We start from the raw sequence: 69485 nt of genomic DNA on the forward strand, positions 1-69485 counted from the left end.
AAGAAAAGAGAAAACACAGGCTTGTATCACCATAGTGGAGACACACTTTACTGCAAATAAGCCTCAGCATTCCATAGTTCTAACAATAGGAGATAGATCCCTGGGGTTAGAAAGTTGCCTCAGCAGTTAAGAGTACTGACTCTGCTCTTCCAGAGGATCCAGGTTCAATTCCTAGCACCCACGTGACAGTTCACAACTGTCTGTGATTCCTGTTCTAGGGAATCTCACACCATCACACAGATATACATGCAGGCAAAACATCAATGCACATAAAATAAAACTAAATAAAAATTCTTAGAAAACAGATTCCTAAGCTGGGGATGTAGTTCAGTTGGTACAGTGATTGCCTGACATGCATGAAGCCCTTGGTTCTATTCCCAGCATCAAGTAAACCAGTAGTTATTGTCCGTATTGCAGAACTTGGGAGGTAGAGGCAGGAAGATCAGTGATTCAAGGTCATCCCCCACTCTATGTAGAGTTTGAGATCAGTTTGTGTTACCTAGGGCCCTGTCTCAAATAAATAAATAAAATTATTTCTGAGTCCCAGTCTAGAGTATTTATGAAAACACTTTGGGTCAGGGACTTAGGGTGTATTTAAACCAATCCTGTCAGGTTTCTTCTCTTGATATGGGAGCTTGCTATGTGGTCCTGACTGACCTTAGACTTTCAGTCCTTTCGTCTCTGTTTAGCCAGTAGTAAGAGTACAGGTGTGTGTGTGTGTGTGTGTGTGTGTGTGTGTGTGTGTAACTGTATTCCAAGTGTATATAGGTATCTTTAGAGGTCAGAGCAGGGTGCATGATCTCCTGGAGCTGAAGTTATAATAGGCAGCTGCAAGCTGACTGACTGGATGCCGGAACTGAGCTCAGAGCTTCTGAAGTAACAGGAATCACTTTTAATCACTGAGTCACGACCCCAGCGGGTAATTTTCAGAGAATAAAGACTGGTAGGTCACTGTCTTAATGGAACAGCGGAGTTTTAATCCATGAAGTGACATATTTCTGGGTAAGGGGTAGAGATTCTGCAAACCCTAAAACCTCACTATCATTTGAAGAGGGAAATAGGGAACTCACATGGAAGACTTACATCTGAACCCTGTCAGTTAGCTTGAGCCAGTCAAACTCAGGTGCTAACAATTACAACGTATAGATGTGAAAATACTTTTACAGATGTGTGTGTGGTGTGGTGTGCATGTGTGTGCATGTTTATATAGGTGTAGATGCACATATAGGGACCCCCTCCCATTGACATCATGAGTCTTCCTCAACTGCTTTTTTAAAAAAAAATTTATTATATATATTTATATATATTATATATTATAAATATATATTAAATATATTTTTATTATATATATAAGTACACTGTAGCTGTCTTCAGACACACCAGAAGAAGGCATCAGCTCTCATTACAGATGGTTGTGAGCCACCATGTGATTGCTGGGATTTGAACTCAGGACCTCTGGAAGAGCAGTCAGTGCTCCTAACCACTGAGCCATCTCTCCAGCCCCTCAATTGTTTTTTACCTTGTTCATCGAGGCAGGGGTCCTCATTTGAACCCAGAGCTTTTTGATAAGGCTGGTCTGGCTAGCCGATTTTAACTTCACTTGTTTTCCTGAGACACAACCTCACTCTTAGCCCAGGGTAGCCTGAACCCAGTATGTAGCCCAGGCTGGCTTCCGAGTGATGTCAGTGCTTCCATCTCCGTCCCCCAAGTGCTTTGATTACAGGCAGGAACCACGACACCTGGCTGTAAAGGTTTTTAAAACTGTAAAGTTCTGTATGATGGTGGCTCACATCACCTACAGATGCAAATCCTTATCTCTGTGTGTCTATGTTCACAAGGTGCAGCATATGCATGCCTGCACACTGGTGTGTTTGTGAAGGCCGAAGGCTGACTTCACATGTCTTCCACACTTACCCTGCCACCTTATCTTTTTTTCCTACAGGAGCTCTAATTGAACCTGAAGGTTCACATAGGAATTTTGGGCAGTGGGGATGGCTCACTAGAGCCAGTTTTAATATAAAAACCCTGCTGTGACTGCTGTGCCTGCAATACCAGTGCTGGGAGACGGGAAAGGCCAGAGACAGAAGAATCACTTGGCCATGAGCCTAGGTCCCAGGTTCAATGATAGAGGCTGCCTCAAGGGAATATGGAGAATGACAAAGACGCCCAATATTCTCCTCTGCATATGTGTGCATGTGCATATGTCATACACAACACATATCCCCCCACACACATATTGAAAGGTTTTTATTTAAAAGACAACAGTGATTCTAGAAGAGAATGTATGCTGCATAGTTTTATACCAACTTGACACAAGCTAACGTCATCTAAGAGGAGGGAGCCTCAACTGAGAAAATACCCCCATAAGATCTGGCTATAATCAAACCTGTAGAGCGTTTTATGGGTGTGAGCAAGCCATGGGGAGCAAGGCAGTAAGCAGTGTGTCCTCCATGGCCTCTGTATCAGCTCCCCGCCTCCAGGTTCCTGTCCTGGCTTCCTTCAATGATGGACTGCAATGTGGAAGTGTAAGCCAAATAAACCCTTTCTTCCCCAACTTGCTTTGGTCATGGTGTTTCATCACAGCAATAGTAACCCTAAGACAGCAGTGGCTCTCTAAGAGGCAAGCAGAATTAGAATTTCTAGTGTAAGAGAAGAGGAAGGGGGGATTTAAAAACAGTATTTGTGTGCAGTGGGATGTATGGAGGTCAGAGCACATCTTTCAGGAGTCAGTTCTCGCCTTCTACAACGTGGGACCCAGGGACTGAACTCAATCCACCACCTGTCTTGGTAGCGAGTACCTTTACTCACTGAGACATCTTGCTTGCTCCGAGCAGTCCAGTTTTTAAACCAGAAGACTCGGGCTGTATTCTAGGACTCTTACTGAATCATCATATGATCCTGGTCAAATTTCTACCTTTTCTCATGAGTCTTTTTTTTTTTTAAAGGATTTATTTATTTATTTACTTATTTATTATGTAGTGTTCTACCTGTTCGCCAGAATGTGCTTGCTGGGAATTGAACTCAGGACCCCTGGAAGAGCAGTCAGTGCTCTTAACCATTGAGCCATCTCTCCAGCCTCAAATTTCTACCTTTTAAAGAACATTCATCTATTTATTTGTGTGCTTGTGTGGAGGTCAGGGCACAGCTCTTCAAGGACAGCACTGTCCTCTCCTTCCACGTGGCATGTGGGTGCCAGGGTTTGAAGTCAGGTGGTCAGGCTTTACTTACTTTCTAATCTGAAAAAACTCACTGTTGTTTTTTTTGCTGACTTTAACCTATACAAACATTTTTTTGCAGCCACTCATCATATTCCCAATTCTGGGAGATGGAAAAACTGAGTTTTTATGCAAGAAGACACACAGAGCTATGTCCCTTCAGCTACTTCAGCTACGTAGTTCACAGAAGATAAATAACTCAAGATAAGCTCAGCAGCTCCATTAAAACGATCTGAGCCGGAAAATTGCACTTGACTTTCTTTTTTAAGCATCATTAACCTGTCAGAAAGGAGCGGAAGTAGGTGTAATGTGGGAGAATGTTGTTTCAAAGAGCTGATAAGATGTGACCAATGCTATTTCCACCCATTTCCGGATAGGAAAAAAAAAATCCATTTTTATCGCAGGAAAGAAAATCCTAAATGGCCCAGTGGTTAACAAAAACTTGAGAGGATTGACCTGGTGAGAACCTGACCAGAGGCTATCTGTGATGTGCCAAGTAGGACAGAAGTCATGATAGGCCTCTGCGTCTCCATTACTCTCTCTTCAGACCCCAAGTTCTGCTCTCATAGTTACTCAACCATAACCCCAGAGCAAGGGCCTGTTTCAATCTGTGCATGTCAGGTCACAAAGTGTACATGTGTAAATGGAGCATGCACCTTTGTTAAACAGCTAACTAGTTCCTGAAGAAGGATGCTTACAGTTTCCAACACTGAGGTTATTTCAAGCAGGATACCCATTGGCATTTTATGTGTATGAATATTTTGCCTGTATGTGCACTCTGTGAGTGCAGTGCCCATAGAAGGCAGATGAATGCTCTGTAACTGGAGTTAGGGACAGCTGTGAATCACATGGGTGCTGGGAACCAAAATAGGTTCCGGAACGATACTGAAGAAAAGAAAGTGCTCATAACTGCTGAGCTATCTCATCAGTGATCATTCAGTCCCTTTCATTTTTTTTTTTTTTTTTTGGTTCTTTTTTTCAGAGCTGGGGACCGAACCCAGGGCCTTGTGCTTCCTAGGCAAGCGCTCTACCACTGAGCCAAATCCCCAACCCCAGTCCCTTTCATTTTTATGACAGGGTTGCCTCACTGTAGCTCTGGCTGTCCTGGAACTCACTGTGTAGACCAGATCGGACTAGAACTCACAGAGATCACAAGGCCCCTGGTGCTGGGGTTAAAGGCATTCCCCATCACATCAGTTATCCCCAGGTTGAGCACCATTTACAAGGTGTTGCATCTATAGCTCTATGAGATGTAACCAACGAAGAACTTTGTATGAAGTCAGTGTCTCAGACCAGGCTTCTTGGGTGCTGATCCCAATAGTCCAGGCCTTCTGACAGAGCAATTTTAGAGGACAAATTGAAATGTCCGAATTTGCTTTGCCATATGAGGAAACTTTCCCCGGCCTGATGCCAGACACACATAACCCTTGTTCACATTGATGAGACAATTTAACCTGGGTGGTGTGTTTTGTATTTTCTAGGGCAAAGTCTACACTATGCTAATTGGGCAACCACTGGGAATCCCTTCCTGGACACTAAAATTAACTGTTAGAAAAAAGTTTATAAAATTTGTCTCCTAATCTTCTCCTTCACCAAATCTAGCCCTAGCTGGAATGGAACTTGGGGTTTTCTGTCTTGGCCTACAAGTGCTGGGCTACAAGTGTGTATCACAGGAGCTTTTCGTTTGTTTCCAGATAGGGTGTCACTGTGTAGCTGTGGCTGATTGAAACTCACTGAGTAGACCAGGCTGGCCTCAAACTCACAGAGATCCACCTGCCTCTGCCTCCTGAGTGCTAGGACTACAGGTGTGCACCACCATAGCCAATGTTTTTTTTTTTTTTTTATTTACTTTGCATTAGTTTAAATCCAGGAAGGTGGGGTTGGGGATTTAGCTCAGTGGTAGAGCGCTTGCCTAGGAAGGCGCAAGGCCCTGGGTTCGGGTCCCCAGCTCCAAAAAAAAAAGAACCAAAAAAAAAAAAAAAAAAATCCAGGAAGGTACAGCACCATGTGGAGTCTGTGTCCAATGGTCTTTTCAGGAAGTTTGCTTTGGAATTTGGCAGGAACCATATCACTGTTTCCATGGGCCGGATTTACTTTTCCCCAGATCATTCTGGTTTTGTTTGGTTTGCCTCCAGGAGTCACTGTATTGTTTTTTGCTTTGTACATATAAACACATCTCTTGCCTAAGTAGAACTCAGTTTCATTTTGAGCATAAACGCCTTCAATTTTAAGAGCCATATGTTCTCTTTGGTTCTGGAGCCCTTGCTTGTAGCCAGCAAAAATGGCCTTGCACCACAGCCTTCCAGACATACTTGCCTTTTTAAAAAAGAAGTCCTGTTCCAAGCAGGCCCCAGAAACCTGCCCCCAAAGTTCAGCAGCAAGAAACTCGGTTTGTGTTTTTGAGAATCAGTCTTACGTAGTCCGGGCTGACCTTGAACTCCTGATCCTCCTGTTTCCACCCAAGTACTGAGATTATAGGTGTGGGCTATCCTGTCCATTCTGGTTCTTGGCCTTAAACATGATTATTTTATTTTTAATTATGTGTACGTGGCTATGTGCATGGGAGTGCAGGTGCTTTTGGAAGGCGGAGGCATGGAATCATCGGGAGCTAGAGTTATAGGTCATTGAAAACTGCTTGACATGGATGCTGGGAACCAAACTGAAGTCCTGCAGAGCCATCTCTGTTCTTAATGTTCCATCATCTCTGTTCCATCATGTTCTTAATTTTTTAATTGCTACATTTATTATGTGTGTGGGGGAGGGTATGAGAGACATACTGTGGAAATCAGAGGCGAGCTTGTGAGAGCTGGTTCTTTCCACCATGTGGATCTTGGGTATCAAACTCAGATCATAAAGCTTGGTAGCAAATGTGATTACCCACCGAGCCATCTTAAAAGTCTGTGGTTCTTGTTTTTTAAGATATTAAGTAAAAAAAAAAAAAAAAAACTACAACCTTCTAATGAGAATGAAGTTTGACATATCGGTTTTGAAAGTTTTCAGAGATTTATTGGGATGTTCTTGTTTTGTACCCTAGTCCTGGCTACTTTGAGCAAATAAAAGGGCTTTTGTAGTTGTTTTCCCTATCAGAAAAATTTAGCAGAAAAGCTTCTGCTGAACATTAGAGATCTTTTTCTATTCATTACTTAAAACGTCGTGTGTGTAGATGTCCATGTGGGTGCACACATGTGTGCAGGTATGTGTGTGTATGTGCATCTGAAGGCCAGGGGATAGCTTCCGGCATTGTTCATTAGGAGCACCCACCCTGTCTCCCAAGGCCTGGAGCTTGTGAGTTGGTGAGGCAGAGAATGCTGGCTTCTAATCGAATGCTACCACACCCAGCTGCTTTATTGGCTTGTTTCAGTGGATTCTGAGGCTTGAACTGAAGTCCTCTTGCTTGTGTAGCATGATGGCTAATGTTAATTATCACCTTGACAGAATCTACAAATGCCGGGAGATGGCCCATGAAAGCAAAAATTTAACAGTACCAACAAATCTCTACCCACACCAGGAGACCAGGTGAATCCTGGTTTGTTTTAAAGACGTAAGTGGTTCTTCCAGTGAGCCCTTCCTTTTCAGGAAGTTAATACCCGTGTACTAAAGAGCCATGATTCATGAATATCTCACTGGGTTCATGAAAATATAATATGGTAGAAATGTTGACAATTCAGGACCTGCTAGCACAAGTGGGTAAAGAAAATTTTGTAATATAAATTACTGACTTGCTTTTTCTGGACTCAACTCAGTCCTTAATGTGGGCTCAATCTTTGCTGTTGTCTGGGTCGCTGGTTCAGCAGAAGCCTGGAGAATAATTTTTTAGTAATTACGATGATGATGAGTAGTGGTCAATACTTTTATATCAAAAGGAGGAGAGATGGCTGTTCTTCCAGAGGAGATGGGCTCTTTCCCAGTACCCACAGACAGGGTGGCTCACAACTACTGGAACTCCAGTTCCAAAGGATTTGACAGTACCTTCTGGCCTCTTTGGACACTATATGCACATGCTGCACAGACACACATGCAGGCAAAACACCCATATACATGACTTTTTTCTTTCTTTCTTTCTTTTTTATTTTGTTTTTCTTTGAGACAGGATTTCTCTGTGTAGCCTTGGCTGTCCTGAAACTCGCTCTGTAGACCACGCTAGGCTTGAACACAGAGAGATCCGCCCGCACCTTTAATCCCAAGCAATTAAAGGCATACCACCACCACCTGGCTTTGCTGTTTGTCTTTTTAAAAAATATTTTTTAGAACAGGAGAGATGACTCAGCATTTAAGAGCATGTGGCTCTTGCAGAGATCCCAGGTTCCCATCACCCACATGGTGGCTCACAACCATGCATAATCCCAGGTCCAGGGGATCTAACAGGCACACATGGGACACACACACACACACACACACACTCATGCAGGCAAAATATTCATACACACGAAGCAAAGATTTTTTAAAAAAAAATGTGTGTGAGGAGAGTGTGTATCCTCTCCCCCTTCTCCCCCTGTCCCTCAAAGGCCAGAAGGAGGAAGGCATCAGATCCTTCTGGATCTGAGGTTACAGGTAGTATGACCTGACCTTGGGTCCTCCACAAGATAAGTGTTCTTAACCACTGAGCCATCTCTTCAGCCCCCGGAGCATGTTTTTTGGTGCTCACTAACCATCGACACACCCTAACAATCTACATGATCTAGACCTCAGTCTAGATCAGCCTGCCTGTGCTTCCAGAGTGCTGGTATAAAAGGGCCCACCACCTCTGCTCAGGCTTGATTGTTTGCTGGTTTGTTTCGGTTTTGAGACAGTTTCTCTTTGTAGCCCTGACTGTCCTGGGACTCTGCTGATCAAGCTGACCTCGAACTTGTCAAATATGCCCAAATCTGCCTCCTCAGTGCTGGGATTAGAGACGTGTAGTACCTCATGGGATCAATGTTGCTGAAAGGAGACGTTTGTTCTAGAGTCATGTATTCCAAACACTGTTTTAAAGCAGAAAGACTATTTCCAAATAAAATCCTGATAAATAAAACAGATAAAAACGTAACTGTTGGGCTTAAGGTGGTGGGTGGGAGAAGGCAGAGAAAGTCCACTTGGTTCCCTCACAGTAACCATGGAGGGGGAACTTCTGAGAGAGTCTAAGAAGACAGTTTGAAAGCAACGTACTGACAGAAGGTCAGTCTCTCTTCACAACTGTATTCGTGGATGCAGCTGAGGAAGGAGTGGGTCTTAGTGAGGAAAGTCAGGAATTCTCTTCTCTCTGCAAATACCGTGAGGTGTTCCCAGGAGTCAGCTCCCAGGAAAGAATGCTGTAGTATGAACTACCTGGAATTCCCACCTGTGAGCTAGACCTGGGAAGCTGGAAATCACTTTTCTGGCTGGAGACTGAGGCTGGTTGATATAAGTGACCTGGTGTTGATCCTGGCTTGATTCTCTTTCCTCACAGTTTCTATCTAAAGGTTCCAGCAGGAGGTGGTGCAACTCTGTAATCTCAATCATCTAGAGGTGAAAACATAAATATCAGATGTTTAAAGCCATTTTCAGCTACATGGCAAGTTCTGGGCTACCTGGCAATTTGACATTTAGAGTTGATGAGATTCCTACACCAAACAAACAAACAAAATAATTACTCTGGCATAAACCCCAAATAAAACCCATACGGTGGCAGAGGCAGAACTCTTAAATTCAAGGTTAGCCTAGTCTACAGAGAAGTTCCAGGACAGTCAAGGTTATACAGAGAAACCCTGTCTCAGAAAAACAAAACAAACAAAACAAAAAAACCCACACAGGCAGCCAGCAACAACTGAAAACTTTATCATCGCGAAGCTTGAAAGAGTAAGGAAAAGCTATTTAACAAGCTTTATTTAACTTGTTGCTGGGAGTGGGAATGGGATTAGGTGACCATTTTCATGCTGCAAGTGAAACGAAACAGAGAACATAAAGGAAACCAGGATGTAGAGTCCATAAAGGAAGGAACTTGCTGGAGTGCAAGCGCCTGGTGGTTACTGTCTGTTCATATTATGTGGAATTATGGCCTTTACCACTGAACTACTTTCTCAGTCTTCGGATCACTTAAAAAAGATCCTCACCTGTTTCGCTTTTATATCCCCTGCTCCTAAGAAGCTTAGGGACAACTCCTGACACGACACGTGTCTCTTTCGGGCTAAAACTTTTTAGCATCAGAATAAAGGCACTTCCTGAGAAATTGAGCGACCGCAAAACTTTGGGTTCGCTGCTTGCCGTAGCGCGCTCATTGGTGCCCAGGTTACCGCCCCATTCTCTGAACTCACGTTAGTCTTCACGCATGCGCAGCGTATACCCACGCCCCCTCCCGGGTCTAGGACGCAAGCGCGCGCACGCTCCCCGGTCGGGGTGGGCGGGGAATGGGGGAGAGTAGGAGGGAGGGGAGGAGGGGAGGTGTCTACTCCGGTGAGTAGAAGGCGGTGGGACGCTGCGATCTCCCGGGCCTGACTGCCTGGTGGGAAAAACGCCTCGCCAGCATAGAAGCGGCGGAACGGAGTGGTGCCAGTCAGCGTAACACTCGAGCGGCACAATCGGGCCGCTGAGCCCTCTCGATCATCAGGGCGCGAAGCCCCGGCCTAGGCCCCGCGGAGATGTCCAGTTGCGGCGCTTGTACCTGCGGCGCTGCGGCTGCCCGGCTTCTCACCACCTCGCTCACCTCCGCGCAGAGAGGTAACGAAGTAGTCCCGAGCCGGTGCCGGCTCTGGGCTCTCGGGGAGTGAAGCGGTAGGGACCCCGGGGAGGGAGGCATGAAGGCTGCGAGGCGCTGCGAGCCTCTGGAGTACCTGGCTTTTGGATTTGAAGAAAACCCAGTGGGCTATCCCCCGCCTGTGCGGTCTCAGGCCTTCGGAGTTTGGTGCTGGAACGGGGCCATCTCGCCTCAACTCAGGGAGAAGGACCGAGTGCGGCACTCACTCGTTAAAGTGACCCCCGTGCAGCCCTACTTGGGGCCTGTCACTTTTGGGGAGTCACTACATGCCCGGTTGTCCGACTAGTTGCCTGGACCAGTGGCACGCAAGGGTGTCACTGTCATTGTGCGGTCGGCGACGACAGGACGTAAACACAGCTCGCTGTCCTTCCAGATACTTGGCAAACTTGGGGTCCCAAGAAAGCAGCGGGGAGGCGGCGCGGAGGGAGGGGGAGATGACCGCTGGAATTCCTCTAATACTTAAACATAGCAACAGTCGTTCACCCGCTTCCACAGTTTGACAGCTGGGATCAGCCTCTAAGAGTGGCTTTTGTTTACTTTGCTTCTCTATTCATCAGGACCTGTGATAGAGTGCACACCTGCCAAGAGATTCCGGGAATGGAACCAATTTTTCTCTTCCTCAAGTTTATGCATATCAGATTGTGAGGCTAGGTCTTGTTAGACTCCGAACTTATAAATGTCTTTTTATGATGACCTTTGGATCAATAAGAGCTGTTTTCTTAATTTTTTTTACTAATTCTAAAATTATCATTGTTTACTAAATTTATAATTGGTAATTTATTATACACACGAAATGGAGTAACATAGGCGGGAGCATTTAGTATTGACACGTAAATGTAAGATTTAGTCTTAAAACATTGCCACACACCAACAAGTAGATGTTCCAGAGGCTTGATTTGTAAACACTCAAAAGAAACATAATCTTAATGTATTATTTGACATATATTCATTGAGGTCTTAAGGTATTACTGTTTGGTAGTAGGGATATTAAATTCACCCTGTTTAAATTTGGTAAAGGGGACAACAGCATTAAAAAGGGTGATGTGTTTTAGACGGGAAGGGTTTTTTTTTTTTTGGTTCTTTTTTTTTGGAGCTGGGGACCAAACCCAGGGCCTTGCACTTGCTAGGCAAGTGCTCTACCACTGAGCTAAATCCCCAACCCCGGGAAGGGTTCTTAATAAGATTTAGACAAAGAATTCCTAGAGTCAGCCCGGAGGTTATAGCACATGACTTTAGGTCTAGCAATCTTTAGGCAGGGCCAAGCCAGGAACTATAGACCAACCAGTCTTGGCCTTGGATTCAGATCCACCTGCCCAGCTGATGAGCCTACACCACCACGCCCATCGGATGTATATATGCTTTTTTTTTTTTTTTTTTTTTTTCCCCCAGAGCTGGGGACCAAACCCAGGGCCTTGCGCTTGCTAGGCAAGCGCTCTACCACTGAGCTAAATCCCCAACCCCGTATATATGCTTTAAATGGACTTGGCAGATGTCTTGGAAAGATAGCTCAGCAATAAAAGCGTTTGCTGTCCAGTCTCACAACCTGACTTCAACCCTAGGTAGAATAGGGTAGAAATAGGGCAGAAAGAATAGAACCCTGTGAGTAGTGAAGAGCAGACAGACAAACTTTAAATATGCTTGACATCTATAGGGTCACTTTGTATTTTAAGAATGTACATTCAGAGGAACTTCACCATTTAACTTCAGGTGACAGCACTGACCCTGACTTTGGGTGGGAGAATTGTAGGGTTGATGTAATTTCTTTAATTTCTGACTTCCTTCAATTCAATCTTTGTACAAAGGATGTCACTTCAGCCAGGCTGTCATGACACGTCTTTACTCCCAGCACCTAAGGTACAGGCAGGTGGCTCTCTTCAGTTCCAGGACAACCAGGGCTACACAGACACCCTGTCTTCAAAACCAAACCAACCAAACAAGAAAGACAAAGGGTGTCATTCCATAAAAAGGTCTGAATGAAGAGGTCAGATGTTGGCATCCACAGTTCTTATGATTATATAGTACACCTACCTTAATTTTTAGTTCTATTTCTCCTCCCTCCCTCCCTCTTTCCCTCCCTCCCTCTCTCCCTTCTTCCTTCCCTCCCTCCCTCCTTCCCTGGTAGTCAAATACAACAGATTAAATAGGGCAGAGTGAATAGTTGAAGCGTTTTTATTTCAGCAATTTTGCTGGGTAGACCAGACTGCCTTGAACTTGGACAGATTACTCCTTCTCTTGCCAGTGAAGAGCTAGAATCACAGTCCTTAGAGGCAGGCCTGCTTTCTCAGACGGCGCGCCTCTGTACTGAGGACTGAGTCCAGGGCCTTGACTGGGCCAGGCTGCTGCTTTCCCCTTGAGGCTTCAAAGGCTTCTCTGGTCTTCAAAGAATTTAAGATTTCTTTTTTTCTTGGATAAGCAGAATGGACTTAGTTAAAAAATCATCAAATTTTTTTTTTTTTTTTTTTTGGTTCTTTTTTTTTTCGGAGCTGGGGACTGAACCCAGGGCCTTGCGCTTCCTAGGTAAGCGCTCTACCGCTGAGCTAAATCCCCAGCCCCATCAAATGTTTTTAAACTTAAATGTTTTATATATTACAATACTGCTGTTACTTGTTCTTATTAAACAGTACTTAATACTCATGGAAAAATAGTGCATAAAATAAAAATCTAAGTTTAATGTAGTAAACTTGTTGCAGGTTTTTTTTTTTTTTTTTTTTTTTTTTTTCGAGCTGGGGACTGAACCCAGGGCCTTGCGCTTCCTAGGCAAGCGCTCTACCACTGAGCTAAATCCCCAACCCTGCAGGTTTTTTTAAAATATTTTTTCAATTTGTGTTAGAAGGTAGAGGCCAAACTAGTAAGAGGATTTAGCTTTATTTCTCACCAGTTACTATACACACTGAAAATACTCTCACTAAAGCAGGTAATTTTCATCTTTTTTTGAGACTATACTCTGCTATTATTTATTCTTTCATGCTAATTAGATCTTTTTTTTAAAGTTAGATTATCTGTAAAGTTTTGTAGACTCGTTAGTTCAGAATGAAGACTCCAGGGAGGACCTGGGACTCAAACCCAATATCAACTGCATAGAGAATTCACACTAGTCTGGGTTACATGAAGAACTCTCAGAAAACAAAAAGTTAGCTATGGTGTTGGCTCATCCTAATAACCTTCACACCTTGGAGGGTTGCCATGGTATTTAAGCCAGTCTGGGCTATAAAGTGAAAGCTTGTCCTCCAAAAGGGAAAAACATCATTTAAATATATATTAAGTATATATGTCAAGTACACTGTTTAAAAGCTGAATAAGTTGTGGCTGGAGATACTGCTCCAGAGAGAACTGGCTGCTCTTCCAGAGGACCTAAGTGAAATTCCCAGCATCCGTATGGTAACTCATACCATCTTTTTTTTTTTTGGTTCTTTTTTTCAGAGCTGGGGACCGAACCCAGGGCCTTGCACTTCCTAGGCAAGCGCTCTACCACTGAGCTAAATCCCCAACCCAACTCACACCATCTTAAGTACACTTCTAGGGATCCTAACACCTTCTTCTGGTCTTCATAGGCACCAGACACACACAGACACACAGACACAGACACACACACACACACACACACACACACACACACACACACACACACACACACACACAGATAAAAAACACCCATACATAATTTATAAAATTAAAAAAAATAAAAGTCAGTTACATTATTATTTGGAGACAAAGTTTCACTATGTAGCTGATGCTCTTTTGGGACTCACTGTGTATTTGAGCTGCTGTGGATCACAGGTGTACACCGAAATGCCTGGCTCTTAGGTTTCTTATTTGTTTTTGCCATAGTGGGTCATTAAACCAAGGGCCTTACACATGCTAGGCAAGTGTTTGGCTCTTTAAGAATATTTTGTTTTGAGACAATGCTTCACCAAGTTCTCTTTGTAACCGTTGCAGGCTTGAACTTGCCATCCTCCTGCCTCAGCCATCAAAGCAGCTAGGACTCAGTTCTGTGTCACCAGGCCTAGCTTTCTCCTACTTCTTAGCAGCCTTAAAATAGACGTTCCTTATGTTATTATTTGAGAAGGCAGCTACTCTGAAACTGGACAGGCTTTATCTGTATGACAGATGTTCATAGATGGCTTAACTTTTTTTTTTTTTTTTTTTTTGTTTCTTTTTTTTCGGAGCTGGGGACCGAACCCAGGGCCTTTTGCTTCCTAGGCAAGCGCTCTACCACTGAGCTAAATCCCAGCCCCATGGCTTAACTTTTAACTGGCATCTCTCATTATTGCCAAACCGTGTTGCAAAATGTACAGAAATATGTCCCTAGCTTTCAGGGGTTTTTCACCTGAAGTTTACAGGTTCTTCAGGGGTCAATAGATAGGATTCGGGTTTCCTAAGCTTTATTTTCACTAATCTTTAACTGGAAAATGGCATTTTCTTTAGTTACCCGGAGGCCACAAGTCATCAGTCTTACAAGTGCCTGTAACTTTGTCACCAGTCAGAGTCACACTCTTTCACATTATAGTTTGGTCTGCCTTGGATCTCAAAATCTTGCTTTTCCACCCACCGTTTTCTTTTCAGTAATTACATTTTATTTATTTGAGTGTGTGCAAGGGTGTGCATGTGCACATATATCATCATACTGTGCTTATGGAGGCCAGAGACAGTTGTGGGCTTAGTTTTTCACCGTATGCTTCCCAGAGATTGAATCTCACGAGCCATCTCACCTGCCCCTGCTTTAGCCTCTCGGGCGCTACCATGGGCCTAAGCCACCAAGCCTTAATTTTTTTGATTCTCTTCCTTAGCATAGTATAGTGGTTTCTTTGTTGTGTATTTTATAGTATAACATTCAAAAAATTCCGAAATCTGTTCAGAAATTTACCAGAGTATGTAGGTTTCACAGTACAAAAGAGTTAAACTCCAATAGTGTGTACACTGATTCTGTTTTCTGAGGTAGTTTTGTGGTTCACGAGTGGCCACTACTCAGTACAGTTGTTCTTGAAGTGCAGGCCCGAGGCAGGAGCATTGGCTGCAGTGTCAACACCAGCATCAACCTGGAACCTTGTTAGAAAGTCATTCCTGGGTCTTGCCTTCAGCCTTCTGCAGAACCAGGGAAGAGTGCCTGAGAGTAATACTGATACACACGTGAATTTGAGGACCATCAGTTTAGTGGCTTGGCATCTTGTTCATTGTCATAAATTAGTGTTAAAACAGAACTATAATGTCATGACAAAAGTTTCAGTAAAGAAATCCTTACCTTCAGAAATTTAAATGACGCATAAATTATTTTTTTTCAGGTAATGTTTTTTGTTTTTCAAGACAGGGTTTCTTAATATAACCAGCCCTGGCTATCTGGACTCACTTGTAGACCAGGCTGGCATCAAACTCATAGAGATCCACCTGCCTCTGCTATCCGAGTGCTGGGGCGAAGGGCCTGCACCACCCTCCTGGCTCAGGTAGTATTTTATCTGGTGTCTATATGGTTGCCTTGGTTTTTGTATTTAGAAACACCATGTACTTAAACATGCAAGTCTATGGTATCTTCTGACAGCACTTTGGTAAACTGCTAGAAAGCCACCTTAAGAATTCATTACAGCCTCTTGGTTTATGTAAGGTTTTTAGCCCCATAGTAATGAAAGGCATAGAATTTTTAGTCAAAGGCCATTCACCTCTTTGTTCAGTCTTAGTTTGTTCCCTGAAACTCAGCTAAAGGCAGAGGGAGGACTGCACAAAGTTGTCCTCTGACCTCCACATCCACACCATGGTGTAGGCACATGCATATCATACACAGATACACAGTAATAATAAGTTAAGAAAAAGGTGAAAAAAGCAGTCAGGTATGGTGGTGCATACCTTTAATCCCAGGAATCAGGAGGCAAGGGAATCTCTGAGAGCCAAGTCAAGATCAGCCTGGTTAACATACTGAGTTCCAGGTAAGTTAGAGCTACATAAGAAGACTGATCTTAGGAAAGAAAGCAAGGTAAAAGACAGCCCAAGGGGTTGGGGATTTAGCTCAGTGGAAGAGCGCTTGCCTAGCAAGCACAAGGCCCTGGGTTCGGTCCCCAGCTCCGAAAAAAAGAAAAAAGAAAGAAAGAAAAAAAAAAAAAAAGACAGCCCAAGAGCAGCTTAGCGTCCACCTAGAGACAGACAAATATACTCTTAAGCTGGTGCACGCTTTAGTCCCAGCACTCGGGAGGCTGAAGTAGGTGGATCTCTGAGTTGGAGGCTAACCTGGTTTAGAGCCAGTTCCAGGACAGCAAGGGCTACACAGAGAAACCTTGTCTTGAAAAAACAAAAACAATATTTTAAAAATAGTTCCTTTTTCTATAAGATGTATTTCAGTAAATATGCTTATTTATAATGGTGTTCTTTGTTTTTAAATCAGAAATGTTAGTCCAGGCTGGCTTTAAACTCAGTATGTAGCAGAGGATAAACTTGATCTTTCTGCCTCTATCTCCCAAGTGTGGAGAATGCCAGCACATGCTATCATTTTAGTTTTTGTTGGTTTTTTAAAAAAGATTTATGTTTATTTACTTTGTTTTTTATTTTTACTTTCTTTACATGCATGTCTACATCATATGTATTCAGTATCCTTGATCACCAGAAGTTTCAGATCCCCTGGAATTGAAGTTACAGATGATCTTAGCTTTGAACTGGAAGTCCTCTGAAAATCAGTTAATGCTCTTAAGTCCTGAGGCATCTTTCCTCTCTTTCTTTTTAAAGTTCTCTGTCTCTGTCTCTGTCTCTGTCTCTGTCTCTCTCTCCCTCCCTCCCTCCCCCCTTTCTCTCCCCCTCCCCCCTCCCTCCTTTCCTCCCTCCCTCTCTGTTTGTGTGTATGTATGTGTGTATGTGTCTGACTGTATACCTCATATATTGAGATGCCCTCAAAGGCCAGAAAGAGGGTGTTAGATCTCCTGGAGTTATAGACAATTTTGAACTGTACTTTGGATCTTCTGGAAGAGGAGCAAGTGCTCTTAACCACTGAGCCATTGCTCTCTAACCCTAGCCTTGTTTCTAGTTTTTTTTTTGAATAGTCTTAATATAGCCAGGCTGACTTCAAGCACAGTGTGTGTCTGAGTGTGACCTTGGCCTGGTCCTCTTGCATCACCTAAGTCCTAGGATTACAAGCCGGCACCATGATTTTCGTCTTGTTTTATTTTTTTTCTCATTGTATAGCCCAGGCCAATTTCCAGCCAGGAGTTCTCCTGCTTTAATTTCTGCTACAGACATGTGCCACTTTGCCCTTGCCTGGTTTGGGGTGCTCTTTGTGTGTGTGTGTGTGTGTGTGTGTGTGTGTGTGTGTGTTTCTTTCTTTGAGATGAGGTGTTAAAAGTAGCCCAAGCTGGCCTTGAACTAAGTGTCAGACTGGGATTAAAAGTGTGCAGCATTTAAAAATGTATACTCAGGTAATATTAAGTGTATACTGAATATTTTAATTATAATTTATATGCATCTGGGATGTGTACTTAGGGGTTTATATGCCATGGCACGCCTGTGGAGGCCAGAGGACATCTTTGTAGAGTTAGCTATTTATTTATTTATTTATTTATTTATTTATTTATTTATTTATTTATTTATTTATTATTTTGAGATAGGTTACTTGCTTTGTAGCATATTGGCCTTGAACTTAACAGAAATCCACCTGCCTCTGCCTCTGCCTCCCTAGAGTCAATTTTCTTCTTTCATCAGGGAGCCAGCCTGAAACCTCCATTCTTCAGGCTTGCACATCAAGTACCTTTACCTGCTGAGCCATCTGGCCAGCTGTACGTCTTACAGTGTTAGTGTTGTTAAACCATCACCACCATCCATGTCTCTTGTAAATCTAAAACGCTGCCCAACCAAAACCGTCCATTCCTCCACTCTTAACAACCACCATTCTGATCACTGTGTCAGGTTCTCTACTGAGAAAGAACCCAACAACCATGTAAGTGGAGAAATGTGCAATTTTTGAAAGAAGTGATACAACCTTCAGGTAACCAGAGAGACAAAAGTTGCCACAGTACGCTTATCTTCAAGGTACAAATAGTACACAAAAAAATACAAATATAGCATGTGAAAGACCTTTTTAAAAAACTTGCAGGTAGAGTATGTGTTTAAACTTGTGTCATTTTAAAAGAGCCACAGGTTATTATGACCTATGTGATCTTGCTTTTAAAGACTTGATCTGCAAACAGTGTACTTGGATGGGATCATCCATCTGAGGCCATGCCTGTTTCTGGAAGCACTTTGCCCTTGGTGTGTGGCCTTTCTGGGAAAGCCAGCGAGTTTCAACCTTTCTGTGTTTAACTTTTATTCACCAGGACTTTGTTCATTTTAAGATTTTATTTTATGTGGGTAAATGTACTTAATTGAATGTATGTGTGCCATGTATATGTCTGGTACTTGAAGAGGCCAGAAGAAGTCGTTGGAACTCTTGGAATTGTGGTTGCTAGGACTCAAATACAGGTCCTCTGGAAGAGCAGCCAATGCTCTTCACTGAGCCTCCTGGGAATTTATTGAGACATATCAGTATTCTGTATGAAAACTAATAGACTTCCTTCTCCCTCCAGGTATTTCTTGTGGGCGCATTCATGTGCCAGTTTTAGGAAGACTGGGGACCTTGGACACTCAGATTCTGCGCAGAGCTCCCCTTAGAACCTTTTCAGAAACACCAGCATACTTTGCCTCAAAAGATGGGACAAACAAGGATGGCTCCGGAGATGGAAATAAGGTTATTTCTGTCTTATTGGCATCTGTACATTCCTGTCTGTAAAGAGCTAAATAGAATAATAGTTATGTACTCTGTTTAAATGTGTTCTGTAGGAAATATGAATTACATAAAATGATCTGAAGAGTCTGAGTTCTTATTTGGAATCTGTTGTTTTGGTTGTTTGAAGCAGTTTCCTTGTGACTTAGGCTGTCCTGCAACTTGCTGTATAACCCAGGCAGCCCTGGAATGGGATCCTCTCACTTCAGGCTCCTGAGTGCCCACCCTGTCCAGCTTATTCACTGCTTGGCTTGTATGATACAATACTTGTATACTCATTGTACTTAGTAAGCAGAGAGTAAAGTCCTGATATCTTAAGCATAAACTGTCATTAAATAATGACATGATTAGTCAGATTGAGTGAGGAATATCCATTTTCATACACAAATCTCACTGCTCAAGTGTTTAAGAAATGACTGCTGGGTGGTGGTGGTGCACACCTTTAATCACAGCACTTGGGAAGTAGAGGCAGGTGGATCTTTTAAAGTTTAAGGCCAGCTTAGAACTACAGAGTTCCAGGATAGCTAGGACAGAGAAACCCTGTCTCAGAAAACCAAAAAAAAAAAAAAAAAGAAAGAAAGAAAGAAAGAAAAAAAAAAAAAAAGAAGGGGAGGCTACTTTCCCACAGGCTTGAACGTCAATTCCCAGCACCCACATGGCAGCTCAGGCCTGTCTGTACTCCAGTCCCAGGGATCTGATGTCCTCTTGGCCTGCACAGGCACTGCACATATGTGGTGTGCAGACGTGCAAGCAGGTAAAAAAGCCAGTGCACATAAAATTTAAAAGATTTAAGCTGGCTGGTGCTGTGTACATCTTCAATCCCAGCTCTTGGGAGGAAGAGGTAGGTGGTTCTCTGTGAGTTTGAAGCCAGCCTGGTTTATAGAGTGAGTTTAAATATTTGTTAAGTCTTCTGATCCAATTTATTGAGCACTGAGATTATAGGTATGAACCACCAGCCTGGATTATTCCTATAAATAGCTTTTTTACATCTCATTTAGAATGGGAATCACTAGCTGGGCAGTGGTGGTACACACCTTTAGTCCCAGCACATGGGGAGCAGGGGTAGGCGGATCTCTGATTTTGAGACCACCTTGCTCTACAAAGTGTGTTCCAGGACAGCTAGGGCTACACAGCGAAACCCTGTCTCAAAGAACCAAAGAAATATGTGTGTGTGTGTGTGTGTGTGTGTGTGTATATTTTTTTTTTAATATGTATTTTTTAAAAAATGTCTTTAGATAAATACATAGTAGCTAGGACTGATTTGATTTTTTTATGGTAGACCTTTTGTATACAAATCATACTAATATTTCCAGCATGGAAATCGTAAAAATTTTTTAAAGATTTATGTATGTATGTATGTATGTATGTATGTATGTATGTATGTATATGTATGCATGTGAGTACACTGTGGCTGTCTTCACACACACCAGAAGAGGGCATCAGATTCCATTACAGAAGGTTGTGAGCCACCATATGGTTGCTGGGAATTGAACTCAGTGCTCTTAAGCACTGAGCAATCTTTCCAGCCCACAATTGTAAAACTGTAAGATTAATATGAATTGTTGTTTACAGCTAAGCTTCATGTAAATGATATCTGAAACAAATGGTTTTACTACCCTTTTCTCTTTCATGAACATTAGAAATCAGTGACTGAAGGAAGCAGCAAAAAATCAGGCTCTGGGAATTCCGGGAAAGGTGGAAACCAACTTCGCTGCCCTAAATGTGGCGACTTGTGCACACACGTAGAGACCTTTGTGTGTAAGTATTTTGAGTTTTCTTTCCCCTTTTGATACAGGCCATTGATTGTATAGAAATTATATAAACCAGAATGAGTTTTGCCCTGATCTTGCGATCCTCTAAATGTTCTAAAAACACTAAAAAATTTCTAGGACAGGTAGCACTTTGCATTCTAAGAGGAAAAGAGAAAATATTTGTTTAATTTGCTTTAATATATTCATTTCAGATTTGGATTTTGTGAGTTTTTGTGAGTCTAGTCATTGGTTTTAGGAAATCTAAGACTTATACTATACTATATTTTTACATTCTTCAAACACTTTCATCTTGAGCAGACACCATGACCAAGGCAAGTCTTAAAAAGGACAACATTTAATTGGGGCTGGCTTACAGGTTCAGAGGCTCAGTTGTTATCATCAAGGTAGGAACATGGCAGCATACAGACAGGCATGGTACAGGCAGAGTTGAGAGTTCTACATCTTCATCTGAAGGCTGCTAGTGGAAGACTGGCTTCCAGGCAGCTAGGATGAGGGTCATAAGGCCAAGCCCACAGTGACACACCTACTCCAACAAGGCCATACCACCTAATAATGCCACTCCCTGGGCCAAGCATATACAAACCATCGTAACTTTATTAAGTAGCCCATATGCCAGGATGATCAGTCATTCATGTATTAAGCTAATTTCTTCTGGGTACTGATATGCCAGAAGAGAGAAATCTCAATTTTGGGAAGTGTTTGATGATTATTAATGGTTCAGGCTACTCTGAACAGTAAGAACAAAGTGCATTACATCAAATGACTCATGCCTACATGCTTTAGAGCTAATTATAATCAGGGGAAGATTGCACTGTACCACATGCCAGCCTTCCTGTGTCCCTGTCAGAAGGTTTCTTTTTTTGTTATTCCCTCCCATTCCCTTCCTGTATTCCTCTTTCTTTTTTCTTTTCTCCCCCCCCCTTTTCTTCCTTTCTTTCCCCAAGCTTTGGTACAGTCTTGCTGTATAGCCAGCTAGCTTTGAACTCCATGATCTCATCCTCCTAAGTACAGGGATGGCAGTCATGCCTCAATACTTCAGTTACATTTTCATATTTACCATTTTTATAGTTTTGGGAAGCTTTTTTTTGAGACAGAGTCTCTGCCTAGCTCCTGTTGTCCTGGAACTTACTATGTAGACCAGACTGGCCTCAAACACACAGATATGCCTGCCTTTGCCTCTTGAGTACTGAGATTAAAGGCATGCATTGCATCACCTGCCCTGCTAATAAAATAATTTTAAAGTAGCTCTATTGGACAGTTTGACTCTAAGACGTGTTCTTCAGGGATTTAACTGGTAAAAGAAAAAATCAATTAGAATAAATCATAATTTGGATTGCCGTATAAGCTGAAAGTGGTGGACGTGAACAATGATATTTTCTAGACAAATCCAACATGATGAAGTAAAATCGTAGAGTCTGGGGATTTCTGTCACGTAGTCTGGAAGAGCACTGCCATTATGACTCATTATGTCATTTTAATTTGTGTTTTGCCAATGACCTGTATATAATGTCTAGTGTCATTTGGGCATTTGTGAGTGTTCTGTGGCTAGATGACTATTTGAAGACTTTGTTCATTTCTGATGAGGTATCCAATGTTGAAGAGCTCCATTATGTATTCTAGGTACTAGACCCAGGTTCAGGTGCTTGCTTCACAGGTCTTTTAAACATAGCATAGCACAAGTCAGCAACATTTGCTGGAAAAGGCCAACCATAAATACTTCAGGGTTTGTGGACCATGTAGCCTCTGTTGCAGCTGTTGTACTCTGCATTGTGTCAGGTACTCTCCTTGTTTCTGTGACACTGCACTGACAGAACAACTTAAAAAAAGGAAGTATTTATTTTGGCTCATAGTTTCAGAGCATTACTTGGCCTTGTGTACTTGTACAAGAACACTGTGCCAATGGGAATGTGCAATGGAAAAAAGAACTGTTCCTTTCATGCCCCAGAAACAGAAAAGGAGGAGTGCTAGCAGTCTGTTGACATCCCTTCTTTCCCTCTTCCGTGTGTGTGTGTGTGTGTGTGTGTGTGTGTGTGTGTGTGTGTGTGTGTGTGTATACGTGTATACACGCATAAAATATCTCAAGGGCGATGTGAAGGAGGTGGTTCTCTCCACTTTATGTGGCTTCAGGGATCAAACTCGGGTCATCAATCTTGGCAGCATGCACTTTTACCCTCTGAGTCACCTCCCTGGCCCACTTTTCCCCCCATTTGCTTTGCCTAGGCCTTCAGCCCGTGGGATGTGTGGCCTGCTTTTAAAAGTTAAGAATTATGCCTTATAAATTCATGTCACCTCCATGGTATTTGAATAAGTAAAATTGAGTCATTGAATTTGAGCATATAGCAAACTTGCTTCACCATACACTTGTATTGCAAATCCAGTATTCAAGTTAAATGTAAGCAGCCCTTCAACTTGTTCAGATGAGACATAGTGGTGTTTAATCTCTTTCCCTTTGACCTAATTTCCTTAGAGAAATATTTTGGTCTTCTGTTTTCAAGCCAGATTTTCCTGTCACACAGCCTGAACTAGATGAGAGGCATCTCTGCCCTTTAATCCTTGCCCTGTTTGCCTTCAATAACAGCTGTGAACTTGTACCTCGTTATACAATAATGACGCTCACTGCTTTTCCTTCAGTGGGAAATGGCAGTTATATATTTGAACTTGTGTTAATGTTCGGATTTGATGGCTTGAATGTTTTGTAAGTGATTAGTAAATGCACAGCATATGTAAGTCAGTCCTTGTAGTTTACAGTTTGCTGCTGGAACATCCGGAATATGTGTGTGTGTGTGTGTGTGTGTGTGTGTGTGTGTGTGTGTGTGTTCGTGTGTGTTCATGCACATGTATATGCTTTATTGTTTTAATAGATTATCTTTTTAAAATTTTTTGAAGGTTCATTTTATATTTTGAAATAATTTTTAAAAATTATTTTGTATATGGATATTTTTGCCTCCATGTTTGTGTGCAGTCCCCACAGAAGCCTGAAGTGGGGGTCTTGAGTTCCCCCAGAACTCAGGAGCTATAGACATTTGTGAGCCACCATGTGGGTGCTGGGAAATGGAACCTGGGTCCCCTAGAAGAGCAGGCAGTGCTGTTGACCATTGATTCATCTCTTTAGCCCCTTAAAATTTATTTTAGTAATATGTAGGTGTGTATGTATCTCCATGTGGGTATTTGCCTGAGCAAGTACCCACACAGGACAGAGGCATTGGATCCCCCTGGAGTTAGAGCCTCCTGACATGGGTTGTGTGAGCAACATCAGTTCCAGTCTAAGACTAATGTGTTCTCCTGTTCACTGAGACATCTCTCCAGCTCCTACAAGAACTTTTCTCTTTTTCTTTTTTTTTTTTTTTCATGGTTCTACATGGAGAGGTTTAATGAGAGAAGGGGAGAGGAGAGAAAAGAAGGCTGGCCATGGGCACGTCGGGGGAAGTGAGGAATGGGAAGAGAAGGGACAGGGACAAAGGGGAAGAGCAAGGAAAAGAAAAGAACAAAGAGAGAGCAAGAGAGCATAACTTTTTTCTTAATTAAAGCTATTTCTATAAAATTTGTTCCCCTTTTCTGGCTCCTCTCAGATTCTTATCTTTCTACCCACAAATGTTTTAAAACGTTCTTTGGAGAAAAAAAAAATCAAGAAACCAATATCTCCCACTCCTAAAACCCCACAAAAACAAACAAACTAATAAGAAAAAAATGCCAAAGCAAACAGAACAAAACAAAGAAAAGGCCATAAATATACTGTGGAGTTTGTTTTGTGATGGCCTTCGGAGGCAAGAGAAAACTGGTTTTGCTTTTCCCAGCAGGTATCAATTACTGGTAGCTCTTGGTTGGGGCAGGGCCCTGTGCCTACTTCCTCTTACCCTTCTGATTAAATCTGCACAGGCCCTAGGCTTGCTACCACACGGCCTCTGAGTCACCTGAGCTTCAGTTCTCCTGTGGCTGGAAGACACTGTTTCCCTAGAGTTATCCAGGTTCCATTTCCCAGCGCCCACATGGTGGCTCACAAATGTCTGTAACTTTGAGGTCTAGGGGATCCAACGCCCTCTGCGGGCTTCTGTGAGGACTCTACACATGTAGTGTACAGATAAACATGCATGTACGTGGAATAATTTTTAAAAATTATTCTCAAAAAGTAAAATGAATCTTAAAAAACTTTTGAAAAGATATTGTATCAAAACAATAATAAAGCAAGCATGTGCATCTGCCTCTCAAGTGCTGGGATTAACCTAACCAGTTAGTCCTTTGAAATGTTGACCGATCTCTTTGGCCTCTACTGTACAGGTAGCTAAAGTTGTAGTGAATTCATAAGTACAGGGGTAGCTATGTCCCGTTCTAAAGACAGTCCTTTACAACACTCTTTCCCGTCCTCTAGCTCCTAACATTCTTTCTGCCCCTTCTTATTCGATCCTTGTTTTGGGGCGGGAGGGGATTAGTGCTGAACACCCACTAGTCATTTGTTCTTAGCACTTTGACCGGTAACTGCTGATCATTGCAAAGAAGCGCTTCCCTGTGAAGGTTGAGGACATCAGTAACTATCTACAAACATAGACACTTAGAAAGCAGTTGGCCAACACGTCCATTTAACAAGACAAAGTAGGTTCTACCTCACCTGCCCCAAGGCCTTGACCTCTGCAGTCATGGGGTTTGACCTGGTTTAGAGTTCCAGGCATGAGTTTCTAACTGTGGAGCAGGCTTAATCAGATCCAGAAGAGGTTGGTTATTACTATAACCTTTGAACCACTGTTGCACCAGTGGCTCCATGTTACCTGGCAGCAGATCAGGATTGTAGCGTTCAGAGTTTGGCCAGGCTGATAAGTAACCCAGTGGCCTACATAGTGCCTTCTGGGACTGTGAGAGCTAGCCAATAGGGAGGAAGACTTTGTGTCAGTTCCAGCTTGATTTCTCTATGTCTGCAACCAAGGTGTTGTATTTTTAAACATTATGGTTTACACTCTTGTTTTCATGGTCATCCAAGAACAATGGCAATGGCATGTGTTATTTTGGGGTTTCTGGCCTCCCCCTGACCAACTCATAGTGGGAGATAACCCTCCACCTGGCATTGAGATACCCGTGTTCAAACTTTTTAAAAAATTATACTTAAGACTAAGATTTTAAAAAATTGTATATGTGTAAAAAAAGGGGGTAGGGATGGGGAGATGGCTCAGTGGTTACGAACACCAACTGCTCTTCTAGAGGTCCTGAGTTCAATTCCCAGCATCCACATGGTGGCTCACAATCATCTGTAATGAGATCTGAAGCCTTCTTCTGGTGTGTCTGAAGATAGCTACAGTGTACTTATATATATAATAAATACATGTATAAAAAAGTCATATATGTGTGTGTATGCATGGGCTTATGTGTAACACTTGTATACATAAGTCCAGTAAAGTAAAAGAGTCTTAGGTCCCCTGGAAATTTGGTTCTAAACTGCTGTGAGCTGCCATGTCGGTGCTGCGACTGGAACATAGGTCGTTTGCAAGAGCAGTAAGCATTCTTTTGGTTTTTTTTTTTTTTTTTTTTTTTTTTTTTTTTTTTTTTTTTTTTTCGGAGCTGGGGACCGAACCCAGGGCCTTGCACTTGCTAGGCAAGCACTCTACCACTGAGCTAAATCCCCAACCCCGCAGTAAGCATTCTTAACCACCAAGCCACCTCTATAGCCTCTAAGTCACATTTTTAAAATTAACTTACCAAGTAGAGGGTTTTTCATACATCTTTAGTTTGGGTTAACTTACCTCTCCTCCTTTCTCTCATCATGTATTCTAAATTGGCTTGTGTTTAAAAACAGAAGCAGTAGGACTGGAGAGACAGCTCAGTGGTTAAGAAAGCTTGCGATTCTTCCTGAGGATCCACACACAGATTCCAGCATCTATGTCGGGTGGCTTACAGCCAACCACCTGTAACTAGCTCTGGAGATCTGACCTTATCTTCTGCCCCACCCCCACAGCATGCCTCTACATGTGGCTGATGGGAAGCAGAGGCCCCAGATGTCTGAGTTCAAGACCAGCCTGTTCTACAGAGCAGTTCCACAACAGCCAGGGCTACACAGAGAAAACCTGTCAGGGGTATCTCTTACATATTTAGCAATTAAAATCACTCTAAATACTGAAAGTTTTCATTAAAAAAAAAACAGAAAATCTACTCACAGTCTTGTCAGAGTTCATTCAAGTGATGATGGGCCTCTTCTCAAACTGGCTCTAACGTCATCTCTAGTAAACGGGAAGCTGGGCCATAGCCAGGTCTCAGTGAGAAAGAATCCAGTGGCAATTAATAAAATGTTCTAATTGTTTTAATACATTTATTTATATGTGTGCATGTGAGGAGATCAGAGGGTAATTTATTGGGAGTCTGTTCTCTCCTACCATGTGGATTCCAGGGATTGAACTGGGCTTAGACACACATACCTTGCCCTATTGGCTGTCTCCCTGGCCTGGTTTTTCTGTGTTTTTTTTCCCACTTGTTTTTGGTTTTTGGTACAAGGTCTTACTTTCTGACCTATGCTGGCCTGTGACTGTGCTCGTTATGACCTTGAGTGTTTTGTCCTTCTGCCTCAGCCTCACAAGGGCCCAGATTATAGCCATGTACTGCCACATCCAGTGGACAAAAAGTCAACTAGCTGAGGCACTGAGGCGCTGAGGCACTGAGCCACATCCCCAGACCTACAGTGAGTTTTTAAGATGAATACTATTGGGGTTGGGGATTTAGCTCAGTGGTAGAACGCTTGCCTAGTAAGCACAAGGCCCTGGGTTCGGTCCCCAGCTCCGAAAAAAAGAAAAAAGAAAAAAAAAAAGATGAATACTATTGAAATTATTTGTAAAGTTTTCCTCTCTTGACCTTTTTTTCAGCTTCCACGCGTTTTGTTAAGTGTGAAAAATGTCATCATTTTTTCGTTGTGCTATCGGAAGCGGACTCAAAGAAAAGCATAATTAAAGAACCAGAGTCAGCCGCAGAGGCCGTGAAGTTGGCATTCCAGCAGAAACCACCTCCACCCCCAAAAAAGGTAGACACCTTTTCTCCTGAAGACATTCCATTGCTTCACCCTTCCGGTTTATATTAAACCCTGTGTCTAGATAAGCTCATCAGGTGTTTACCTTTTTTTTTTCTTTTTCTTTTTCTTTTTTCTTTTTTTCGGAGCTGGAGACCGAACCCAGGGCCTTGTGCTTGCTAGGCAAGGTGTTTACCTTTTTTGTTGTTTTGGTTTTGTTATATTTTACTGAGGCCCATGTCCCAAGTAGCCTGGATTAACCTTGAACTCCCTACATAGTTCAAGATGAACTTCTGATCCTCCAGCCTTCACCCTTAAAGTGCTGGTATTATGGGCATAAGCTACTGTGCCTAGCTATATAAGTTTTTAATTTTTAATTTAACTTAGTTTGTGTGTTTGTAAATGTGCACCTATATGTGCTCTTCGTATGTGTGTGGAGATCAGAAGAGAACTTCTAGGTCTGCCCTTTGTGTGCCACCATGGCTTTTATGGTATGAACTCTATGCATATGTTTCTGACACTGGGATTTGGTCCTGTGAAGGAATGAGAGTGTGCACTGGTTGCTCTGACTACGTAGTGTGTATTTTTGAGAACCTAGAAGCCCATATTTGTTGGCCTTGCATCCTTTGTCCTGGCATGTACTGGTGGTCTGCACACTTGCCCTCCTCACTGTCTGTCTCCATGAATGCTGTGGCAAACTTAGTAATGCTGAGATAGAACATGTGAGGAATGGGTAAGATTTGAAAATTTTATAATTTAAGGCTAAAGAAATGGTCATGAAAAATAATAGTAAGCTTTATATCTTTGTTAATTTGTATAGATCTGGGTCAAAGTTCTAGAAAATGCATAAGTGATTTAACTTCTCGGGAATTGATTGATATTAATAGCTTCTGAGTGTGTGTGCATCTGTGTGCATGGTTATTATAGAGACAAGGTGTTACTATGTCACTCAGACTGGCATCGAACTTGAGATCCTCTTGCCTCTGTCTACCACATAATAGAATACAAACTTGTGGCACCACGTCCAGTTCCTTCTTTATTAAAAACTCGAGAAATTGATGCTGGTTCCAAACAGTTGGTAATATAGCTTTAATTTTTATTAACAAAGTGAGTTGAGGTTGTGGTTCAATGGCAGAACACAAAAGGTAGCATCCATGCCCTGGGTTTGATCCCAAGCACTGCCCTCCCCTACAGAAAAGAAAGAACGAGATTGTAAGTGCTGTTCAGGTAAATGAATAACTTTTTAAAAAGATTTCTTTCTTTCTCTTTTATGTGTAGGTGTGCATGTGTCTGTACCTGTGTATGTTTGGGGGGTGGGTGCCTGCTCAGGCCAGAAGAGGGTATCAAATTCCCTGGAGGTGGAATTACAAGCAGTGCTGAGCTGCCTCTGTGGGTGCTGGGAACTAAACTATAATCCTGTGCAGGAGTGCGAGCGCTCTTAACCCCTGGGCCATCTCTCCAGCCGTAGACACTTCATTTTTAATGAGAACTTTTTCAGATTTGAAACTCTAAGAAAATGTGTTTTGGCTTGTAGTTTCAAAATATGTTTGTTCTTGTGATGGCTCGTAGTGAATCGTTTATGCCTAATCGTTTTTCAGATCTATAACTACCTCGACAAGTATGTGGTTGGCCAGTCGTTTGCTAAGAAAGTGCTTTCAGTTGCCGTGTATAATCATTATAAGAGAATATATAATAATATTCCAGCTAATCTGAGACAGCAAGCAGAGGTTGAGAAGCAGACATCATTAACACCTAGAGGTCAGTGTTTTTGGTAATTGACCACAATGTAGATTACTATGCCTAATCTTTATTTGTAGCTCTTTTGGACATAATCTTACCATGTACAACATTTTAAATTACCTCACAGTGGACTATGAAATAAATCATTTTGGAGCCTTACCAGTGGCTTTATTTTTTTTATTAAGTAGGCAAGAATAAAAAATGCCAAAGTACATTAACTTTAGTTAAGGTAAGTACTGTTTCTTAAAACTTGGAGTCACAGAATAAAGTGTGTTTGTTGAGGATCTCTTTAGGAAATGTGTGAGGAGCTCAGCTGTGGGGCCCCTGCTTGGCCCTCCCAGGCCTTTGCCTTTGCTAATGAGCATCACACAAACCAACAGAGACTTGCAGGCCGCTGCAATAGAGGTTGAGCGTCTTTGAATTCTTGAGATCACTGTGGACAGATCATTGCAGTGCTCGGACAACTCCAGCTTTTGTCTTTTGGGTTCAGGATGCAGAATTTTATTTGCCTAAGTCAGAGATGATTACTTAACAGCACTGTTAGCATTCTTTTTTTGGGAGTGGGGGCAGCTACAGAATGAGGTTAAGGGCAAATTTGTAAGTAATTTTCAGTATATTTCCTATTAATCTGAGATTGTAGTATATCATTGTACTATGTAATGTCAGCTCACTGTGGACAATAAATTATAGTAATAGAATTGACTTTTTAAATATACACTGCAATGCAAATAAAATGTAAATATTTAGATTTTCATTTTGTTGTCCAAGGAGCCTTGATTTCTGATCCAGGTGTAAAATCAGCATTTTAGGTTCTTTTAGTCATTTTCATACAATTTGAGAATTATATTCTTTTAAGTAGCTACTAAATACATAACCGATTTAGTGAAGACACTGTTCACTTGTTGAGCTTTTTGTAAGATACTTATGTGGTAATATAGTTGACCTTCTTTTTAGAAAGTGGAAGTCATACTTTATGTGGACTTAGGACCTTCATTTTATAAGGTCCAAAGAGTGCAGTCTCGTTGTACAGCAACTATTTTCTAGTTCTTTTCAGTCATTTATATTTAAATTGTAGGAGATGATAGAAGAGCAAAAGGTTTCAGATTTATAGTGTGAAGATCTTCAACTCATGATGCATAAATTATTATCCTTAGAATAGACAATAGTTTTAATAGATAGTAATTTTAAAGTCTACGTATGTGACTATTAGTACCTGGACAACTGTCATTAAGCTTGCTTTCAGTTGTTCTAACATAGAAAGGATGTTGCATAGAAATTGTTTCATAACATGCAAAGTGGAAAGCTGAATACACCCTTTAAATGAATGGAAGAAGGCAGGAAGTAAGCATTCATTCTTGGCTGCCCCAAAGTAAACACATATATAATATCTCATATTTTATCTCCTTTCTCAGAGTTAGAAATAAGAAGACGGGAGGATGAGTACAGATTTACAAGTAAGTCGCCTCCCTCAGGCCCTGTCTGTACTCTCTGTTTCTGAGATGGCCTCAGTGATGCATCTCAGTTAGTGATGATCTGCTCGCCTGTGTGTTACCAAGAAGGCTTATTTCATTTAGGTTATTTAACTCTCTCTTGTGCATCATTTAAATGTCTCTTTTATATGTGATATGTAACTTTGGGACAAATTTTTAAAAATATTTTATCAGGAGATGGTAGTGGTGCACACCTTTAATCCCAGCATTCGAGAGGCAGACGTAGGCAGATCTCTGAGTTCCAGGCCAGCCTGGTCTACAGAGTAAAGTTCAGATCAGGATTACACAGAAAAGCCTTGTCTCAGAGCAAACAAGCAAGCAAACAACAAACAAGGTCAGGTGTCCATGAGAGCCTGGTGTGTTGGGTCCTCTGGAGCTGGAGTTCCAGGTTGTTGAGAACTGCCTGTTGTGGGTGCTGGGAATGAAACTCTAACTTTCAAGCCATCTCGCCAGGCCCTTATCTTTTGTGGACCAATGAGATGGCCAAGTGAGTGCAAGTGATGACCCTTGATGTGCAAGCTTGGTGATCTGAGTCAGTACTCACATAGTGGTTCCACATTGTGGAGGAAATGGACTCCCACAGTTGTCTTCTAACCTCAGCATGTATATTGTAGCACGGAGGGAAAACAATCTAATAAAAAATATCAACACATCTAATTAATTTTTTGTTGCTGTTTTTCAAGACAGGGTTACTCTGGGTAGCACTGGCTGTCCTAGAACTGGCTCTGTAGACTAGGCTGGCCTCTAATTCAGAGATCTGCCTGCTTCCCAAGTGCTGGATTTAAAGGTGTGCACCACTAACACCTGACTAAATTTAAATTTTTTTTTCTTTTTTCTTTTTTTCGGAGCTGGGGACCGAACCCAGGGCCTTGCGCTTGCTAGGCAAGCGCTCTACCACTGAGCTAAATCCCCAACCCAAATTTAAATTTTTTAAAGAGAAAATTATATTGTCTCTGGTGTATGAGTGCATGAATGTGTGTGTGTCTGTGCTTGATACAGTGGTCTAGTTGTGTAGCCAAGGTTGGCCTTGAATTGTAGAGTGTTGAAGTTACAGATGTGTGCCACCATACCTTGACCAAGTTATTTTTAAATTTATGGAAATACTGATTCTCAATAAATGACACAGTAAAAATAAGACATCCTCTCAGTAGAGCTGGAGAGCTGGCTCAGTGGCTAAGAGCACTGGCTGCTCTTCAGCTGCAGTTCCCAACTGTCTGAAGCTCCAGTTCCAGGAGATCCAGTGCCCCTTTTGGCCTCCAGAGGCACTAAGCAGGCAAGTGGTACACAGACATACGTGCAGGGAAAATACTCGTACACATAAGGTTATTTTTTTTTTTTTAAAAAGACTCACAGTTAATGCAATAGAATTAAATTATGTAGAAGAATATAAGATCTAAACCAAGCATGGTAGCACATGCTTGTAATCCAGGAGACAAAAGGATGTGAATTTAAGGCCACTTTGAGCTACAGTGAAAGTCTCAGGCTAGCCTGAATATACATAGAGAGACTCTCAAATCTAAAGATATAATCAAATATGCAATCAATACTAATACATTTGGGCTGATATCTAGTGAGATTAGTATAAGTTAGTAAAAGAAAGTCTATAGTGATTACTTTGAAATACCGCTCATGTAATAATATATGTAACAATTTAATGTCATGGATGTTTTATGATAACAATAAACTGTCTGTGAGACACCTAATATAATTTAAATTTTAACAAATAATTGTACTAAAGCCCTCAGTTAAAGCAGTTTATAATTGTATTGATTGACTTGTAAACAAACATTCAGATATTTAAGTGTAATTTATCATTATGCAGTTTAATTATGTCCTGTGTAGAATTTTGAGTTCTAAGTTTAGATCATTAGACCAAAATCATGACTAATACATAATTCAGGAGTTTTTCTCAGGCTGACAAGATTGCTCAGGTAATAATGCATTTGATGTGTAAAACCTGATGACTTGAGTTCAGTTCTCAGAACCCTCATTGAGGAGGGAGGAAAGACCCAGTGCTCCAGAGTTGTCCTCTGATCCACATTGACACAGTAGCATGTGGCTTAGGCATGAGACATCGCCCTGCCCCACCCCCTTCCCTGTCCTGGTGCTTGTCATATATACTAGGCTGGCCTCTGCCTAGTCCTAGGGTTAAAGAAGTATACTACCTCATCCTACTAAGAAAATACATTTTTGAAAAGTATTTTTATGTTCCTTTAGAAGTTAGATATCTGCATAGAGCTCTTAGACATAAATGGTATATGTTTTTCATTTTGTTTTTTGAGACAGAGTTTCTCTGTGTAGCCCTGGTTGTCCTGGAACTCACTCTGTAGACCAAACTTGCAAAGATTCTTTTTGCTACTGCTTCCCAAGTGCTGGAATTAAAAGCATGTACTATCAAGTCTGTATAACACTGTTTCTTAAATCAAGTGCCAGATAGAGTCCTTAGCTTGCCTTTATATTTTATGAATAATTCCTCTTTTTTTTTCTGGTGGAAGTGAAAATTGAACCTGGGGCCTCATGCACAATAGACATATGCTCTGCCACTGAGCTAGATCCCTAGGCAGTGAGTGAATAATTAAGCTCCTGGAAAAGGGCAGTAGGCAGAGCCAGTGTTTCTATGATAGACCTTATCTTATAGGTGCTGTGCTGTTGTACGTGTTGTTAGGCTTTCCCAAAGTTGCAAGGCACAAGGCTTTTTCACCTCCATTTTATAGATGAGAAAACTGGAACACACAACTATAAGCGTTTACCCATTGACACACACACATCTGCTGAGCTCCATGTCACTGACCGTCACACTAACCTCTTTGCCCATAACCCTCTCTCGCTGTGGAGAACTGCTCACAGAGTGAGGCAAAGCAGGGATGGAGGGCTCCCTGTAAGTAGACTCATCCCAAAGTATAATCTAGGGCACAGCTCATAAAACAGAGTAATAATCAACAGTACATTTGTGTGTGGGCAACACGGCACATATGGAGGTCAGAGGAGAACTGCCACGAGTTGCATTTTGTTGATGCAGCATCTTTCTGGTTTCTGCTGCTGCACTGTGTGTACCAAGCCAGATTCCACATGCATTCCAGGGATCAAACTAAAGGTTGTCCGCGTTACCCAGCTAGTGCTTTCACCCGCTGGACCACCTTCCTAGCTCACTGAGTAGATAAAACAACGCATGTGTATCATGTAGCTTTACTGTGATTTAAAAAAAAAATTATCTAAATTGTTTTTCTCTATTGGACAGAACTAAATCAAAGTCAAGACCTTACTTTATTACTATAGTTCCTAATTGGATTTCCCAGAAATTAAAAAGAAAATTTTGCCAATAGCAGCTAAACTCAGACATATAGTATGTTTTCTTCCCTAATGCGGATAATAATATTGTGAATTACTAACTCAGATGTTTACAATTCAAGTTCTGTGTATATTACACTAATAATCTTAATGACTAGAGTAGCCTTTATTTAACCTTAAGCGTAATTTTTTTAAAGTGATGATTGATGATAGACCAGGACAAATAATTATTGAATGACTACTGAGCTGTTATTATTCTATTGGCTTGGTTAAAATGATCACTACACAGCTTAATTCATTTCTTAGAAGTAGCTTAAAAGTAAACCAAGGGCCTGAAGAGATGGCTCAGTGGTTTAGAACACTTGATGCTTTTGCAGAGGACCTAAGTTCAATTCCCAGCACTCACATGATGGCTCACAACCATCTGTAACCCCTTCTTTTTGACCTTCAAGGACACAGGCACGCTTGTGGTACACATATGCAGGCAAAACATTCATACACATAAAATATAGTACAAAATCCAAAGTTATGTACAAGTAAAATATAGTCACAGGTACCTTAAGTGATGAGAACTGGGGACAATTTGTTGATTTACCAAGGTGGCAAATCGTTATAGACTCTGAGTTATTCTAGTCAAGAGGAAAAGAAAAGAATAAGCATTTGTTTTTATAAACTAATTAAATATCTTGCTTGTTGACAGGACTATAAGGGTCCTGTTGATACCCAGTAAATCAGTTATTCAGATAAGGACATTGAGAATGAGATTTACCACACTTGGTTTCGTGCTACACTAAAAGAAACAGGAAGATGAGACTAGAAAAGGCCAGTGTCACAGCATTTTCATAATGTAGTTGAAGTCTGTCCAGCAAAGTCACGCTACTTTCCATGGCTTTATAAGCAGGAGGCAGCCAAATTGAGACTAGAACTATTTCCTACTTCCCTGTTTTCCTCCTCTTCCTCCTCCTCCTCCCTCCTCCTCCATTCTTGTCTCCTTGTATAACTGGTTGGCCTGGACACCCACTATGTAGTCCAGACTTCCCTTAAAATCAGAGATTTGCCACCCTCTGCTTCCTGTACTTGAAAAGTGTGTTCTCCGGTACTTGTCTCATTGTTTTTGTCTATAGTGCAGTTTCTCATTTACACGGAAAGGAAGAAAGATAGACCTTAATTTTGCATAGTGTCTTGAAATCAATTATGATTATTGTTCTAACATCCAGCTATGTGTTTGAAATGAATAGGACAGGTGATAATTAGATATAGATAGGAAACACAGTCTCAACTGGTGCAGGGCTGTGCGGCTCTTTAGCAGCAAGGGAAGGCTGCAGCTGAAGCACTCTTCTGTTGTACTGTACTCTGAAGAGCACACTTACACATTGATATAACTATGGAGGAGAGTTCTTTCCTAGTTCTTTCCTTCAAAGTGCATTGTTTTATAATTATGTATTTTGCAATTGCCACTAGTCAATCTGAAATTCTCTTTTTGGGGGGTAAAGCAGTGTTGAAATATTTGAGTTGTTTTCAGTAAGTGCTTCTTGTTTTTGGATATAGGATTATATGGAACATGAAAAAGTAAATTCAGGTGCAGCTCTAGTAATTCCAGTGTTATTTTCCCCAGAGTTGCTTCAGATTGCTGGAATTAGCCCACATGGCAATGCCTTGGGAGCATCTATGCAGCAGCAGGGAAATCAGCAAATGCCTCAGGAAAAACGAGGAGGCGAAGTACTAGATTCTCCTCACGATGATATAAAACTTGAAAAAAGTAATATTCTGCTGCTTGGACCAACTGGATCAGGTAAATAACATTTTGGGAAACTTGACTATGCATTTTTAAAAATAGAAGATGATATCGTAACCTATACCTTATAATAATAGTGGTTTCTGGCTCTCGTGCCTGTATATAATCCCAGCAGTTGGGAGGCTGATGCTAGAGGATTGCCACACATTTGAGGCCAGCCTGGTTTACAGCATGAGAACCTGTCTCAAAAAAACAATAAAATCTAAGATTGCTCCAGCAATATGATAATTGTTCACTGTTTAGACCGTAAACTGAATTTGAGATATTGGTGTGACCCTTTGGGCTAATTCCTAACTTTTTAGTTAACGTATTAATTATTTCAATCTGTAACTTTGTAAAAGGAATAATAAAATCAGATCTGAATACAGTAGAGAGCACATATAATGTTTCAAGTTGCATTATATACTTAAGATTTGTTGTTTTTGTTAAGAAAAATTGTAAGAGTATATTTTTAGTTACTATTTTTGTTTGTAGGTAAAACCCTGCTGGCACAAACTTTAGCTAAATGCCTTGATGTTCCTTTTGCTATCTGTGACTGTACAACTTTGACTCAGGCTGGATATGTAGGTGAAGATATTGAATCTGTGATTGCCAAACTACTCCAGGATGCCAATTACAATGTGGAGAAAGCACAACAAGGTATGTCGTAAGTGTAACTTGTCTGTCCCCAGATGAAGTGTCTTTGAGAAAGCAATCTAGTATTAAGGAATAGTATAATTCTCATTTTGAGTCAAGGTCTAACATTTTCTAATTATAGAAAAGCACACAATGTTACACACTTTCTAGCATGCTTGTTTCTTTGTCTTAAGGCTTCAAAGACAGCTGGTAGAGTGAAAACAGGCTGTTACTATTCATTTAGGTCTTAGTACTCCCAGTGGGCTTTTTGTTCTTACTCCTCTCCAGATTTCTAGTGTTGGTGGTAGGAAAAGGTTGGGGACAGGAACAGTGATAAGAGAGTTTAGAATGGATGAGTATAGAAAAATATAGCCTGTTGCTCCAAGAGTGTCATAGACTTTGATATTTCCTTTCTCTGAGTACTTACATGAAGATCCTAATAGCTTCCTGATCAGATTTCTTTAAGGCAGTGGTTCTCAACCAGTAGGTGATGACCACTTTGGGTTCACATATCAGATATCATGCATATCAGATATTTACACTATGATTCATAACAGCAAAATTACAGTTATGAAATAACAATGGAAAAATGTTATGGTTGGGGTCCCTACAAGATGAGGAACTGTATTAAAGGGTCACAGCATTAGGATGTTGAGAAGCACTCACTGCTTTAAGAATAGTCTAGTGGTGATAGGCCATCAAGGTGGGTCAGCAGACCAAAGCACTTGCCTCTGAGTCTGATGCCCTAAGTTCAATCCTTAGGGTTCACATAGTGGAAGAAGAGAACATTCTTCTAAGTTGTCCTCTGACCTCCACATGTGCCATGATCGTGTGTATACCTATAGACACGCAAACATGCACACACACACTGAATTCATAAATGTGTGTGTGTTGGGGGGACTAGATGTGTTAAAGAGTAAACTGAAGTTTCACCAGTTCTGGCAAATGCCCCATGCCCACATGTTCTATCTCACCTTACCATAAGAAAAAAGATTGAATACATTTTACTGGTATAGATAATTGTTGTCAGTGTTTGGTTATCATTCTCAAATTGTATGCTATAGACTCAGGTCCATAATAGTTATATAAAAAAGAATAAGAAGGTTATATTCTTAAATGACTAAGCCTTTACACGTTAAGTGTTAAACATGTAATAACTTTGCTTTGTAGCTATCCAGTCTTTTAAAGCTAAGACAATCTTGTGCCTTTCTTTTTCATATTATAAATAGAATCCTCCTTAAATTATAGGAATTGTCTTTCTGGATGAAGTAGATAAGATTGGCAGTGTACCAGGCATTCATCAGTTACGGGATGTAGGTGGAGAAGGCGTTCAGCAAGTAAGCAGTTGAATATTTTGTTCAAGCCCACTAAAAGGAAGGGAATACATCAGCTTCCCAAGTATTGTACGTTTGGTTTCACATTCAATTAGATTCAGTTTTATTTCTCCCGCCCTAAACTTCATGTACCACTTTGTTTGTTTGTTTGTTTGTTTGTTTGTTTGTTTGTTTAATTTGGGATTTTTTGAGACAAGCTCTGTGTAGTCCAGGCTGTCCTTGAATTTGCGTATTCCTGCCTCAGTTTGCTGGAATTACAGGCTTGTGCCACCACACCTAGCTTCACAAACTGTTTAAAGCAGGTGAGATCCTAAAAAGAGGTTTTTTAATGAGAAATTACATTTCTTGGGGCTGGAGAGATGGCTCAGTGGTTAAGAGCACTTACTGTTCTTCCAGAGGTCCTGAGTTCAATTCCCAGCTCCACATGGCAGCTCACAACTGTCTGTAACTTCAGGATTCAAAACCTTCACACAGACATACATGCAGGCAAAACACCAATACACATAAAATAAAAATAAATGAATTTTTAAAAAGAAAGAAATTGTATTTCCTAGGAAATTTCAATGATTTTAATGTTTTATTTTTATTCCTCAAAATGTTTTATTCTTAAACATTTCTAGAAAGCTGGAAACTAGATATAAGTTCCCCAGGCATGTGTCTTCATATAGGATTAGCATAAGGACTCAGATATCGCTTGTGGCAAAGTGCTTGCTTGCCTTGTATGCTCAAAGCTCAGGATTCAATTCCTAGAACCAAAGGAAGTAGAGGAAGGAGAGCTGAAAAATAAAAAAGAAAAAGAAGGGCTGGAGAGATGGCTCAGTGGTTAAGAGCACCCGACTGCTCTTCCAGAGGTCCTGAGTTCAATTCCCAGCAACCACATAGTGGCTCACAACCATCTGTAAAGAGATCCGATGCCCTCTTCTGGTGTGTCTGAAGACAGAGACAGTGTACTTATATATAATAAATGAATAAATAAATCTAAAAAAAAAAAAAAAGAAAGAAAGAAAGAAAGCAGACGTGGTGGCATACCTGTCGTCCCAGGGACTCTGTGGGACCAGAAGGAGGTTCAAGAGTTCATTGTTGTCACCTGCACAGTAAGCTTGAGATTAACCTAGGCTCCATGACACTCTGTCTCAAAAAGATGGCATGAAATAGCGTTTCATTTAACGCAGAATCATAGTCACAATGGTGTATTGACCACAGCAATAAACTTAATCTATAGTGGCGATTAGCTGTGACAAACCAAAATGCTGCTGCTTTCTTTTTTGACAAACATAGAGAATTATGTTTTTGCCATACTTAACAAATAATTTTTTGTGAAAGCATCTCAAAATATAATCTCAGAGTTGAACATAGACTTATGTTAGAATTATAGCATTCATGTGAAAGATTGACTATGTTTCAATTTTGAGCATTCTCACTGTTTCTTACCATTTTATAGAATCATTCTGTCTACATTAAGAGTTTGCCATCAAGCTAGGTATGGTGGCTCTCTCCTATAATCCAGCACTCAAGACCAGCCTGGGCTCCATAGCTAGAGGGGAGGTGGGAGAGGAGATAGGGTGGGGACAGGAAGGCTTTACCATCACACTCAACCTCCTTAGGTGACTGTTGACTGAATTACAATTAATTTATGAAGTACCAAACTGATAAATGCAGTTGATTTTACTTTGGTTTTAGAAATGTGGGAGTTTTCATTAGTTACACTCATTGACCATAACCATGTATTATTTTCCCCCATTGAATCCTATTATTTGATGTATAATAATGTCTTTACATGTGGTAATGCTGCAATTCATTCATTATCAGGGTTTATTGAAACTTCTAGAAGGCACAATAGTCAATGTTCCAGAAAAGAATTCTCGAAAGCTACGTGGAGAGACAGTTCAAGTCGATACAACAAATATCTTGTTTGTGGCATCTGGTGCCTTCAATGGCTTAGACAGAATCATCAGTAGGAGGAAAAATGAAAAGGTAAGTTTTCCTTGAAATTCTGCATGAGGCAATGTAAAATTGCACATGATGGACACTCGGCTTCTGTTCACATGTCTACTGGTTGTCTACCAGTCACTGGATTTTTTAGAAAGATCCGATGTATGTCCCCAGTTTGAGTTGTAGAGTAGCAAATAATAGGATTTCCAAATCCCTGTGAGTTAGCTATGCATGATGGCACAGGACTTCAATACTAGCAGTTGGGAGGCAAAAGCAGATCACTGAATTTGAGGCCAGCCTGGTCTACACATTGAGTTCCAGGACAGCCAGAACGGCAGTAAGACACTGTGTCAATGTACCCATGGAGGAACAGTCTTGAAATGTAACTTGATGAGTTTTATGTCTGTCTAAGGAGCTTCCATACTGTTTGCGATTAGCTGCAGGAAGAACAAATGGGTTAGAGCAGCAGTGCTCAGCAAGCATGCCATCTCACTGCCCTCACAACGTGCCATACAACTGCTGGTTTTCCACCTAGGAGGAGGAACTCAGGAAAGGAGTAGGGAAAGGATTATGATTTTTCTGTTGGTTATGATATATATACTGATGATATGTTTTATTATTGGTGGTTTTTAAATTTTTAAAAAAAGATTTGTTAATGTAATTGATATATATGAGCACTGTATTTGCATGTGTGCCTGCATGGCAGAAAGAAGACATCAGGTCCCATTATAGATGGTTGTAAGCTAACATGATTACTGGGAATTGAACTCAGGACCTCTGAAAGTACAGCCAGTCCTCTTTAACCACTGAGCCATCTCTCCCGCCCCCCCCCCTTTGTAAAATATTCTTATAAACCATGATTTTAATTGGGCCTTGGATTTTAGGGTGCACTTCCTGTACCAAGTGTTGATTGGTTACAATCAGATGTAATGATACCATGGTAGTGAGAAACCTAAAACACCCTGTATTTGTCGTGCTTTTAGGTTTTATTATAAAACCAAATAGTAGCTACTATGACATTTTGTGGCATTTCTAAGTGAGTGTGTTATAATGAGCTTTCCCACAGTTTGCTTTAAGTTGTACTTGAATTCTTCCTTAATGTACTAATTTTAAGTAGTAATTTAGTAGTAGTTTCATAGCCTCCACCCTTGGTATAAATACTAAGTCATGTAATCAAGCCTGGATACAGCACAGTTCTTATTTTAGTTAATTTATTTCTTGCTGTTGAAATTCTACATAAGTGGTTTTTTTAGTATCATTTTTATTTATATGAGTACACTGTAGCTGTCTTCAGACATACACAGAAGAGTACATCAGATTCCATTACAAATGGTTGTGAGCCACCATATGGTTGCTAGGAATTGAGCTCAGGACCTCTGGAAGAGCAGTCAGTGCTCTTAACCACTGAGCCTCTCTCCAGCCCAAAATTCTACATAAGTTAACAGAGAGTCTTTTTTCCTTCATGTGTGACACACATTGCAACAAATTAGCTTGTATTTAAGTTTCTGTAGCCAAAAGCAGGAAACTATGTTCTGATATTAGTAATTATTAGTGCTTCTTCAGACTTCCAAAAAAGGATTTGATGGTAGAGATATGTAAAATTAAAGGTAATGTTAAAGAATCAAGGACATGTCAAAAGAGGATTTGCCACATAATTTTAACCTATTGGAATTTAGGGCATTTCATTTAGTTGTAAACATAGCAGAAATCTAAGACCTGAATTCAGATCTTAGCTTTGCTACTTAGAAAAGCAAACCTTTGGTCAAAGTCCTTAACCCCTGCAAGTCTGTTTCACATGGGGCTTATAGGAGATGTAAAGCACTATTGCAACATCTGTTTGCTATTTATAATCCCTGCCACTTCTCGCATAGTATCTTGGATTTGGAACACCATCTAACCTGGGGAAGGGCAGAAGGGCTGCAGCTGCTGCCGATCTTGCTAATCGAAGTGGAGAATCCAACACTCATCAGGACATTGAAGAGAAAGATCGGTTACTCCGCCATGTGGAAGCCAGAGATCTTATTGAGTTTGGCATGATACCGGAGTTTGTGGGACGGCTGCCTGTTGTGGTTCCTTTGCACAGCCTAGATGAGAAGACGCTTGTGCAGATACTGACTGAGCCACGGAATGCTGTGATTCCTCAATATCAGGCCTTATTCAGCATGGATAAGGTTAAACTTTAATTTTTCCTTCATGATTTTTTTTTTTGATATCAGAATTCTATTTTAAGTTAGCCCATTATATTAAGAGAACCATGCCCATCTGGGATACTGGCCTAGGTATAGTTGTGGGAAGGCACAGTGTATTACATTCAGCATTTGTAAGTCGTCTTGCTTTTTTCTGAGTTAAAATGAGCATAAAGTACAACTTTATGAGAAGTGTCAACTTAGTTGAGCCTTTCCAAGCCAAATGTATAGAATTGTTCTTTCAGCCTTGAAATTCTAAGTGCTTTTGCTGTTCGTATAAGTTTATAATATATATAGTTTTTCTTCTTGCATCCAAATGTGGAGGTCACTAGCCAGCATATCCAATCAGATAAAAGATTCTTTGAGTTTTATGAACTTGGCATCTCTCCGTAGTTTTTCTCTTTGTTGACATGCAGTCACTTCACCACTGAGCCTCACTGAGCCAAGGAGCAAACTGACTCACAGCCATGATGCTCCCAGTGGTCAGTTGATTAAAACATACTGCTTGAGGTTAACATTCTGAAGCACTGTGAAATGACAGACTTGTCTGAAGTTTTGCCTTTGCCTTTTTTTTTTTTTTTTTTTTTTCCTTTTTTTTGGTGCTGGGGACTGAACCCAGGGCCACTGAGCTAAATCCCCAACCCCTTGCCTTTGCCTTTTAACTTTTTCTTATATATTGTGAGAATGTTAAACTCTTTAAAATGTACTTAGACACCTAGGGGCATAGCTCAGTGTTACAGTGCATGGCCCTGGGTTTAATCTACTGTAGCAAAAAGAATTTTAGGGTGCCAATGAAAGTCATCTGTAATGAGGTCTAAGTGGTAAGACATAGTCTAGTCTGAAAAGGGTTAAAGTCTGTCAGGAGATAGAGACCACAGGAACCTCACCTTTCTCTCTGGCTTTGTTCCTGAGTCTCAGTTTACTTTCTAGAATTCATTTATTTGTGAAATAGCTATTAGGCCCATTGTTTATAAGAATTTCTGGATCTGAAAAATTAATAATAGTTGTTACAGTTAGTAGCTGTATTAGGAAAAGATCACCAAGGACTTACTTAAGTTTTCATTTATCTTTTACTCATCTGTAGTGTGAATTGAATGTTACTGAGGATGCTTTGAAAGCCATAGCTAGATTGGCACTGGAAAGAAAAACAGGCGCACGAGGTCTTCGGTCGATAATGGTAAGATGGGTTAAAAAATTTAACAACCCTCCCCTCCCCCCATTGTTAGTATCCAAATGTGTTGTTTTGTTTTGCATTTGCCAGCATATGTATGCATGTATGTTTGTTCACATGCATGCAAATGCACATGCTTGAAGGCCAGAGGTTGATGTCAGGTGTCTTCCTTTGGGGGACTGGGCAGATGAGATGTTGAGACAGGGTTTCCCTACGTAGCTCTGGTGTCCTAAAATTCACTCTGTAGACCAGGCTGGTCTCAAACTCACAGAGATGTGCCTGACTCTGCCTCACAAGTGCTGGGATTATTAGGTGTATGCCACCAGGTGTCTTCCTTAATTATTTTCCACTGTATTTACCAAAACTGGTCTGCTGAACCTAAAGCTTTCCAACTTGGTTAGTTTAGTTAGACAGCCTGTCTCAGGGCTCTGCTTTCTCTGTTTCTCAAGCACTAAGATTACAGATGGCTGTCACATCTACTGAACTTATGTGTTGGTGCTGGGGATCTGATCTCTGGTTCTCATATTTGCAAGTGAGTACTTTCTTCACTGAGCTCTCCCTCCTCAGACCCTTTGTCTAAGTCTTTTGAGACTATTAAACTTTCTGTTTCTCTTTTGGACATTCTATCTAGAGATCTTCCCTAAAGCCTTTTTATTTCTATGGTTTCCTTTTATGGAGAATGGATAGAGTAGTCACAGATTTTATTTTGCTTCAGCTTCCAGAACAAGGTGTTTTGTCACTGGTGAGTGTGGTTTAATAGTGTGAATGTGTGCTGTCTTCAGTTTGTGAAACAGCACACACACTGATTCTGGGAAGATTAGCAAAGGTCATTGTAGTTAGTAGGTTAGTGACTATCAGGAAAGATTACCCAGGACTGGCGTAAGTTTTCATTTATCTTTAGTCTATATCTGCAGTGTGAACTGAATGTTACTGAGGTGGTTTTGGAAGCCATAGCTAGAACACTGGAATGAAAAAGAAGTGCACGAGGCTTCCATTGGAATCCTCATTGCAGGCTCCATGACACAGGCTCAAAGGAAGAAAACAAAACCAACCCAGAACTGTAAACAAAAAGCTCTCTAGACCTTAAAGATGAAGGTATTTGCAACCCCAGGGCGCACATGCTGTGACAGAAGAAGTACATAATCCGGGTCAGCCGCTGTGTGGTACACATCCCTCCAGCAGTTGAGAGGCAGTTAGGCAGATCCCGAAATCTGAGGCCAGCATGGTCCACATGGAGTTTACCAAGTCCAGGTCTCCTTCTCGGACCTGTTGAAATCCCCATTTTGCCTCTATGCCCTGTCAGTGTGCTATGAGATTTTTCTTAGAGACCCTAGGTGTAGGACACAGGCTTCCTGGTCCCACCCACTCCTTTTAAAGTTGTCTCCCAGATCTGGCTAGGGTTACTACTTCACTGCCTTCTCCTAAAGCAAGTTGTCTTCCCTGTAAGGATTTCCTGTTGTCCCAGCCTTGAGTCAGTGTGATTTCAATTGTGTAGCTATGCATTTACCACAAGCAGCTTGAGACTACCCTGCTTAGACTCTGGTGGTAAGGTATTACTAAGGACAGAAGGCAAACTGGAAGAACAGGTAAATTATTCAGTTGGCAGTCCTGGAAATTTGATGTGTCAGCAATTTCCTTTAACCCCCGAGGGCCTATGGGAAAAACTGGTTTTTCCAAAGTTTTCTTCAGGCCTACTTACTGTTGCACTTGGAGCAAATATTCATTTGAATCACAGTTTGAAATTGAATAGCTGGGCAGAGGTGATTTTTAGATTAATTGACAGAAAAGTAAGGATTATTAGTTTAGGGTCTTGGCCATAGAAAAGATCAGGCACATTTTGGAGTAGCATCTGAGTGTGAAACTAGGATTTGTACGTCTGTTGCCTAGATTGACAGAACAATAGGCAGTTGACTTATTTATAAACTAGGATTTGTACGTCTGTTGCCTAGATCGACAGTACAATAGGCAGTTGACTTATTTATAAAATGACCTGAATGTAATGAGAAGCTGTTTTTATATACAGAATATGAAAGCTTTTACGCTGATTAAAATTGGAGTATTTTTATATACTCAATTTTCCTAATTTATTACTTTCTTTCTCTTTCTAGGAAAAGCTGTTACTAGAACCAATGTTTGAAGTTCCTAATTCTGACATTGTATGTGTGGAGGTTGACAAAGAAGTAGTAGAAGGCAAAAAGGAACCAGGATACATTCGGTAAAACATGCTCTCAGGCCAGAATAGCCCTAAAGTTAAGGTCCCTGCTGCTTGAGTTTATTGGTCTGTCATTGAAATTCTTTTTTTTGTAAGGGAAGTAATAATTTGAATTTTTTATAAGAAAAATTAAGTATGGTTTTATAAAGTAATTTTGTGAGTCATTTTGAATACTGATCTTCAAAATTAGCCCTACTTTTTCTCCAAAAAGCAGTATACAAAAGAGACATACACCTTGAGTGTAGTTTTAAAATCACAGTACCACCTTGCCCAGAAGCTGCCATGCTCTGGCCCCTCCCTTTTGTCCCACCAGACTTAGCTCCAGACAGGTCAAAACCAGAAACCAGCCCACTCCAGGCTTCCTTTTCTACCTGCCTTTGCTCCTAGAGGAGTCCCTTGAACCCTCGGATAGAAAACAGACAGCTCCATTACTTTTAGAATGATGGTGTCCACGTGTTAGATGAGAATCCACTATTATTTTTGGAAATGTAGGATTGCTCACACACTCTCAGTGACACAGTCTAGGAAGAGGGAAGAATTGGTTCTCAGGGAGAGGAGTGAGTCACGTGGTGGCTCCAGCTTGGGAACCTTAACCTAAGGCACTCAGGGGAACCTCAGCTCATAGATGTTGGAATCACCTGCTGTGAACTGAAGGAAGGCAGAGAAAGGCTGCTACCTCCAACAGCAGATAAAGGATAGAATGAACGGCAAATACTTTAGGAAAGATTTAAGGAAGTCTTGCAGGGTTATTCAAATTCTTTGAACACGGGACCCACGGGAATTCTGGGCTCTGTATTTCTGGCATGACAGATTAGAGGAAGCCTGAAAATAGGCTTATACAGTAAGCAGAAGGTTTTTTTGTTTTTTGTTTTTTTTTTTAAGATTTATTTATTTATATATAAGTACATTGTAGCTGTCTTCAGACACACCAGAAGAGGGCATCAGATCTCATTACAGATGGTTGTGAGCCACCATGTGGTTGCTGGGATTCGAACTCAGGACCTCTGGAAGAGCAGTCAGTGCTCTTAACCACTGAGCCATCTCTCCAGCCCCAAGCAGAAGGTTTTTAAGGTAGAAGGGAGATTGAAAAAAAAAAAAAGAGGTTTTTGTTTGTTTGTTTTAATTAGACAGAAAAGGTGAGGTGTAAGGGAAGGTTCTGTCGCTAAGGTCTTGTTCCCCAATTGATTCTTGACTTGTCGATAAAGAAGGCATGGGCAGAAGATACAGGTGGGACTTCAGGGTCCCAGGAGAATAAGGAGACTCGAGAAAGAGAGAAGATTTTCTGCCATACTTTGGAATGAGAAGAAAGCAGCAGTCATATAAGGTCTCAGGGCAGCTAGGGCCTACAGCCTCTGCTATGGGCAAGAGACAAAGATGTTGGCAGGGGCTAGCGATACAAGCCACTAAGTTTAGGATGGAGGGAGAAACGTAGATAAACTGATAAGGGCACAAATTTCCAGGCAGGAGTTATCTGCACCCAGCAGTTGTGCCTAGAGGCAAGTTCTCAAATTAATGGAGCTGTGTGTGTGCCTTTTATCCGCTGAATCAAGAGTCTTGAGAGGGGTTGGGGATTTAGCTCAGTGATAGAGCACTTGCCTAGCAAGCGCAAGGCCCTGGGTTCGGTTCCCAGCTCCGAAAAAAAGAAAAAAGAAAAGAAAAGGAAAAAAAAAAAAAAAGAGTCTTGAGAGTAGGCTGGTAACAAGACCCCTCCAGGAGCAAAGGAGCAAAGGTGGGTAGAAAAGAGAAGCTGGGTCAGTGCTGGTGCAACTGATCCTGGAGCTAAGCCGGGAGGAACAAAAGGGAACCGGGAGGGGCTGGTAACACAGCCTCCGCTACAGGCAAAGGCAGAGTGTGTTTTTAAAACTACACTCGGGCTGGAGAGATGGCTCAGTGGTTAAGAGCACTGACTGCTCTTCCAGAGGTCCTGAGTTCAAATCCCAGCAACCACATGGTGGTTCACAGCCATCTGTAATGGGATCTGATGCCCTCTTCTGGTGTGTCTGAAGACAGCTACAGCTATATACAGTACTTATATATAATAAATAAACAAATCTTTAAAAAAAAAAAACCTACACCCAATATACACCCATTTGTGTGGGAAGGGAAATACCCGCAATAGGTTCAGGAGTTCATGGTTATCTTCAGCTCCATGAGTTTGAGGCCAGGCTCTGGACTATGAGACACTCTCAAAACCAAGGAGGCAGAGGCAGGCCTAACTACAACCTGGTCTCTACACAGTGCGTCCAGGACAGCCAGGGATACACAAGTGAACCCAAGAAAGGGCGGGTGTGGGTTGGAGAGAACAGGGAACAAATTACAGAGATTAAAATGAATTTTGATGCTGGTTTTCCAACTGATGGATAACTTTTTTATGGCTTGACTCTTTTTTTTTCTTTTGGAATATATGTTGGCCTTAAAGTTACTAAGTATCTGGGAATAGCCTTGAACTCCTAAATGCTGGGATCACTGGTATCCACCAGCTCATCAGCTCTTCTTTCTTAATGGCTTTTGTAAAAACAAAACTTTGTTTACAAAGTTGGTTTTTCCTCAGTACCATACCAGATGACAAATTTGACACAGTTACTGCTTTATTTATTGAATCAGCAAACTTCCTCAGAAATGCTTCAGAGCCATACTGTATATACAGCAACTGCTCAAAACTGTTCCCAGCACAGAAGCAGCCATAGGCAACACATAAATGAAGGAGCATTTCTGTATTCCAGGGAATCTGGTTTACAAAAGCAGACACTGGGCTGGATTTGGTTCATGATTAGCAGTTGGTTTCAGCAGTAGCTTCTTAGGGAAATCACTGGACTATTCTATAACTAAATCTCATAATCACCTCTAAGCAGTGCTGATATTAAAATATTCTTGTTTTGTGCTTTAGGAGGTTATTTAATTATAAAGTTTAGTTTACTGTTCTGAGTCCAGTTTTGTTGAAAAATAAACAAACATGGCTTTGCATTGCAGGGCTCCATCGAAAGAGTCCTCGGAAGAGGACTATGACTCTGGAGTGGAGGAGGACGGATGGCCTCGCCAAGCCGATGCTGCAAATAGCTAAGCCATCAGACTCCCACCTGTGCATACAGCCTTCCCTCGTTCTCTAGGGCCATAACAGTTTCTGCAGTCTGGCATTAAAGGCATTGAGTCTATCTTGGATATCATACATGGTCAGCAGCCTTTAAGATAAGAATCGGATCATGTATATTATTGTAACATCACATTGATTTATATAGAAGACAGTATATGGACTTTAATGACACAATGTTTAGAGATAAAAATGTACATTATTTTGGTTCTGTTTTTTAAAAATATGCTTTAACAAAATTCTTAGGAGTACTTTTAAGCAATGCAGATGTTGCAATAACTGTGGACTTTACAATAATGTTATTCTAAAAATGGGAAAATAAATTCTTTAAAGTTGAGTATTGGGATCCCATTGCTTATCATTACCTTTTTCTACCCACATTCCTTGGAAATATTAGAACTTTCATTTTAAAAGTTGGACCGGGTAGTTTTTAGTAAGAATACTCTGAAAACCCACGTTTTGACGTCATGTTTATATTTCTAGGCTTTTAAACCAGTGGAGATACGTTGGTTTCCCAGCCGGTACCATAGCAACAGACATGCTCCCCTCATGACTTGTCTGACTTACTTGCATCTCTGAACCATTTTACCACCATCAGTGAGTGGATGGGATTAATAGTCTGACTAATCTTTACGTAGCTTGCTCTCAGCCATGTGCTAGACTAAATAAAACATCTTAATATTGTGTATTTTCTCTAAAGTTCTGAAATTGTTTTTTTATCTGTTGGTGCTGGATATCTGTCAAGTTTTTAACTCTACAAAACCGTTAGTATCTTCATTAACATATAAACTCCTACTTTGTATTCTACTATAAAACTAAGACTTAGGAGTGAGTTAGGTGGAAATGAAAATTGCATCTTTGTCCATAATTAAGCTTCCTTTATGCTTTTCTTCTGAAATGTTACAAGTTTTTATAATATTCTTTCAGTTCAATCAGTATCTGTAAGGTTTTTTTCCCCTTTTGTTACTTTTGGAGTGTTTTCACCCCTTTTCCCTTGAGTATACACATTACACTTTAAGTCCCATAGAAGACTTTCTATACTACAATGGATGTGAGGCTCCTTGGTATGGCCTAAGAAAGGGTGAGGCCAGACATTGAATTTTGCAGGTAGTTAACCCTGCTAGCTGTGGTAGGGAACAGAAACAGATGTTCCTGCTTTCCATAGTAATTGTTCTGGGTCTCATAAAGCCTTTGTACTATGAAAAGTACATATTTTATTTCCTTCCCTTATAATCACTAATTCGTTTTAGAAGTGAAAATGGCCATTTCTAAATAGTAAAACAATATTAGACTAGGAGACAAACCGTCACATACAGATCCGATTTACCTTGGAGCTTAGGTTTGGCACCCGGATAAAACAGACTAAATAAAGCTACCGAGGTGGTATGTCCGTGCTACAGTGGGGCAGCACTCTGCCTCGGCAGTGCCCAGGGAAGCCAGATTGGTCCTTTATTGAGACAGATTCACCATACATTGCTACACCCTGTCCTGGAACTCACTATATAGACCAGGTGGGCCTTGAACTCACAGAGATCTGCCTGCCTCTGCCTCCTGGGTACTGGGACTAAAGGAGTGTGCCGCCATGTCTGGCTATTGGTGTCATTATAAAGAGCACAGATGTCATATAAGCTGCTTTATTCCAGGATTGGTTAGCCCATGGCACTTCAGAGTCCCTCTAATGTTTCTAGTTGTTGATCCTACCAACCAAGCTTCACTAATATTGGTTAAATGTTAATGAAAATACCTAAATGTCCTGTTTGGAGCCTGAACTGAGGACATAGACTGAGCTTTTCAAGGAGCTTGTGAGCCTTCCAGGGAGCAGATAGAAACTTCAGTGAGTAAGTTAAACACAGGGTGTGGTAGCCCAGATGGGTTTGGAAGAACCCTTTAGGAATTAACCAGAGAAGAATGGGTATAAAATCAAAAGCTCCAAAATAAGATAAAACTAGGGACCCTTGGGGTCAGGAGTAGGTAGTAATTTCGTCTTCCTGTTGCTGCTCTGCCCCGTCCTTTGTCACTTTTATTCAGAAGTAGTTTTCCCCCCTTGCTTTCAGTACCAGACATGGCAAGAAGTGACTTCAGCCAACTGTGATTAAAACATTTGTTCACAACATACACCCCCATTACCACAGACCCCACACTCGCTCATTGTGTGTACTTTCTGTTTCTTTAAAAAAATGCCGCAACCAAGACCAGGTGGGAGGAGCAAGAATTAAGATCCTGGAGGGGATGTGTCCAGGAGGTCAGGGAGGCGTGTACGCCACAAATGACATGAGAAACGGGGACACAATCCCAAGCATGACTGAAGGCCGTCACTAGGTTAGATGACATCACAGTGGAAGGCGTAAAGAGTTGAATTCATTGGTGCTGACAGTCTGCCTTTACCTTCCCTTAAATGGCCAACAGACGTGGAGAACAGCCTATGAGGCATCCACACCTCTTCCTCTATTTGGCTATCAAGTGTGTTGTAGAACACTTTGGAAAGGGGTGCCACCGTGGGCTGCTCTGTTACAGGCAGTGTTAGGTGTGACTGTCTCACTAAGCAGGAGGTGACTCCTGCATGGAATGGCAGCTTAGTTTATTTGGTATTGAAATATGTATAGATTATAGTCAACCCAGCAATGGTTTTTCCTTGGGGTGCCAGGCTGTGTGAAGGATTTCTTTTGGAAGTCTAGGCTGTCCACACTTATTTCATCCCTCACTTGCATGGACTTTACGTGACATCAGCAATATATGAAGCCTGGTTTTCTCCTCTCGGCCTCTATTTCTTAGAAAATGGAGATGATAATAGTTTTTGTTTTTTTTTGTCTGTTTTGTGTCTATGAATGTAAGCTTTATTAAATTAATGTACCTTCAATAGACATAAATCACAACAACCCCCTGCCCCAACAAGGAAGTTGAAAAAAACATTAACAAAAAGATCATACTCTGGGAAGTCAGAAATCCTCTGACATACCAAGAAGAGCGTGTGAGACTCTTCAAGGCTTCCGAAGCAGCACTGGAGGCTCCAGGGTCATTTTGAGAAGACTCCTCAGGTTCTGCCTGGTGGTCTCTCTTGGTGTTGAGTGGTAACTGTACATTTCCCAATTCTTGCAGGCCTTAGACCACTGCCTGAGCTTCATCTCATGCGTTTTCTTGGAGAACCAAATCCTAATGCGTCCTTTTATCAGTCTGGGTTTGTCAGCAAAGCCTCCAGAGTCTCCTCCTGAGGGTAGTGGTCATTCTCGGAGTGTTTTTCATTTTTTGGGTGGGGAGGGTTTGGTAAAGATTTATTTATTTATTACCTGTAAGTACACTATAGCTGTATGTCTTCAGACACACCAGAAGAGGGCATCCGATCTCATTACAGATGGTTGTGAGCCACCATGTGGTTGCTGGGATTTGAACTCAGGACCTCTGCAAGAGCAGTCAGTGCTCTTAATCACTGAGCCATCTTTCCAGCCCTTGAGGTGCTTTTTTAGCTCCATTCCAGTGGGGCAGACTCAGAGTTGCCTCTCCACCTCAGTTACTTCTATCTTGGCTGCAGCTCACTTGAGTTCCATTCTTCAGTTTGAGCTTTTTTTTTTTTTTTTTTTTTTAAGACAGGATTTCACTGTAGTTCTGGCTGTCCTGCAACTCACATTGTAGACCAGGCTGGCCTTGAACTCACAGATTGCCTGCTTCCTTAGTGCTAGCCAACTTTAGTTTATCCAGTTACTATACAAGACTTAGCAGCAGATGACAGATACCTCCAAGGTTATGAAGAAGTTAAATGGAATCCTATAGACATAGATTTGTGGAGATTCAAGGAAGTAGTGATTTCATATGGTATGCATTCACCCTATATGAAGCAGATATTAAATTCATGGGCAACTCAGAACAGAATTATCCCCCAAATATAGAAAGATTTGGCAACAGCAATACTGGAAGTTGGTCCTCATTTATAATGGCGAAAATGGTTGAAAGAGGAAGCCAGGCCCATAGAACAACAAAATAGGGCTAGAGATATTATTCACCATGACCAGTTAGTAGGTGAAAGTCAGTGTTCTGAATGACAATGGCAGCTTGAATTTGATGATCACACCTTGGTGCTATTTGGTTTAGCAGATTTAAATGCTTGGGACAATGTTGAAGAATCAGGAAAGGGGTCTGAGTCATTTACTAAAATTATACAAGGCCTAATAGTTAAATAGAATAATATCAGATTCAGAAGTAAGAAAAATACTAATTGCAACTGTGGCTTTTGAAAATGCTAATCAGAATGCAAAAGGGTGAATAGACCTTTGAAAGCAAGATCAGCATTGATAGGTGAATAGATTAAAAATATGGCTGATATTAGATCTCACAGGTATAATGCTACTCTGATAGAAGTAATTTCTAAAAGTTTCAATTCTACAAGACCTGAGCCCCTGCATGACCTCCTGGGCAAAAGTTTAAAAATAAGTAGATACTCTGGAACTCTACTCATAACATGCAGAACAGTGGTTAGATTTAGATTAAACTTGGAGAGACTATAGAAAATAGGTCTACCTTGCTTCTAACACCAATATCCAGCTTTTATTAATGTTCACATCCTGCTCATCAGTCACATGCAAGAAAGTCAGATCCCTCACTTGACCAGTAATCCTCATAGCTTAACTTTGTACACAAGTACTCCATGAATATCCTGAGCCCAGTAAGAGCTTTCATTTCTACAGAAGCATCCTTTAAGTTCTTGGAATAAAAATAGTTTGGCTTTTCTTTTTTTTTTGTTGTTTTTAATTTTTTTTGTGGAAATATATGCTTACATTTATTTTAAGAAAACAGTGTGTATGTGTTTCAGAATATCACATGATACCACATAAATTCATGTACAAAGTTATATTGTCATATATTACTTAAAATAAATTTCATTTGAATAAAGTAAAATTATGATGTTGAACAAACTAAGTCAGGTAGGTCTGCTTTTTTGCATTTTGTACTGTTATGAAGAGGTAGAAGGCAAAAAAATATATTACATATCAAAAACTTCGTAGAATTTCCAAGAGTTTCCAAGCTTGCTGGCACAATGTTGTCTCTCAGTTAAACTTTTTTTTCCATCTTTATTAACTTGGGTATTTCTTATTTACATTTCAAATGTTATTCCCTTTCCTGGTTTCCAGGTCAACATCCCCCTAACCCCTACCCCTCCCCTTCTACATGGGTGTTTCCCTCCCCTCCTCCCCCCATTACCGCCCTCCCCCCAAAATCCCATTCACTGGGGGTCCAGCCTTGGCAGGACCAAGGGCTTCTCCTTCCACTGGTGCTCTTACTAGGCTATTCATTGCTACCTATGAGGTTGGAGCCCAGGGTCAGTCCATGTATAGTCTTTGGGTAGTGGCTTAGTCCCTGGAAGCTCTGGTTGGTTGGCATTGTTGTTCATATGGGGTCTCAAGCCCCTTCAGCTCTTTCAGTTCTTTCTCTGATTCCTTCAACAGGGGTCCCGTTCTCAGTTCAGTGGTTTGCTGCTGGCATTCGCCTCTGTATTTGCCGTATTCTGACTGTGTCTCTCAGGAGAGATCTACATCCGGTTCCTGTCAGCCTGTACTTCTTTGCTTCATCCATCTTATCTAGTTTGGTGACTGTATATGTATGGGCCACATGTAGGGCAGGCTCTGAATGGATGTTCTTTCAGCCTCTGTTCTAAACTTTGCCTCCCTATCCTCTCCCATGGGTATTCTTGTTCCCCTTTTAAAGAAGGAGTGAAGCATCTGCATTTTGGTCATCCTTCTTGAGTTTCATGTGTTCTGTGCATCTAGGGTAATTCAAGAATTTGGGCTAATATCCACTTATCCATGAGTGCATACCATGTGTGTTTTTCTGTGATTGGGTTACCTCACTCAGGATGATATTTTCCAGTTCCATCCATTTGCCTATGAATTTCATAATGTCAATGTTTTTGCTAGCTGAGTAGTATTCCATTGTGTAGATGTACCACATTTTCTGTATCCATTCCTCTGTTGAAGGGCATCTGGGTTCTTTCCAGCTTCTGGCTATTATAAATAAGGCTGCTATGAACATAGTAGAGCATGTGTCTTTGTTATATGTTGGAGCATCTTTTGGGTATATGCCCAAGAGAGGTATAGCTGGGTCCTCACCTCAGGTAATGCAATGTCCAATTTTCTGAGGAACCTCCAGACTGATTTCCAGAATGGTTGTACCAGTCTCCAATCCCACCAACAATGGAGGAGTGTTCCTCTTTCTCCACATCCTCGCCAACATCTGCTGTCGCTGGAGTTTTTGATCTTAGCCATTCTGACTGGTATGAGGTGGAATCTCAAGGTTGTTTTGATTTGCATTTCCCTTATGACTAAAGATGTTGAACATTTCTTTTTTTTTTTTTTTTTTTTTCCTTCGAGCTGGGGACTGAACCCTGGACCTTGCGCTTGCTAGGCAAGCGCTCTACCACTGAGCTAAATCCCCAACCCCAAAATGTGTAGCCCAGGCTGGCCTCGAACTCTTGATCCTCCTGCCTCTGCCTCCTTCAGCAAATCCTACCGGTATGCGCCACCACAACCGGCTGAACATTTCTTTAGGTGCTTCTCAGCCATTCAGCATTCCTCAACTGTGAATTCTTTGTTTAGCTCTGAACTCCATTTTTTAATAGGGTTATTTGTCTCCCTGCAGTCTAACTTCATGAGTTCTTTGTATATTTTGGATATAAGCCCTCTATCAGTTGTAGGATTGGTAAAGATCTTTTCCCAATCTGTTGGTTGCCATTTTGTCCTAACAACAGTGTCCTTTGCCTTACAGAAGCTTTGCAGTTTTATGAGATCCCATTTGTAGATTCTTAATCTTAGAGCATAAGCCATTGGTTTTTGTTCAGGAAATTTTCTCCAGTGCCCATGTGTTGGAGATTCTTCCCCACTTTTTCTTTTATTAGTTTGAGTGTATCTGGTTTGATGTGGAGGTCCTTGATCCACTTGGACTTATGCTTTGTACAGGGTGATAAGAATGGATCCATCTGCATTCTTCTACATGCTGACCTCCAGTTGAACCAGCACCATTTGCTGAAAATGCGATCTTTTTTCTATTGGATGGTTTTGGCTCCTTTGTCAAAATCAAATGACCATAAGTGTGTGGGTTCATTTCTGGGTCTTCAATTCTATTCCACTGGTCTATCTGCCTGTCTCTGTACCAATACCATACAGTTTTTTTTTAACACTATTGCTCTGTAATACTGCTTGAGTTCAGGGATAGTGATTCCCCCGGAAATGCTTTTATTGTTGAGGATAGTTTTAGCTACCCTGGGTTTTCGTTATTCCAGATGAATTTGCAAATTGTTCTGTCTATCTCTATGAAGATTGGATTGGAGTTTTGATGGGGATTGCATTGAATCTGTAGATCACTTTTGGTAAAATGGCCATTTTTACTATATAATCCTGCCAATCCATGAGTATGGGAGATCTTTCCATCTTCTAAGATCTTCTTCAATTTCTTTCTTCAGAGGCTTGAAGTTCCTCCTCCCCCCCCTGGGACCAAACCAGGGCCTTGCGCTTGCTAGGCAAGCGCCTACCACTGAGCTAAATCCCCAACCCCTGAAGTTCTTATCATACAGATCTTTCACTTGCTTGGTTAAAGTCACACTGAGGTATTTTATATTATTTGGGACTATTATGAAGGGTGTCATTTCCCTAATTTCTTTCTCGGCTTGTTTCTCTTTTGTATAGAGGAAGGCTACTGATTTATTTGAGTTAATTTTGTAGCCAGCCACTTTGCTGAAGGTGTTTATCAGGTTTTAGTAGTTCTCTGGTGGAACTTTTGGGATCACTTAAATATACTCTGATATCATCTGCAAATAGTGATATTTTGACTTCTTCCTTTCCAATCTGTATCCCTTTGATCTCTTTTTGTTGTCTGATTGCTCTGGCTAGGACTTGGAGAACTATTTTAAATAAGTAGGGAGAGAGTGGGCAGCCTTGTCTAGTCCCTGATTTTAGTGGAATTGCTTCAAGTTTCTCTCCATTTAGTTTAATGTTAGCTACTGGTTTGCTGTATATGTTTAGTTATGGGCCTTGAATTCCTTTTCTTTCCAGGACTTTTATCATGAAGGGGTGTTGAATTTTGTCAAATGCTTTCTCAGCATCTAATGAAATGATCATGTGGTTTTTATCTTTCATTTTGTTTGTTTACATTGATGGTTTTCCGTACATTAAACCATCCCTGCATACCTGGGATGAAGCCTACTTGATTATGATGGATGATTGTTTTGATGTGTTCTTGGATTCAGTTTGCAAAAATTTTATTGAGTATCTTTGCGTCGATATTCATAAGGGAAATTGGTCTGAAGTTCTCTTTCTTTGTTGGGTCTTTGTGTGGTTTAGGTATAAAAGTAATTGTGGCTTCACAGAAGGAATTCAGTATCAGTAACGCTCCATCTGTTTCAATTTTGTGGAATAGTTTGGATAGTATTGGTATGAGGTCTTCTATGAAGGTCTGGTAGAATTCTGCACTGAACCCATTTGGACCTGGGCTCTTTTTGTTTGGGAGACTTTTAATGACTTCCTCTATTTCTTTAGGAGTTATGGGGTTGTTTAAATGGTTTATCTGTTCCTGATTTAACTTCGGTACCTGGTATCTGTCTAGGAAATTGTCCATTTCCTCCAGATTTTCAAGTTTTGTTGAATATAGGCTTTTGTAGCAGGATCTGATGAATTTTTTAATTTCCTCTGATTCTGTTGTTATGTCTCCCTTTTCATTTCTGATTTTGTTAATTTGGACACACTCTCTGTGTCCTCTGGTTAGTCTGGCTAAGGGTTTTTCTATCTTGTTGATTTTCTCAAAGAACCAGCTTTTGGTTCTGTTGATTCTTTGTATAGTCCTTTTTGTTTCTACTTGGTTGATTTCAGCTCTGAGTTTGATTATTTCCTGCCTTCTACTCCTCCTGGGTGTATTTGCTTCTTTTTGTTCTAGAGCTTTTAGGTGTGCTGTCAAGCTGCTGATATATGCTCTCTCCTGTTTCTTTCTGTAGGCACTCAGAGCTATGAGTTTTCCTTTTAGCACAGCTTTCATTGTGTCCCATAAGTTTGGGTATGTTGTACCTTCATTTTCATTAAATTCTAAGAAGTCTTTAATTTCTTTCTTTATTTCTTCCTTGACCAGGTTATCATTGAGTAGAGCATTGTTCAACTTCCATGTATATGTGGGCATTCTTTCCTTATTGTTATTGAAGACCAGCTTTTAGCCTGTGGTGGTTTGATAGGACGCATGGGATTATTTCTATCTTTCTGTATCTATTGAGGCCTGTTTTGTGCCCAATTATATGGTCAATTTTGGAGAAAGTACCATGAAGTGGTGAGATGAAGAATATCTGTTAAGTCCATTTGGTTCATAACTTCTGTTAGTCTGTCTATGTCTCTGTTTAATTTCTGTTTCCATGATCTGTCCATTGATGAGAGTGGGGTGTTGAAATCTCCTACTATTATTGTGTGAGGTGCAATGCTTTAGTAAGGTTTCTTTTATGTATGTATGCCCTTGTATTTGGAGCATCGATATTTAGGATTGAGAGTTCATCTTGGTGGATTTTTCCTTTGATGAATATGAAGTGTCCTTCCTTATCTTTTTTGATGACTTTTGGTTGAAAATCAATTTTATTCGATATTACAATGGCTACTCCAGCTTGCTTCTTCAGATATTTGCTTGGAAAGTTGTTTTATAGCCTTTTACTCTGAGGTAGTATCTGTCTTTGTCTCTGAGGTGTGTTTCCTGTAGGCAGCAAAATGCTGGGTCCTCATTACGTATCCAGTTTGTTAATCTGTGTCTTTTTATTGGGGAATTGAGTCCATTGATGTTGTACCTTCATTTTTATTAAATTCTAAGAGAGATAAGGAATAGTGATTGTTGCTTCCTGTTATCTTTGTATTTGGAGGTGAGATTATGTTTGGTGCTTGTCTTCTCTTTGTTTTGTTGCAAAATGATTGGTTACTTGCTTTTTCTAGATTGTAGCTTGCCTCCTTGTGTTGGGCTTTACCATTTATTATCCTTTGTAGGGCTGGATGTGTAAAAAGATATTGTGCAAATTTGGTTTTGTGATAGAATATCTTGGTTTCTCCATCTATGTTAACTGAGAGTTTTGCTGGATACAGTAACCTGGGCTGGCAGTGTGTTCTCTTAGGGTCTGTATGACATCTGTCCAGGATCTTCTGGCTTACATAGTCTCTGGCAAGAAGTCTGGTGTAATTCTGATAGGTCTACCTTTATATGTTACTTAACCTTTTTCCCTTACTGCTTTTAATATTCTTTCTTAGTTTTGTGCATTTGATGTTTTGAGTATTATGTGATGGGAGGAGTTTCTTTTCTGGTCCAATCTATTTGGAGTTCTGTAGGCTTCTTGTATGTTTATGGGCATCTCTTTCTTTAGGTTAGCGAAGTTTTCTTCTATGATTTTGTTGAAGATATTTACTGGTCCTTTGAGGTGGGAGTCTTCACTCTCTTCTATACCTATTATCCTTAGATTTGATCTCATTGTGTCCTGGATTTCCTGTATGTTTTGGGCCAGTAGCTTTTTCCATTTTCCATTATCTTTGACAGTTGTGTCGATGATTTCTATGGAATCTTCTGCTCCTGAGATTCTCTCTTCTATCTCTTGTATTCTGTTGGTGATGCTTGTATCTATGGCTCCTTGTCTCTTCCTTTGGTTTTCTATATCCAGGGTTGTTTCCCTTTGTGCTTTCTTTATTTCTTCTATTTCCATTTTTAATTCCTTCACCTGTTTGATTGTGTTTTCCTGTAATTCTTTCAGGGATTTTTGTGTTTCCTCTCTAAGGGGCTTCTACTTCTTTACTTGTGTTTTCCTGCATTTCTCTAAGGGAGTTCTTTATGTCTTTCTTAATGTACTCCATCATCATGATCAAATGTGATTTTAAATCTAGACTTTGCTTTTCTGGTGTGTTTGGATATTCAGTGTTTGCTTTGGTGGGAGAATTGGGCTCTGATGCTTGGGTTCCTGCACTTGCCTCTCGCCATCAGGTTGTCTCTGGTGTTACCATGTTCTGCTATTTCTGACAGTGGCTTGACCGTCCTATAGGCCTGTGTGTCAGGAGTGCTGTAGTCCTCTTTTCCTGTTTTCTTTTAGCCAGTTATGTGAACAGAGTGTTCTGCTTTCAGGTGTGTAGTCGTTCCTGTCCACTGGCTTTCAGCTGTTACTGTGGGCATGTGTCCTGAGTCCACCAGGCAGGTCACTTGGAGCAGAAGAGTTGGTCTTACCTCTCATCTCAGGCCTGAAGTCGCTCCTTGGGGCTGGGTTTCAGCTCTCTGTGAGGGCAGCAACCAGAAGAGCCTGCCCCTACTTCTGGGTCCCTGTGCGCAGGGGACCCTGATGGTGCTAGGTGTTTTCCTCTAGAGTCAGAAATGTGGGCAGAGAGTAGTCTCCTTTGGTTTCCCAGGCATGTCTACCCCTCTGAAGGTCTAGCTCTCCCTCCCATGGGATTTGGGTGCAGGGAGCTGTTGGACCGGGTCCATTCAGGTCCGGGTGCAGTCTGAACCACAAGGCTCCTGCAGCTTGAGTGCCCCATCTTCCTGTTCCCAGAGGCCCTATACAGTTTCCTCTTGGGCCAGGGATGTGGGCAAAGGTGGGCAGTACTGTTGGTCTCTCCTGCCCTGCAGTCTCAGGATTGCCCACACGTCTGGGCGATGAGCTCTCTCTCCCATGGGGTTTGGGAGCAGGGAGCTGTGGGCCGGTATCACCGAAGTTCTGGTGCCAGCTAGAAACCGGAAGTGTCCGGTCTTATAGGAATTTTGCCTTTGTGTGTCCTGAGCCCACCAGGCAGGTCACTTGGAGCAGAAAAGTTGGTCTTACCTCTGGTCTTGGGCCTGAAGTCGCTCCTTGGGGCTAGGTTTCAGCTCTCCATGAGGGCAGCAACCAGAAGGGCCTGCCCCTCCTTCTGTAGTTTGACTTTTCTGAATGCATTTGATGGGTACGTAAATTTGTCTTTTCTGTCAAATTCTGCCAGAAGGCATCCCTGATAAGCAAGGAGAGAACATCTGTTTTCATGCTACCTTCAGGGACATGACCTGGAATGCTCACTGGCCATTTATCATCCTCATTGAAGCTCCGATCCACATTTGGTCCATTTTTGGTGCCACAAAGTCCTAGTCCAACTTCATCATTCATACCAGCATCTCCTTCCCTACCACTTGGTTGAGGGGACTGGCATTGCCCCCTTTCTTCCAACAATCTGTCTTACATTTTCAGAATCACCATTTTCATTTTCACTCAATGCTTCATCAACATAATCATCCCTTAAATCAGGAAGAGAAAGATAATCCTTGCTAAATTCTCCTCATCAGACTCAGAATTCTGTAAAATATCCACCCCATGCTGAACTGAGTAGTGAGTTGTTTACTCATTGAAGTGCTTGGTTTCGTTCATTGTCAGTTTCCCCCCGAAATCACTTCAAAACACAACCAAAACATATGTTTGCAATAGGCAACCATTTTCAATCATCGTGCTAGCATGAGACTTAGCAGTGATTGGGTGTATTTTTAGCCCTTGGTAATGAGGCGCCTGCTATTCCTGCTATAGCAGGACCTTGGTATTATAGACGTTACATCATTCCTACTATAGCAGGAACTTGATCTGTTAGGGCTGAGAAAAATCAAAATGTCAAAAATGTTTTAATTGTGGTAAGCACAGTCTTTTGAAAAGGGACTGTAGGCAAGGCATTCCTAGAAACAACGTTTTTTCTAGAGATAACCCATAAAGATGGCTTAGCCTTCTGGAGTACACACAAGGTGTGGCAAAGGCCGGAATTGAACTAATGAATGCAGATCAACCAGGACAGGCAAGGTAACCTTTTGCCTTAAGGAAAAGCTCTCAGGCCCTGATAATCAAGTTTGATTCAATCATTTCAGCATCAGAGGAACTTATCCACAAAGCAATTAAAAGACTTAAGTTCTATTGTTAAAAGCAATACTGCTCTGGATATAATCAAGATCAGAATAACTGATACATAAAACAAAAATTTAGGAGAGACCAGAAAACAAATATTTTGTCAAACCGCAATAATGATCAGAAACCAAAGCTAAAATAGAAATAAATGGCATTGAAGTTGATTTAGTAAGCGCAGGAGCAGATAGATATAACTATAATCTCACCAAAATCTTGGCGCCAGATTGACCTCTGCAGGAGGTAAATATTCACTTTCTATGGATTGAAACTTTATCTTAGGTGAAACAAAATGCAAGAAGGGTCGAGTGTATAGGACCAGAAGCACAAATAGAAAAATTAAAGCCATTGTGGCTAATACAACCATGAATTTATGGGGATGTGATTTTTTGCAGCAATGGAAACAGATTAATATTTCTCCAATCTCAAAAACCGTAAGATGAAGAATGCTCCTGAGAAAATATTGGCTTTTCAAAAGTACAAAGTACCCATCCTTTAATCTGACTAATTGATAAGCCTGTATGGGTGGACCAATTGTCTATGACAAAACAAAATTATAGGCTCTATGACAGCTGGTACAGGATCAGCTAAATGCTCAACACACTGAAGAATCTACCTGCCCATGGGATGCTGTGTTGGCTATAAAAAAAAATCAAGAAAATGGAGGATGTTAACAGATTTAAGAGTCATAAACAAGATGACTCAGCCAATTGGCTCTTTATACCCTGGAATCCTATTGACTTCTTGATTACCTAAGTCAAGATCTGTGGTAGTCATTGATTTAAAAGATTTCTTTTTCACAGTCCCTTTGCATGAGCGTAATAGGGAAAAATTTATTTTCTCTGTACCTACTTAAAATCATAGTTGTCCAATAAAGAGATAGCACTGGAAAGTTTTACTGCAAGGAACGTGAAACAGCCCTACATGTGCTAATATTTTGTACAAGAGCCATTAGAAATAACTCATAGTTTCCTCAATCTAAAATTTACTATTATACGGATGATACCTTAAAAATGTTTGATGAAGTAAAGAGAATTTTGCCTTACTGGGGACTACAAATTGCTCTTGAAAAAATACAAGAAGAAATTGTGTTAATTATCTAGGATATGAGATAGGTCTACAGAAAACCTGATCAGAGAAAGTGTAAATCAAGAGACCTCAATTGGGGGCTGGAGAGATGGCTCGGAGGTTAAGAGCCCTGCTCTTCCAGAGGTCCTGAGTTCAATTCCCAGCAACCACATGGTGGCTCACAACCATCTGTAATGGGATCTGATGTCCTCTTCTGGTGTTTCTTAAGACAGCCACAGTGTATTCATATACATAAAACAAATAAATTAAAAAAAAAGAGAGAGCTCAATTATAAACTCTTAATGACTTTCAAAAATTGCTGAAAGATGTTAACTGGCTATGAACCAAAATTGGATTCACTAATCAAGAGCTAAGTAATTTATTTCAAACTTATAAGGTGATAAAAGACTTAAATAATCCAAGAAAATTATTAGCTGAGGGTGAGAGAGAATTGGCTTTTGTTAAAAAGAAATTATAGGGGCTGGAGAGATGGCTCAGTGGTTAAGAGCACTGACTGCTCTTCCAGATGTCATGAGTTCAAATCCCAGCAACCACATGGTGGCTCACAACCATCTGTAATGGGATCTGATGCCCTCTTCTAGTGTATCTGAAGGCAGCTACAGTGTACTTATATATAATAAATGAATAAATCTTTTAAAAAAAAAGAAATTACAGGACACACATGTAGATCAATTGAATCCAGAGCTCTATTGTATTTTGGTTATTTTGCTCTTTACACATTCTCCCACAGAATTTTTACAGAAAGAAGATATCATAGAGTGGATATTTTTAGCACACAAACAGAAAAAATTAAAGACCTATGTAGAAAAAGTTTCTGAATTGATTCTAAAAGGAAAAATGAATCTTTGTTATAAATGTATCTTGGGAGGGTGGTAATGGGGGGAGGGGGAGGGGCTAGGGGATGTTGGCCTGGAAACTGGGAAAGGGAATAACAATTGAAATGTAAATAAGAAATACCCAAATTAATAAAGATGGAGGGAAAATAAAATAAAATTCTAGAATTTCAAAAAAAATGTATCTTATTCTCTGTATTTGTTGTAATTATTGTCTCTGAAGCTTACTGCTTCTGTTTGTTAACCTAGGCCTTGTCTTGGAAGCTTCTAGACTTCTAGGCCAAGAATGATTTTCAGACTCTCAGATTTACTGCTGAGTAAGCTCATCCTTTCTGGCTCTTTCTGATTTTTTTTGTTGGCTAGTTCAACTTAGCTGTTCTGGCCCAACCTCCTCTCCACACCGACTGATTCAGTCTGGCTTCTTTCTCTCTGCCTTTCCTGAGCTCTCTGCTTGGCCCCATGCTAACTTTGGCAATGTGTTCTAATCTTCTATCTCGTTCTCTGTTATTCTGGCCACTCAATTAGACATCATTTTGAAACTTGGGTGTGTCCTTCTACAAACTAACTTTACCTTCATTGTTTGGGATGTCTGTATTCCAGACAGAGGTCATTAAAGGTGTGTGCTAAGAGCTGAGCCACAGCACAACTAGAAACAAGTTTTTCTTTTTAGTAAATGAAACAATCTCAGGTTCTCAGTGTGATCAAATATCCTGTAATAGTTGGTCAATTAGCAGGACTAGACGCAGCAGAAGTTGTGGTTCCTTTTACTAAGGCTGGAATTGCCTCGTTATGGGCAGAAAATGAACACTGGCAAAGAGCTTACAGTAATTTTTTTTTGTGGGGAGATATTAACAAATATTTATAAATAGTTTTTAAAAAGAACGAATTAGACTCTCCCTTGCATAGTAAATAGACACCAATTTCTGGACCCCCTACATTCTATGTTGATGCAAATGAATCAGAAAAGTCAGGTTATGTCAGGAAAAATAAGTAAAGTGCCTTAGAGCTGTATGACATTCTTATAATATTAGATTTTCCTGAATCTCTTTTTTTTAAATATATATATATATATATACATTTTTTATTTATATATTTTATTTTATTTATAGATGAGTACATTGTAGCTGTCTTCAAACACACCCCAAGAGGGCATCAGATCTCATTACAGATGGTTGTGAGCCACCATGTGGTTGCTGGGATTTGAACTCAGGACCTTTGGAAGAGCAGTTGGTGCTCTTAACCATTGAGCCATCTCTCCAGCCCCCTTCCTGAATCTCTTAATATATAGTTACTGAGTCTCACTATGCAAAAACAGTGGTTTTTACATATTGAAACCACTGAATTTATCCCAGATGGTTCAGAATTAACTTTGCTATTTATTCAGCTACAAGTAATCAGAAATAGAAATCATCCACTGTAGATAACATGTGTCAGAATTACCAGACCCTCCAGCACAAGACGATGATGAAATTTACCAGCTATTGATAAGAGACGTGCTAGGGACTCAGAAGCTCATAAGAAATGCCATGTTAACAGCAAATATTTGAAGATAGATTTTTTTCTATCACTCAGCAACAAGCCAAGCAAATTATAAGGAAATGTCCTACTTGTTCTTCATATAACCAACTCCATTACTTTCAGGAAGTAACCCAAAAAGGTACCCAAAGAAATGAAATTTGGCAAATGAATGTGTTTCATTTTGCAGATTTTGGAGATTAAAGTATGTGAACCATACCACAGATATTCCGCATTTCAATGGGCAACTGCTTTTAGGTTCTGAAGGGGCTGATTCGGTAATTAATATTATTAGAAGTTATGGCAATTATGGAGATACCTGTACAATTAAGGCTGACAATGCTCCAGCATATGTCTCTAGTACAATGAAACAGTTTCTTGCATATCACAACATAAATCATACTACAGGTGTTATGGTTTGTATGTGCTCCGCCCAGGGAGTGGCACTATTAGAAGGTGTGGTCTTGTTGGAGTAGGTGAGTCACTGTGGGTGTGGGCTTTAAGACAATCGTCCTTGCTGCCTGGAAGCCAGAATTCTGCTAGCAGCCTTCAGATGAAGATGTAGAACTCTCAGCTTCTCCTGCACCATGCCTGCCTGGATGCTGCCATGTTCCTGCCTTGATAGTAATGAACTGAATCTCTGAACCTGAAAGCCAGCCCCAATTAGATGTTGTCCTTATGTTGCCTTGGTCATGGTGTCTGTTCACAGAAGTAATACAATAGCTACACGACACACTCCTACAGGGCAAGCAATTATAGAAAGATCTAATCATAATTTAAAAGATATGCTTAATAAACAGAAAGGGGTAATAAAGAGACACCCCCTAAGATAGATTACATAGTATTTTATTAACTTTAATTTTCTTATTACTAATGAGAAAGGAACAACAGCTGCAGAGAAGACATTAGATAGTAGGAAAAAACCTGCTGAATTAAATCAGGCCGTATATTTTAAAGATGTGTTGACCTCAGAATGGACACCAGGTTATGTGTTATTTTGGGGAAGAGGACTTGTCTCTGTTTCCACAGCTGAAGACAAACTGTGGACATCATCGGAATTGATTAGACTTAGATTTCTCCTGCACAGTGAGAGGCGATTGCTCATCAGAGAGTTTGGTCATCCAGTCCAAACTAACCTATAAAGACTTAACGAATGGCTTTCATTTGATCAAGCGTAAAAACATAAAAAAGGAAAAATAATCATTTTGAATGATAACTTACCAAAGGCACACTGGCCTTATAGGCATGAGGTGAAAACTTGAGTTTTCTTAAACCACACATCTTAATTCCATGTTAGAATATGAGACTGTAGATTGGCCACACCATCTTGGGCATCAGCTTTTGCATTTTCTTCTTAAATAAAAAGGATATTTGTAGGTTTATATTTTTCAAAACACTACCTTTAATAAGGGTTCTTAAATGCTTTACCTCCCTACTAGCCCACATCCACCAGAGGTAGTGGGGGAAAAGGTTAATGGGGCAGAGGAGGATGTGGGGCTGTTTAAAAATAGTTGTTTGGAGGGAATCCAATCTGTGTTGTCAGGATATCAGCAGGTCAGCTCACATGAATCAGCAGCGACAGCTCGATCCACTCACAAATACCATTCACAAATCAGCAACAGCAGTTTGATTCAGAAGAAACCAGGAGGCTCTGCCAATTGGCCCAAGCCTGCAGAAGAGGCAGGAAGCAGCCTGAATACCACCAGAAGTTCTTTGTGGTCTTTCTTTTTATATAGTCATGGCAAATGAATACCAGCAAAAGTGGCAAGGTGAACCAATACCACACAGCACCATCCACTGTCTGCTGGGTTCTACTTATACCCTTTCCAAACATCATGTGTTCTCTCAAGCATCTGCTCTAGCAAATCACCACATGCCCCTTTTCCCGGCTGCTTCCAGAAATACACCACATGTCTGTTCTCAGCAAAACATCCTCCCATGGGCTGGAGAGATGGCTCAGAAGTTAAGAGCACTGATCTTTCAGAGGTCCTGGGTTCAATTCCCAGCAACCACATGGTGACTCACAACCATCTGTAATGGGATCTGATGCCCTCTTCTGATGTGTCTGAAGACAGCTGCAATGTACTCGAATATATAAAATAAATAAATAAAATAATAAATAAAATTAAATAAATCTTAAAAAAAAAAAAAAGAAAAGGAAATCCTCCTATGTGTTTGCTTTAGCAAACACATCTTCTTATAAGACAGTTTCCAGAAAAACATTACATGATACAACTGAGTGCTGGTGGGTAGAGGAGAGAGAAGGCCTTCTCAGAAGATCTTCAATGAAATAGCTCTCTTAGATGATCTTAGCTTATTCATATATACCTTTATTGGGACTGTCTTGTAAGCATACATTTTATTTGAGGTGAACCAAGGACTTTGGAGAATGGGAAGTTTTCAAGGTAAATTAGAGTTTAAAGTTCTGTGAATGCCAGGCTTTCCAGGGAGCCCAGGTACTTCCTGGGCAGTTCTTATGGGAGCAGAGGCGAGGGAGGAAGTTTGTAGGTCTGCCAAGGATCCCCAGACAAGGTCAGAGAAGGGCAAGCTCTGCTGGTGGATGGAGTCCTCCATTTTGCACCGAGCTCAGAGGTATCTGGTTATGGTAGACTGCAATCTTAATTATCAGGGCTTCCCCACGTCAGTGAAGGCCATTTTCATTCCTACCATCACATCTATGCACTTACTTTGCTCAGCCTACGAGTACCATAAAAGGTAAAAGTAGGGCTTAGCAGTATTGCTAAGTAACAGGGTTCTTAGCTAGCACGTTTGAGGGCCTGAGTTCACTGACCCAAACTGAAAAATAAAAATAAAAATGATGCTGCAGCAGCAAATGGGCATTCTGTGGTTCAAAGAAAGAAATACCTTAATCCAATTAAAGTTTCACACCTTAAACAAAGAGGGCTTGGGAGGTAGCTCAGCAGACAACGGATAGAGAATGATGAAGACACCTGGTACCCTCCCCTGACCCCCACACGAGCACATACACTCAGACATTTAAAAAGAAATAGCAAGGACCAGCAAGGTTTATTGAGTAGAAAATGTACTTGTCATGCAAACACCACAACCTGGGCTCAATCTCGGGAACCCATGTGGAAGGAAAGGACTGACTCCCCAAGGATGACCTCTGACCTCAACACACACGCCATGGCATGTGCTGGCCCAAACTCAAATACACATAAACAGAAGATTCAGTTGGAAAATACAAAAGATATAGATTCTTCAAAGGAGAGGATACGAGAATGTAGAGAAACCAGTTTGCTGATGTTGCTGGTGAAAATAAAAAGGTTCAGCTACTCTAGAGAACAATTTGAATCCTTCAGAGGGTAGAAGTGCTTGATACCAAGTCTGATGACCCAGGTTTGTTTCTGGGGACCCACATGGTGGAAGGAGAGAACTTATTCTCTCAAGCTGTCTTCCCTCTTCTACACCATGGCATGCACCCCACTATACACACAAAACTTCAAAAATAGGAATAAGCCAGGCAGAAAGGCAATCAGATGTCTGATTTCAAGTCCAGCCTGGTCTACAGAGTTAATTTTGGGACAGTCAGAGCTAACCAGAGAAAACTTGTCCCAAACAAAATCTAAGCAACTGCACTCCTGGAATTATTCTAGATTAAAAAAAGGTGGGGGGTGGAGCTGGAGAGATGGCTCAGTGGTTAGGAGCACTGACTGCTCTTCCAGAGGTCCTGAGTTCAAATCCCAGCAACCACATGGTGGCTCACAACCATCTGTAATGAGATCTGATGCCTTCTTCTGGTGTGTCTGAAGACAGCTATGGTGTACTCATATATAATAAATAAATACAAAAAAAAGGTGTTCACAGACAGAAAAAAGTTTGCAGAAGCCTTATTCGTAAACATTTAAAATTAAAAAAAATCCAACAGGAAAATGATTAAACAGAAGTATAAGTTCATATTATGGGATCCTGCCAGGAAGAATACTAACAAAACCTGGATAGATAAGCAAGTCTCCAGTTTGAGTAACACACCACACCCTCTGCCTCCTTGAGTGTGCACTCATAGATTAGTGGACACTCGAACGCGTTCACAGCTCTTTTGGTATGCGGATTAGTGGTGGCTGAGATTTCCGAAGGTGGATTAAGGGATAAAAATGCTGTGGTTCTAAAAGTGAAAATGCACTGCAGTTTTAGATGTCGCAGGTGGGGAAACTGGGACAAAGGACACACAGGCTCCTTTGTTTCTCATAACCGTATGAATCTTTAATCAACGCTAAAGAAGTTTAACTTTTTAAACTAATAAAATGGAAGGATTTCCCTTTACAATTCTGACTTATAACCATTAGTTTTTCATTTTTTCTTACAACATGACACCCCAGAGCTGGGCAGTGGTGGCTCATGCCTTGAATCTCAGTGCTAGGGAGGCAGAGGCAGACGGATCTCTTTTGAGTTCGAGGCCAGCCCAGTCTAGGGAACCAGTTCCAGAAACAGCCAGAAAAATCAAACAAAAGATATGACATCTGGACACTGTAACATCCATCTTCTCTTAGTGTTTGTGTTCTACGCCCTGCATTCTTTCAGACCCCTGGCAGACATACTACAAATTACTAGCACATGCTTCTATCCTATGTCTTCCAGATTTTAGCTGGAGCTTCAGGCTGTGCCTCTAGAACATTCAAAAACATCAGGACTTTTGAATAAGACTGAACCTAAAAAGCCAAACCTACTCCATCTTGGGACCGGACTCCATCTTAAAGAAAAGAGAAAAAGCCTGAGAACTTGACCTGCAGCAGAACTCAAGCTGCATCCATATACCAGGAAGGACCTCACAGCTTGTCCTTGGCCAGAGTTACTCCCTAGCTACTTCCTAGCAACAGTTAACCAAAGATTAGACTGACTGTTTTAGATGTACTTTCAGACCGTTTGTGATCAAATACGGGCTTGCTTCAGAGC

The 69485-nt window shown here is 40.9% G+C and overlaps 1 protein-coding gene across 2 annotated transcripts; it reads left to right on the forward strand.

Moving 5' to 3' along the window:
- The first annotated feature begins 9558 nt into the window (after positions 1-9558).
- Positions 9559-48589, forward strand: Clpx (caseinolytic mitochondrial matrix peptidase chaperone subunit X). 2 transcript variants are annotated; one of them, XM_032909436.1, is made up of 14 exons: positions 9559-9887; positions 18456-18616; positions 20293-20410; positions 27261-27415; positions 28999-29158; positions 30553-30594; positions 35534-35710; positions 36188-36352; positions 37577-37665; positions 39472-39636; positions 41466-41765; positions 42865-42957; positions 45060-45166; positions 48134-48589. In XM_032909436.1, the coding sequence occupies exons 1-14, from the start codon at positions 9809-9811 to the stop codon at positions 48222-48224; spliced, it is 1902 nt and encodes a 633-aa protein (XP_032765327.1). In that variant the 5' UTR covers positions 9559-9808; the 3' UTR covers positions 48225-48589. The 2 variants fall into 2 exon arrangements, with proteins under 2 accessions (XP_032765327.1, XP_032765328.1); XM_032909437.1 differs by lacking the exon at positions 30553-30594.
- The last annotated feature ends 20896 nt before the right edge of the window (positions 48590-69485 follow it).

The sequence above is a fragment of the Rattus rattus genome, chromosome 8 (genome assembly GCF_011064425.1).
Source record: "Rattus rattus isolate New Zealand chromosome 8, Rrattus_CSIRO_v1, whole genome shotgun sequence".
Classification (NCBI taxonomy): domain Eukaryota; kingdom Metazoa; phylum Chordata; class Mammalia; order Rodentia; family Muridae; genus Rattus; species Rattus rattus.

What these genes read in the sequence shown, in the direction of transcription:
- Clpx (XM_032909436.1), top strand. Translation starts at nt 9,809, where the DNA reads ATGTCCAGTTGCGGCGCTTGTACCTGCGGCGCTGCGGCTGCCCGGCTT. An exon ending in GCTCCGGAGATGGAAATAAG is followed by an intron (nt 18,617 to 20,292) that starts GTTATTTCTGTC and finishes CATGAACATTAG; the next exon opens with AAATCAGTGACTGAAGGAAG. An exon ending in CCTTATTCAGCATGGATAAG is followed by an intron (nt 41,766 to 42,864) that starts GTTAAACTTTAA and finishes ACTCATCTGTAG; the next exon opens with TGTGAATTGAATGTTACTGA.